At 38.4% G+C, this 72,089-nt stretch overlaps 1 protein-coding gene across 1 annotated transcript; it reads left to right on the top strand.

Moving 5' to 3' along the window:
* Positions 1 to 13,882: 13,882 nt before the first annotated feature.
* On the top strand, positions 13,883 to 67,059 carry LOC131229696 (probable mitochondrial-processing peptidase subunit beta, mitochondrial). Its single transcript, XM_058225687.1, has 9 exons — positions 13,883 to 14,621; positions 49,452 to 49,616; positions 49,798 to 49,935; positions 50,055 to 50,206; positions 50,397 to 50,505; positions 55,217 to 55,315; positions 64,314 to 64,379; positions 64,496 to 64,603; positions 66,691 to 67,059. Exons 1-9 carry the CDS (start codon positions 13,962 to 13,964, stop codon positions 66,775 to 66,777), a joined length of 1,584 nt encoding a protein of 527 aa, XP_058081670.1. The 5' UTR covers positions 13,883 to 13,961; the 3' UTR covers positions 66,778 to 67,059.
* Positions 67,060 to 72,089: the final 5,030 nt, after the last annotated feature.

Raw genomic sequence — 72,089 nt, 5'->3', positions numbered from 1 at the left:
ATGTGGCATTGGAGTTCACCTTTTTGTGAGAGCTCCTAGTTTGTTTACCATACTAATATTCACCACATATTTTGTCTACTCTTTGCAACTTTGGTAGACCTCTAATTAGTTTTCCTTTGCTCAATCTGTACAAATTATGGTAGTGTACATGTCCAAGGCATTTATGCCATAATTCTGTCTCATCGGTATGAACCATGTAGCACTGTTGATTAGATGAGCTACCATCACTTACAATATAGCAGTTTTTAGAAGTTTCGCGACCAGTTAATATTACAGAACCCTTTTTGTTTATATTTCACAACCTTGATTGGAAAATTTCATACTATGGTTATTATCGCATATTTGAGATATGCTTAATAGGTTGCGTTTTAGCCCCTCAACATATAAAACGTTCTTAAATAAGGGAAGATTATAGAGTTGAACTGTACCTTGGCCAATTATCTTGCAATTGCTTCCATCAGCAAAAGTAACTGACCCATCAGTCATATCTTTAAGATCGGTGAATAAAGCCTTGTCACCTGTCATATGCCTGGAGCATCCACTATCTAGGTACCACTTTGAATGGCTTGGAGCTTTGAAAGTGGTGTGGGCAACCAAGCAGGCAACCTTAGGAACCCATTTCAGAACTATTTTGGTTTGGGAATATAGTTGGTCTTCTTTTATCTGTTGTTGTAAGAATGACCTACTGAGTTAGATTTTAAGAGCTCCTTGAGTAAATTAACTATCTTTTCAGCTAGTGAGTTTTTGTTCTGATTTTTGAAGTTGACATAGCTGCTTTTAGGTTTTTAAAAAGTTTTGTATTTTTAGAAAAAATTTGACTAGTACTTTTCCCTTTTGAGTTAGAGGACTGTCCTTTCATAAACTTAGGAGGAGTATACTTTTATTTAGGAGGAACATTTTTATTATAGCCCAACTCGGATCTGTCGCCACATTTTCTAGATCTGGATAAAAGTTTTTCTAACTTTGGATCTCCTTAGGCATAACTCCATGTATCCTTTAAACTCAGAAGAGAAGATACTTCATTTTTAAGTTTCTCATTTTCAGATATCAGATTTTCAATCAGGGAGGTTTTGAATTCTAAATCGCATTTTGATTTTTTAAAACAATCTGAAATTTGGGATTTTTCTAAAATAAGAGATTCAAAACATTCTTTAAGTTTAAAAAACTTTTCTTTTTGAAGTTTAAGTTTGACAGCAATTTTACAACTTTCCTTGTTTAAGGCATTATAAGCGTCTTGAAGATCATGTTCATTTTCATAATCACTATTTAGATTTTCTTCGCTAATTGAATCATCATGATCTGAAAAGTGAATTTGGCTAGAGTCATAAGGGCTTTAACTTCACTGCCCAACTCGGTTTCAGAATCTTCTGATTCAGAAGAAGCTTCAGAATCAGACGATTCATCCCAAGTAGCCAACATACCCTTCTTTTTGGGTTTGTCCTTTTTAGGACATTTTTTGTTAAATGCCTATATTCTTGGCAGTTGTAACATTGACTATCTTTTAAAGACTTCCAAGTTTTAGATTTAGGTTTTGATCTTTTCATATCATTTAATTTTTAAAAATCAACCCTCTTTTTACTCTTGAAAATCTTGTAAAACTTTTTCGCTAAAAGAGCCATATCATCTTCAAAATCAGAGTTTTCTTGAAAAATAGATTTAGAAGATTTAAGAGCGATAGATTTACTTTTAGGAGCTTTAAAGTTTAACTCATAGGTTTGTAAAGAACCAACTAGTTCTTCTACCCTCATATTGTTCGTATCACGAAGTTCCTGGATCGCGGTTACCTTGGAGTTGACCCGTTCAGGAAGTGAGCATAGTATCTTTGCACACACTTTACTTTCTAGGATTTTATCACCAAGATCCCACATTGAGTTTACAATGTTATTTAATCTTGTGTAAAAGTCCATAAACATTTCATTTTCCTCCATATGAATTTCTTCAAATTTGGTTGTAAGGAGTTGGACCTTAGATTTCTTGACAATTGACGTACCCTCATGAGTCATTTCTAAAATATCCCAAGCTTGCTTTGCAGTATCACAGGATATAATTCCTTTTGAACTCATCTGGTGATAATGCGCAAGTGATTGCATTTAGTGCTTTTGCATTGGCACTACTCTCATTTTTCTAAAGAGTGGTCTATGAGAAATACGGTGTTACTCTCATTGATTTTAAACCATCGATACAAGTCACTTCAGTGGTAGGTGGGTTCCATTCAGTCATTGTGGCTTGCCACACACTCTCATCCATTGATTTGAGGAAGATCCTCATCCTGGCTTTCCAATAGGCATAGTTGGAGCCATCAAAGGGTGGAGGCCTAGTGACTGATAGGCTATCAAAATTTGACATCTTTTAAATAGCTTAGATCGTTAGCTCAGGAAATAAATCCAAATAAAAAGTAATAAGAGCGAGCTATTAGGCTTTGATACCACTTGAAATGGCCTAGTTATACGTCCTAAAGGTGGGGGGGTGAGTAGAACGATGCTAAAATAAAACTTTAATAGCGGAATAAAAGAATATGATAACCAAATAAAACAAATCAATTCACAATACTAAAATAAAAGTAACCTCAATAAATAAGAATTGAGATGTTGATATGAATTCAGTTCTAAAGACAACCTTACACCATAAAAACCAAGGGTTTATGGAAGGACAACCTTATTTCTAGAACATCCTTTGTATCAAAAACTCAAACCAGAGAGGAATAAATAAATAGCAAAAAATTGGAATAAATTGCAGAATTTAAATCTAAATTATTACAACATTCCTAGTGTGCTTTGAAATGTAAATTTTACAACATTCACATCCACACATACATTCCACAAATCTGAATGATAAAAGATATAAAACTTAAACAAGCATTCAAACCACTAGACAAAGAATTATAGTGGTTCGCCTATGTGTACACCAACTGCTCAACAACAGCCACATAGAATGCTACTCCACTCCTAATATCCTCACACAGGGGATATTAGCGTTCACTAACAAAATAGGTTTCACAGGTTCACCTAAAACCTTCACAATTGTGTCTTTTTAACTTGGGCTTACACAATCCAAAAACCCACACTATCTAAGTTTTCTGCCTCTCCTCAGATAACCATACAATGAGATTTTTCTGGCGAATCTCAAACAAAAACCAAAAGAATAGAAATTTTACATAAATGTAAAATACCTGGATTTCTCCTTTCATAGCAACCCGGAAGAACCAATCGGAATAGAAGTTCGAATCAACGTTCAATGTCCAATACTCACTTAAAATGGTTCTAAGTGCTAATTGATTTTAAATTAAATCAAATGGGCGTAGCTATATTTGATTTTGATTTCAAGAAGAAGGAATACAACAATTCCTCTTTTCAAATAAGATTGGAATAAAATCAAATAAATAAGCTAACAAAAAGAGAATATTAATTATGCACAACGTAGCTTAAAATGAACACTAACTTATCTCAGAATGGAGCTTTGATTTTCTTGAAGTGAGTTATAAAACTCTGAGATTCGTGTTCAATTTATAGTTGTAGAAATCACGTCTATGACTGGTCTTGAGAAAGCTTCGACTGATCGTAGCAACAACGGCATTTTGAAATTTTAAGCGCGATCTTAAAAAACCATTCTATGACTAATTGTAGGGATTCTACGACTAGTTGTGGACCACCTACGACCGGTCGTAGCTGACCTAGGACTGGTCATAGGAAACATGATTTACACACTATAGTTCGAGTCGTAGATACACGACCGGTCGAAGGACGAGTCGTGACCCTCCTACGACCAGTCGACCAGTTCTCAGGACTAGTCGAAGCTTAACCAAAAAATTTCAAAAATCTTCAACAACTTAGGACTGGACGTGAAATTTCTTGGACTGGTCGAACCAGTGCTAGGGCTAGTCGAACAAGGTCCAGGACTAGTCTTAGAACAGACCAAAATCATCTATAAAGATTCATCTTGAATTATGTAACCAAAATGACCTACCCTAAGGTCAATCTAAGGTCTATCATACCTAGAACATTAAGTATAAACATTGAACTTCATTCTTTTCAGATAATGGTTGACCTTTGAAACTTATGAAGCTTGAGATCTCTACTTGATGTAGCTTGATCTTGAGATCTTCTAAAGCTTGAAATTAAACTTCATCTTGAGTTGCACTTGAGTCTTGAAAAGTACTTGAGTCTTGAAGTGTTTATCGATGTAGCTCTGAACATTGATGTTTATAGAAGTTGATAAAGTACATGACTTGACTTGGCTTGAAGTAGTTCATCTTGATAGAAGCAATGTCTTTATAGAGTCGATGCGATGTCTTGAACAATGTCTTGAACATATGTATATCATCATAAAAACACAAGACACAGATAGAGTTTTGGCACAACAAAATTTAACAACCGAAGGAGCATGAGACCATAGCACTTACAGATACCACGTACTATCATCCCGAATTCACACTGCAGCTTGGTCATTTTATTCATACCACATATTGCATATTACATTACATCCTCAGTATATGGTATTCTGGGATGCTATGTTTCTGCATTTATATGACCTAGATGAGGTTGATGGTATTGGTAGCTCTTCCAAATTGCATATTGTATTGCATCCTTGATATCTAATATCCATTTCATTATGTTTCCGCATTACATAGCGATTTACATTACTTTCTCAGTATATGACATTGGCTTGCTATGTCTTTTCATTACATACCTGGATAAGGTTGATGATATCTTTATGGACTTGTCAGTATTTCTTGTTACTCTGATATCGTATGATTCATGATCTTACCAGTACTTTCGATATTGTATGATTATTGCATTATATTGAATACTTGGCACTTACCTTGTGCACACACTTACACCACCCTCTAAGCTTTTTATAAGCTTATGCACGATAGATGCATGCAGGTGATGTTAGGTTGCAGTAGCGTGGAGCTTGGAGCATGTAACTGACTTCTGGAGTTTTGATTTTGACATATGTATTTTCCTTTCAGCATTGTATTTAAATGTTTATATTAGTGGATATGTGATGATGATGTTGCCTTTGTGATTTGGGTAAACTTGTGGTTATGTTTCTTTCGAGATAAATGTACGTTGAAAAATCCTCCTTGTAGGATTCCAGGATTGGAACCTGGCATATGGGCACTGGGAGCCGAGAATGGGGCACTGCGGAGGCTGTCGGCACCAGATTCGGTGATCGGGATTCCTGTGAATCCGATTTCTGGGTTTGGGGCGTGATAGGCCTAGTATGATGAATTGTAGCCCGTTTGATGAGGCCCAGTATGATGTATTTGTGGCCCATATGATAAGGCTCAGTGTAATGTATGTAAGGCTATGTGATAAGGCCCGATGTGACGTATTTATAACCCATGGGATGTGGTCCATTGTGATGTATTTTCGGCCTATATGGCATGCCATTATGATGTTTTTATAGCCCATTGCGAGTGTATTAGGCCCATGGGTTATGGCCCGTGTGATGTATCTGAGGCCCATGTGCAGGGCCCACTTGTTGTATATATGAGGCCCTTGAGTGAGGCACATTGTGATGTATTCGAGGCCCATGTGGTGCGGCCCATTGTAGTGCGGCCCATAGTGATGTGTATATAGCCCTTATATGAGGCCCATAACGATGTATATTAGGCCTTTGTGTGAGGCCATGGGCCCACTTTATGTTTAGCTCTATGTGGGCCACTGCTTGGGAGCAATGTTGGTTGAATGTCCACATTGATGGACAATAATGGTTAAATGTCCACATTGTGACCTTCCCTTTGGCCCTTTATTAGGCCAATCCCGATTATTGAGGTCGATTCCAATTGTCGAGGCGAATCCCGATTATTGAGGCCGATTCCGATTGTCGAGGCCGATTCCGATGGCCGATTCCAATTATGATTGTCGAGGCCGATTCTGATTATTGAGGCTGATTCCGATTGTCGAGGCCGATTTCGATTGTCGAGGCCAATTGTCGAGGCCGATTCTGATTATTGAGGCCGATTCCGATTATTGAGGTCGATTTCAATGGTCAAGGCTGGATATCGAGGCTGATTATCGAGGCCCAATCTGACGTATATACGGCCCATATTTAAGGCCCATTGTGATGAGCATTCGGCCTTGGCTTGATGCATATGAAGCCTATGTGATGAGGCCCATTGTGGTGCATTTGAGGGCCAGGCGATGGAGCCCGTTGTGATGTATATTAGACCCATGAGAGAGGCCCATCGTGATGTGTATTAAGCTCTTGAGTGAGGCCCATGGTGTTGTATATTAGGCCCTTGTGTGAGGCCATGCGTTCACTATATGTTAGGCTCTATGTGGGACATTCTTTGGGGGCAATGTTGGTTAAATGTCTACATTGTCGAGGTCGATTGTCGATGCTGGTTATTGATACCTATTATGAGTATGTGACAGCATAGTATTATGATACATGCCCATACGCATCATCTGCATGTTTGTTATGAGATATGATTGACCATTGCATATGTCATAGTGCCAATGGTTTATGAGACTGCCTAATAAGTGGAGATCGTCGCACATAAGTGCACGGTATGCGTAGGATGGATGCATGATTGGATTGTATGATTCATGCATCTTGCACTGTGTGTTGTGATTATTGTATGCCCTAGTGACATCAGGGCCATAGCCTCCATAGTCAAGTCATCGATGGCCAGATGGGACACCGAAAATCTATTACCAGCATCGGGCTGCCTTAGATGGCCCTGGGTGAAAATTTCTAAATCCTTTTGGTACCAAAGGACTCCCCAATGTCGAGACCGAGTGGATACATAAGTGCCTGAGTGCTGAATACCAGGAGGCTGCGTCTCCCACTATGTCATGGTCGGTTAGGAGGGGGTGTGGCCTTACCAACCTGAGGGTAGGGGGCATAGCTAGGCTGAGTTTGACCAGCTCGTAAATGGGTCCGCTATCGACATGTCAGGTAGATATTGGCTGACTATTGGCTAGGCAGATAGTGAGGTCTCTTCCACTCGCATGGTCGCACATCAGTGGGCGGCGATTGCATGTAGAGTGTACTAGACCCCGGTGATGATCCCAGAGATGTACAGTACTGATTTGTGGAGCAGGAGTTGCATACTCAGCATTATATTCATTCATTCATTCACTATCCACTATGGCTAGTGCACAACTAATCATTATGTGTACTTTTGCAATGGCCAGGATTTCGGTTAAGGCACGCGACTAACCTAAGATCAGGCTTACCACATTGAGTCTATCTATCCAAATTTAGGTATGGGACTGGTTTGGATAGAAGTCCTTTTTGATAGGCCCCATAGCCCGCGATACCACGTACTATCATCCCGAATTCACACTATAGCTTGGTCATTTCATTCGCACCACATATTGCATATTGCATTACATCCTCGGCATATGGCATTCTGGGTTGCCATGTTTCTGCATTTATATGACCTAGATGAGGTTGATGGTATTTGTAGCTCTTCCGAATTGCATATTGTATTGCATCCTCAATATCTGATATCCGGTTCATTATGTTTCCGCGTTACATAGCCGATTTACATTACTTTCTCAGTATATAACATTGGCTTGCTATGTCTTTTCATCGCATATCCTAGATGAGGTTAATGATATCTTTATGGACTTGTCAGTAGTTCTGCTTACTCTGATATTGTATGGTTCGTGGACTTACCAGTATTTTTGTTTACTCTGATATTACATTCTGAGCACGCATATATTGCTCACACACTTATCACCCTCTAAGCTTTCTATAAGCGTATGCATGATAAATGCGTGCAGGTGATGTTAGGTTGCAGCAGCATTGAGCTTGGAGCGCACAACGATCTTCTGAAGCTTTGATTTTCGATTTTTGTATTTCCCTTTCAGTATTATATTTAAATGTTTATATTAGTGGATATGTGATGATGATGTTGTCTTTGTGATTTGGGTAAACTTGTGTTATGCTTCTAACGGGATAAATGCATGTTGGAAAATCCTCCTTGTAGGATCCCAATATCGGAATCTGACATATATGCACTGGGAGCCGAGAATGGGGTATTACGGAGGCTGTTGGCACCGCATTCAGCAATCAAAAATTTTATGAGCCCAGTTTTCGAGTTTGGGGCGTAACAAGGAGGTTATGGGGCTGGGCGGAGAGGAGCTCCTAAGTCAAGGATCCTCGATCGAGTTGGTGGAGATTTTAAAGGAACGGATTCTTTCACCATAACTTTTTGGGGCTTTTGTTAAGGAATTGTCTCAGTCAACGAAGCTTGTAGAATAGTAGAGGCGACCAATTTGGTCTTTGGCTTATTCAATTTTCGACTAGGAGTTGTGACCGATTGAGGTGCTGCTCTTTTCTTTCCTCGCAGTTCCAAAGAAGAGAAGAGTTGAGCTGTGATAACTTGGGGAGATTTATTGACCAACTTTTTGTAGTGATTCTCCCATCAATCAGTGAAAGTGTCGATCACCTGAGGCTGATTTAGATAGATAGGAAGATTGAGAGTCAGTCTGGTCAACTGAAAAGTATAATTAAGAGAATGATAGATGTCAATTAGATCGGTGATTGACCAAGTGAATAGAGGTTGGTTGCATGATTTCTGAATGAACGAACATAGAATGCACTGGATAAGATTGAACCGACGGGCGAGCAAATTTAGATAGTATTACTCAATTCCAAGTTTGGCATTCTTGCTAATGTCTATTATGTCGCCATAGGAGAAATCCTTGCAAATGAGGTAACTTTCCCAAGTGAGATGCATTTGAGATGGTTCCTGGCTGTCCTTATCCTCGTATTGACTGGTAAACTAAGACAGACCAAACTCTCTATCATGAAAATGAGTGAACGACCAACTCCGTTTACTTTTACTCAGAGAAAAGAATGATGAGTCCATATAAACGAAAAATACATGGATCTCCTAGTGAGAATGGATGATGCGTTAACTATATGAATAATAAATAATATCAGAATGAATGGGGGCATGTATAGGGGAAGGACGAAAATACTCATAGATCCACATCTAAAGAAGCCATAGTCGTTCTCCTCTAAGATACAAACCTTTGGTGGTAATTTTAAAATTAACTTTGTATGAGTGGCCGAGTACAAAAGGTGCAAGAGCAAATTTTTGACCCAACGCAAGCATTTTGGCCAGTTGAACGTATTCATTCATGATTTGAAGATCATTCACGCAGAGTAAATGTTGGCAGATCTACAGTAGTAAGAAGGTTGTTTGTTCTTCGTAATCGACCGGGCCTTCACGTTTGTGGTACACTTGTATGAAGTGTGAATAGACCTTATCGGCCTTAGTTGTAAAATATCTTGTTTCCTTCTGAGCAAAGCTTGGGAAGACTACATTACCGAATGGAAGGAGTTGGGTTAGAGCTGCAATGTCCAAAATTGTTGGACTCATAGGGCCGCATTTGAAGAAGAAGGTGTTGGTGAATGGGCTCCAGAATGTTGACGCTGTTGTAAGAAGAGTAGGGTCTGACGGATAATCATATATGGAGAGTTTGATGCACTTATAAATGTCAGAGTTCCTCCACGTCACTTCATATTGAGAAGAAACATGAGTGAACCAAACATCTCATTCTGGTAGTTTCGGCTGTGATCGAGGGTTCTTCAGAGCGTTGGATGGTTCTGGGATGGATTTGGATTGAATCAGTAAAGTTTCACCATGACAAATAGGAAATAGAGAGTCCATCATAACTTCATCAATATCGATCCCAGGGAAGAATGCCGGTCCTGTACAATAATAGTCTCCAATCGGCTATTTAAAGACTATTTTATTGGAATACTTCTCATAAAGAATGTCCATTACAGTGACTATATCTTCTTATTAGAAAGATGGGGAAGAGGACGATGAGGCAGCCATTGTTAAGGTTAAAAAGAGAAGGAATGAATTAGAATTTTCGGAGAAGAATGATGAAGAAGGAAGTGTGGAGTGCAAAGAATGTTAAAGCAATGCTTATATTGGGCGAAGAGATGAAGCATTTATTAGGGCATCATTAAAATTTTATTTTGTATGATACGAGTACGTGTGTCATGATTAGGTTAGCCCTTATTTCTAAAAAGGGTGGTTAGAGCTGACGTATAGGGCTATATCGGTCAAAGATGGTTACTATGACATTGTCACGTGTACTGAAGGAATGCTAAATTAATGAGGGGTCACATGCCACTTTCACTTTTTTCCAATGGTGAAGCGACGTGGGGGGCAATGCTCATCCCCATTGTCACAAATTCATGTGAAAGCCAATCGGAGCAAGTTGTGTGTGATCTGGATGGATTTGCATGGTGTATTTGGAGATCTTTGGGTATATACGAAGATAATTCTACAATAATACAACTAGAGTGCATCGAGTAATACCACATCATCCACTAAGTGGTCGATTGAAGAGCTATCATGTAGAAGCGGTTACTAGGATAGATGGTGGGAGTAGAAGCAAGAAGGGTTAAGGCACGTTAAATGGTTATAGTAAACGTCAAAATGTGGATCGCATCTAGATGGTCGGATTGAGGCTATAACTAATAAAGGAATTTAGTAGAAAGATTCTTCTCATACTAACCCAATCTAACCCAATATATGTTTCAATTACCTGTCGTTTGCATTCCTTATGTAATCATTTTACATTTTTGCAAGTTAGTTGCATTCCTAGTGTAATCCTTTACTCTTTAACTGTTGTTTACATTCCATAGTGTAACTCGTAGCATTAATTAAGAAGTTGATAATCTTAGTTGTAATTTGGGCATATGCTCATACGTTAGATATAATTCTCTGTTTAGAAAGATGTTTTGCAACTGTTTTTTGCGAGCGATTATAAGGTTTTCTTTCTTGTTTTTTTTTTATATTGAAAAGTCAATTGGTATTGAAGGTAATGAAATTGCGGTAATGACCGCTTTAGTTGAAGTAGGAATATGTCAATATGTCCTAGAGGGGGGTGAATAGGACTTTTATAAAATTTATAATAATTTAATATCTATTACTCTAATCCTAACAGCAATAATACATTAGGATTACTCAAAAGTAACTCTACTAGTTTCCAAGCCCGGTAGAGGATCCAATCACAAACTATTAGAGAAATGAGCAATGTGAAAATTAGTTTATGATGGATGTGACTGTGTGTGAGATGTGATCTCAGATAATTAAACATGAAAGCATATAATCACATAGGAATGAAAGACAATAACAATCACAAACATAGTCATTTTTATAGTGGTTCGACTACTTGTCTACTCCACTCCCGACTGACACACTCAACCCTTGAGTGTATCGAATTTCACTAAGGAGGTTTCACATGGTACACCTCAAACCCAAGGTTAAAAATCAGGTTCACCTTTAACCAGTACAACCTACACCTAGGCTGACAGTTTATGCTCCCATGAGCAAGGGTCAACACATAGCACCCGATTTTAGGCACACTGGCCAAGGATCCACACAAGGAACCTAGCTATTTATGCTCTCCATAGAGCAAGGGTCAACACAACGCACCCACCACGTACACTCCCGCCGGAGGCCTCCTAGAGGACTTGCAAGGGGTGAGAAACACCTTAGACCCAATCCTACAAAGGAATGATCACAAGGGTCATCTGGACTTTATTGACTTATGGATAAGTAGATGAGCCCCATTCAACACATTGTTGAAGATCTTCCTTCTTTGTTGACGAAGAATCTTCTTTTTCCTTGATCCGCAACTCAAAAGATGTACCAATGCATGGCGATAAGTTGGGTTAAGGTTGTAATGGAATCCTACTCTATTGAAGGTTTTCCTATTGGGTAAGTAGAGTGATTCCAATCATTCATGCATTCAAGGCATCCCAGCTCAATGATTTGCCATTAAGATGGTAGCTGAAGGATCCTTGAATGCGGAAGTTCATTCCTCAATCCACTCTATTGAATGCCAATGATGAGGGTGGATTGGAGGATGAACTTTCATGAGAGAAAAAGCTTTGGGTATATGATCTAAGGTTAGACACTCAAAAGCACTCTCTTCTTTCTCTACCAGCAACTAAGGCCAAGCTCTTTATAAATAGGCAAAAGGTTCCAACGGATATAAAACAATTACATTTATGACAGAATTCGATATCATCAAGCAGGGTCGATATCATCAAACATATACTCTCGATTACATCGACTGGCCGCTTGATGACACAAACTTAAATGTCATACGCTTTTGAAACATTTTGCTAGCTGGTCGAGGGAATCGAGACACGTGTCGATGTCATCGGATTTCGAACTCCGATTTATCAATATAATAATCGATTCCTCGACATTTGAAAATAAGAGAGACTTGCCTTTGAAATATTTCAAGCCAAGGATATGATTGAGGTACACTCGATATCATCGGAATTTGAATGTCGATGATATCAGTAGTCGGGTCGATGCGTCGATAAATCCAAAGGATTTTCCAGTTAAGCTTGCTGGACAGTTTATGTCAATTCTCGATGCAATCGACCTAGCCTCGATATCATCGATATTTGAATATCGATTCTATCAAGTGACCCTCGTTTCAAGATAAAAATCACCTGAAAATATTGCTGGTAAACTTTGTCCAAGGCCGATATCATCGAAGGACTTCCGATATTATCGATAATTGAATTTCGAGGATATCGAGGGATACTTCGATATATCAAAGGTCTTTATGATTTTTTTTAAAAAAACAGGGACACAAAATCTCTGCTGTCGATTTTATCGAGTCATCTTCGATAGGCTCGAGATTCAAGAATCGATGATATCGATACTGCTATCGATACATCGATAATTCCATCCAGAAGTATATGCGGTTGCTGGACAACATATGCCCTCGTTTGATAATATCGAGTAAGTTCCGAGGACATTGACAACATTTATCGATTTTATCGATCATGCTATCGATAAATCGATAGAGGTAGAAAACTTAGAAATTTTTCTGAATTCTGAAAAAAGTTTTCTAACTCAAAAACCCTATGATATACTAATCAGTTTTAAGGGTTTTAATTACCTGGTGTTTTGGGACATGGGATATGAGGCTTAGATTTACCTATGGCGAGTTCGGGCTTACATCCGGTTGAGACAGACGGTTGATTGATCTTCCTATGGAGCTTGTCTGTCTAGCCAACTCAACACTCACGCTAATTGACAAACTAGGGCACTTTCAGGTAAATGTGTAACTCATCATCAGAGGATGAACCCTACCCTCCGAATATCGCCTAATCTTATTTACATACTGAGTGAGTGGCTAAATAGGTGACCAAACTTATTATCTAGGTTATATACTATATATATGACTATCTCAACGTTGGTGGTCATAATTGTCCGGTTTAAATTGAGCCGCAAATTCAACTACGAAACACCACACTCATGACGTAGCTAGAATTGGAGATCGAGCACCAACAATGGTATTTAGGAGATCAAGCAGGACACAACAAGTTACTTTAGAGGTATTTCATGACATAAGGCAAATAAAGATGATGTCCCTGAATCCTCAGTAACACCTCTTTCCTGCACTCCAAGATTTGTGAGATCCACTTTGTTGTATATAAGTAAAATCCATTCCATCCACCCGCTTTTATCCTCTTTTATGGATCAAGACCAAATGTCAGCTAGATACAAAGTCAAGTGGGCCACACAACGACGGAGATGGATGCCAATAGGTTTGTGTGTGGGCGGCATGCTGTGTATGTTTTATCAAACCCCATCACGACCGAGTGAAAATACAACATCAGCGTGATCCAGTTATAAAGCGGGCCATGCTGAGTGAACTTGGATGTTTTAGCAGCAGTTTTACATTGTTCCCATTGGCATGGGGGCATTTATGTTATGTACGGCTAAGATAATATTTGTCACCTGATGGATGGATTGGATTTATATATAAGAAATGGTGTGTGTGGGGTGCGTGTGCGTGTGTTAAAAAAAAGAAGTTATCTCAGTCGTTTGCCCTTTTCTCATCCTCCATTTCTCTCGCACCCTTTTCTCATCTTCCATCTCTCTCTCTCTCTCGCTCTCGCTCTCGCTCTCTCTCTCTAAACCATAGAATTCTCGCTCAACGAACATGACGATGAATCATGTAATAACCCTAGCTCGCCGATCTCAAAAACCCTCATTTCTCCTCCAAACCATCCGATTCGCCTCCGCCTCTCCTGCCATCATTGGCGCCTCCGTGGGTCCCACCACGCCAGCTGCCCCCCCGGTCATGCCCTACGATCTTCTCGCGGAAACCGTCCGATCGAAGCTCAAGCGCCTCGACGACCCCGACCCACGCTTCCTCCGCCACGCCTCCCCACACCCCACCCTCAGTGACCACACTCCCATCCTCTCCTCCCCCGCCACACGAGTCACCACTCTCCCCAATGGTCTCCGCGTTGCCACCGAGTCCTCTCTCTCCTCCCGCACCGCCACCGTTGGCGTCTGGATTGACGCTGGCAGCCGTTTCGAGACGGACGACACCAATGGCACCGCCCACTTCCTCGAACACATGATCTTCAAGGGGACTGAGAAGCGGTCGGTCCGTGTTCTTGAGGAGGAGATCGAAAACATGGGGGGCCACCTCAATGCGTACACCTCCAGGGAGCAGACCACCTACTACGCCAAGGTCTTGGACAAGGACGTGCCTAAGGCCCTTGATATCCTCGCCGACATACTGCAGAATTCGTGCTTTAATGAGGATCAGATCCGCCGCGAGCGGGATGTCATTCTACGGGAGATGCAAGAGGTATGGATGTTCAATTTCAGTGTATTCACTTGGGGCCTGTTTGGTGCGACTTCAAAATGAGTTAGCTTATATCATTGAGAAAAAACTTTGATACTCTAGAAGAGTCTGATAGATGATACACAGGCATTTAGAAATTGCACACATGGCATACAAGTAATCAAATTAAACTGTTCAAATTATGGTACCCAATGTAGATGTTTCATGAACCAAAAATTAATCTTATTTGATTATCTGATTATTGCATTGGTGGACATTTGAAAAGTTAGAAACGAACAATATCCAATATCCAACAGTCCTGTTTTCACAAACAACTGTCCAAGAATCAGAAGGCGAGCGGCCATCATCGTGGTTTTCCTCCCTATAGGTGTGGGTTTGACTCCCCTCCTCGGCATTACCCGATACACATGGTTGTGGGTGATTGTGTGTATCCACAGGAAATAGTCTTGCTTCAAAAGGGGCAGGGACACCCTGTCTTCAAAAAAAAAAAAAAAAGAAAAAGAAAAGAAAAGAATCAGAGGTTAGGATTGTTTGACCTATCTGATCTTGGGATTGTGACTTGGCAACAATGGACTGCACAATTTAGTCAGTTTTATTTGAGTACTATATGCCACGTGCACAATTTCTGAGTTCCTGCATATCAAGCGTCATATACATCCTGTGTATCATATAACTCCATGCCAATAAATTGATCTCCAATACATAATTGCAATTAAATAAAATGAGATGAACATTTTTTCAAGTGGCAACTTAGCTTCTTTTTTATTTATATTTCTACATTCTGCAGTTTTAATTCACACTAGGTTCATATTCTGGCATTTATACAGGCTGAAGCTGTTAGGTATTAGCATATCAAGTGGTTCATACTTTGATTAAAATAATCAGTCTAATAACAACCAACACAAACAATATTGTTTGCTACTTCTTGATTCAGATAATTTATCATTTTTTCTCCTAGTTTCCCCATATTTTCATCTTTTCTGAGGTTATGTTTTGTACTATCGAATTGAGTTGCAATTACCAGTTTAGGTGTAAATAACCAGTTTGCAATTTCCTCAGTACTTACATTCAGGGCCTGTTTGTTTTTCAATTCCTTGGGTAAATGAAGTGTAAGTGGGTAATTATTATTTACCCTTGTATTTATGCTGGGAAGCTGCCTTTGACATTGATTTGATGTTGACAATGCATTGGAATTGAGGAAAGCTGGGTTGTCATCACTAAAACGTGTGGGGCCCACTATTATGTATGTGCTTGATCCATGCCGTTCATTTGTCTTTTCCTCTATTTTTAGGGTGTGATCCCAAAAATGAGGCAAATCCAAAGCTCAGGTGGACCACACCACATAAAATAGGGGGAAATGAACGCTTACTGTTTATTTCTTTTTTGGGGCCACAAAAGTTTTGGATCAAGCTTATTTTTGTGATTTCCCTTCATCCATGTCTGTGTGACGTTATGAACAGGTTGGATGGCAGGTACACATTCTCGTGGCCCTTAGGCTCATTTCAACTTTCAAAAATAGGCGTTAAATTCCTCCTATTTCCCATGGCGTGGTCCACTTGAGCCTTGTATCCACCTCATTTTTAGGCTCATGCCCTAAAATGAACACATAACATATGAAGGAGTGGATCAAACACATGCATAACGATGGGCCCCACAAATGTTACCGCCATAATTTCTGTCTGATAATAACGCCTTTGCGCCACAATTTTCGAGGCCAAATTACATCCGAAATTCTTCTTTTCCAAACAACTGTAGAAGTAATAATTGCTCATTTACAACTCATTTGCAGTGGATTTTGAAAAACAAATAAGGCCTCAGGGTTTGAGCCTCAAATTACAAATTTATTACTTATAATCTCAACCTAGACTTGTGAGTGCTGCAATTGAAATTTGAGGACTATAATTTATTTTCAATATTGGGAAACATCATCATTTTTTCATCATTTTCTCTTGGTTAAAATGGATGCTCAATATTGAATTCACCTATGCATTGAAACACAACCTTAGATAACGTTTCAGCTATGCATTGAAACACAACCTTAGATAACGTTTCAGATATCCTAGTGGAAGGAGACTCTTTGAATTTTCTTGGACGGGTGCGGTTGTTTTATTATACTATTTAAGTTTGTGTATGTGATGAATACATGGTTAACTATCAACAACAACAGTTTTCTGCACTTCATCTTCCTATATATTTTTGAGCAAAACATGCAAGCCAATAAAAATGAGTAAATCTAGTTTGCACTACAAGTTCTCATTGTATTTTTTTTCCCATAATGAATTTGGAATGCTTTCATTGTAGGAGTTGAAAATTTGAATATTTTTCTGAGTGTAGCTTTTTCTTTAAGCTTTGTAAGAGAAAAGGTTAATATCAATAAAAGTTCTCTCTCGTTCTACTCCATTGTTCTTGTGAGTATTTTTTTTAAAAAAAATTTCTTTGCAATTTGGGCATCAAGGTCTCATTGACTCGACAACCGGGTTACAACATTTGGTTGTCTCTGAGAATTTTTTACCCTACAGCATGATAGGGCATCGAAAGAGGTGACACGGCAAGAATTCGCACAAGTAGCTCAATTGATCCACACACTTGCAGAATGGGTAGATCAACTCATGCATGTGGTAGGCAATCTCACTAATCAAGTGGGGGAGTTTCAATGTGTAGGGAATCTGGAAACCGAAGTCGGAGCATGTGGACACGTAGGGAAAGGTCTCTATCAATGCCCTAACCAATAATGGGTGGCACCGACTTATGAAGACACCAATGATCGAATCCTTCAATTGTTGGAACATGAAAAAAAATAATCTGGAATTAAAGCAGAAATTTTGGAAACAACAGAGCAATCCATGGAGTTAAAAGGAAAAGTTGACATCTGAAGTGATCGGTGCATTAACGTTGGACCTACACGTGAATTCACCAATAGATCAATTGATGGATCTAATGATAGTGATAGTCATAATAGACATGCAAGCAAGTCTCGATACTTAAATTGAAACATCTTTGCAAAAGACGACTGTGGCACAAAAATCAGGGCAAATATTTCAGGATCCACGCCGAACTTTAAAGTTGCAACAAACAAGTTGGCACCCACAACAGTGCAAATGAAAAAGATATCTATAGTGCACTTCAACAAAGGTCATGCCGAGCCGATGCTTAGGGTTTTTTCATCAACTTCCACCAAAGAAGAACACGATTTGTTGTAATCCAAAAGTTGAGATTGGTTTCCAACTAAAGGATGAATTCTTTCTAAGCCAAGGAGAATTGATGCAGGCCCATGACGCACCTAGGCCCATATCCTATTTAGGCTCATCTAGGCCCATTGTATGGCTCAACAAAATGTAGGCCCATAGCCCGCTATAGGCTCAACATGTGCTGATTTTTGGGCTGATTATTTATAGATTTGATAATTATTATTACTATTTTTGGGAGATATGAAGGGCTGATTTAAATATATGATTGATATGATTGAAGATATGGGTTGAATTTAAAGATTTGATTGCGTTCCACATTTGCTTTTTATTAAGCTTTTGCCATATGAAGAAAGATTAGATTCGTTTGTAATAAATTATGATTGATTCTCTTAGTTGTGGAGATGTTAAAAGGATTACTTTAGGATCTATAGAAGGGAGGTAATGGTGTAAGAGCTGAAAATTTGAATATTTTTCTAAGTGTGGTTTTTATTTATTTATTATTATTATTTTTTAAAAAGCTTTATAAGAGAAAATGTTGATATCAATAAAAGCTCTCTTCCTCTCTACTGCATTGTTCTTGTGAGTTTAATTTTTTTAATTTTAATTTTTATTTTCTTTGCAATTTGGGTATCTTGATCTCATTGACTTGATAAACGGGTTGCACCAGCTAATCGTTTACTTTTCAAAGGATAGTTAAACATTTGGTGCTAGGCAAGAGAATATCTTTTACTTAGAGGTAGGATTGTTCTTATTATGGCACTTTTTAAATCTTCTTGTCTAGTTTATGTCATTGTTCAGGATGCGTGCTTTAGTGGCACCTTGACAGATATAACTAATAACTAGAAGGTGCCAAGGTACTTCACTTGGGGAGTTTATAGTAAAAGGCATAAGCACCATTTAATGGTGTAGATAGAGGTTCGCAAATCATGGAAGGTCTTAGCATTAGGAGCAAGGTTAAAATTGTTATAGTGGGTATCATATTGGATGTTTTTTTGAAAGGTTCTTATCAGATTATGCACATGAGTTCCAATAAATATATGATGCGGACATCAGGCCATTCAAAGTATATCAACGCAGGAGGCGTGCGTTACTCGTGTCAATGTGGTTAGATGACGGGTACGGGTCAGGTCTCTAGAAGTTGAAGACCTTACACGTGTTTGTGACATGTGTAAGTTGCTTAAATGAGATATTTAGACCATTGGATTGCGAGGATGGTCTGATCGGACCGTTGGATCGTCACAGCCCACCTTCATTATGCCACCTTCACAGTGCTATCATCGGGGCCCATCGGGCATCTTAAATTTGCATTTAGTTTATGAACATTTGATTTATTTAAGTTTTAAGGCAGTTTGTGCACAATTTTTGTGCGAATTTCTTATTTTGAAACTTTTTTTTCGTAAGGGTATTTTGGTAATTTCATGTAATTACGAATTTATAAGGGTTGCCCTAAACCTAAAGCAAGCTATGTTATGTTTATGAAAGAAAATGAAAGCTTTTTGCTTCTGACGATTTCGTCTTCAACTTCCAGTGATTGGAAGTGGGCGTGAGGCCTGGGGAAGTGATTTCTCATCCTCTACTTTTTTTTCCTTCTTTCTTTTCTCAAGGTACTCGTTTCTTTAACCCTATTCTCTTCATTTTCTCCTAAAATCTTTAAATCTAGAAGCCGATCTTGTTTCTTTTTATCTAACTCATTAGATCTTAAAAGATTTTCATCTCCACATTAACCTAATTTGACATTCTTCAAAACCCATCACCCAAAGCCTAAATTTGAAAAACCACTAATTCTTTTTCTGAATTTTCCAGATTTCCTAATCTGGAAAATTCCTATTTTCTGGATTAGAAAATCCACTTGGATCGTTAGATAGACCTATTGCAAGACGAAAATTCTATCTTTCGCCGGATCCAACTAAATTCAGATTTTAAGATTCAATACTTCGTGTTTGTGATGGATGACTATAAGCAATGCTATATTAACCTTATTTCTTTCTTGTGTTTATGACGTATAAGGCTGATATTTTATTTGTTTTTAAAGATTACATAAATCTGCTCCTTTCAAATACCATGCTCGATTAAGGTTGGATTAGGCCGTCCTACAATATATTTGAATAATTTTACCCTCAAATATGGGCTTATAACCCTTCAAAACAAGGGCTTAGGTGAATCAGGAAGTTCTTGTTGTGATTGACTCTTATCTTTGGCCATTAACATTGATATATATTGAAAAGGCCGAGCTAAGAGTCCGGGGGGGGGGGGGGGAATTTAAACAAATATAAATAAAGATAGCACTTAAACAATCCCACAAAACAGAAATGAATAACAACCTCAAATGTACAAGTATTGAGAGGTTGATGCAAATGTTGTTCTAAGGATAACCTTACACCATAAACCAATGGCTTATGGTAGGACAACCTGATTCCTAGAACGGTTTGTGTATCAAAATCCCAAACTGATACAGAGGAATAAAGAATAAAATAGTAAAGAAAATAACTAAGCTATTACAGCATTCCTACACTTGCATAAAAGGATTACAACATTCTCCACAAATGCTTAAAAAGGAAATTACAACATCCACACAATGCCACAATCAAATAATCACCACAAGACCAGAAATTATAGTGGTTCGCTTGTGTGTACACCAACTATTTAGAAAAACAGCCACACAACTACACTCCCAATATCCTCACACAGTGGATATTGGCGTTCACTATGAAATAGGTTTTTCAAGGTTCACCTAAAACTCTCACAATTGTGTCTTTCAAGTGGGCTTACACAATTCAAAAACCCCACACTGAGTTTTCTGGATCACCTCAGACAAACCAAAAAGAAAAAGATTTTTCTGGCACAATCTCAAAGAAACCAAAAGAATAGATTCATTGAATTGTAAAATACTTATCTGGATATTCTCTTTTGATGCAGCCCGGTAGAACCAATTCGGAGTAGAAGTTTAACGTAGACGTTCAATATTCACACTCACTTATGAAATGGTTCTAAGTTCTAAATGATTTTTTAGATTAAAACACTTTGGGGTTTGGGCTAGCTTGATTTGATTTTGATTCCAAGAATTGAGAAAACTTCAATCCTTTCTTCAAATAAGATTGGAATGTAGAATACAAAATCAAATGCAAAAAAGCTAATTAAAGAGAATATTAAATGAGCACTAAATAGCTTAAGAATATCACTAACTTATCTCTCAAAGTGGTGTCTTGATTTTGCTTGAATTGAATATCAAACTCTGAAAATCGTGCTGTATTTATAAGTGCAGAAACTGCTCATTCGATTGGCCCAGAGATCAGCTCGATTGGTCGAAGGACCAACAAACTTTTGAAAATATGGGCGCAATAAGATAAGGCCATTCCACGACTGGTCGAGCCCTGCCCACGACTGGTCGTGTGAGACCTAATTTAGTTGCTGGACTTTGAATCGAGCCTGCTCGACTGGTCGAGCATTGTTCACTCGACTGGTCGAGCAGTCTCCAGGACTGGTCGAGACAATAACAAAAAATCCCGAAAATTAGTAACAAACCTAGAACTGGTCGAGGACTTTCTTAGACTGGTCGAGCCAATACTAGGACTAGTCGAACATAGGCTAAGACTAGTCGAGAAACAGTCTATACACTTATGTAATAACCCAATTAAAGTATGCAATCAACAATTACCTAACCTATGGTCAATCTAAGGTCATTCATACCTTATAAGCGATGTTTGAACATTTGGAGCATCTTTTGCTTCAGTTGATTGTTGATCTTGAAGTACATGAAGCTTGATAACTTGACGTACTTTGAATCTTGAATGTGAAGTACCTTTAAAGCTTGAACTTGTGACACTTTGAAGCTTGAATTTGTAGCATGAACTTGAAGTACTTGAGTTGTATTTCACTTCGAGCTTAAGTACCAAAGTAAAGTATATTATCTTGACTTAGATGAAGCTTTGAAAGCTTGAACTATCAGTTGATGTTGTACTTGAACTCTTATACTTGTGATGCTTGAATCTTGAAATGAATCATCTTGAACTTGTACTTGAATCTTAAAATGGAACTTCTTGAACTTGAAGACGAACCAAACAAGATACAGATTCCAAGATGTTTTGGCACTAGAAAATTTGACAATCATAGGAGCTAGAAAACATAGCACTTACAATCTTCCCCTTTGTCAAATTTGTGACAAAACACACTTCATTAAAATAAGATAAGCAAAACCCGCACAATAAAGAATCATGCACCATATATGCAGAACAAAGAATTATGCACCAGTTACATGATTAGAGAATCATGCACCAGTTACTTCCTGGTTAAACCAATACGCATCATCAATCAATACTCATCAATACTCCCCCTTACTACGAACTTCATACAATGAAAAATTTGCCGAAAAATTGCCTACCTATCCACAATCATAATGAAATATGATAGAATAAATTCTCCTCCTTTTTGTCACAATGTGACAAAGGAAAGATCGAAAGAGCGATAATGGAAATAAGAGAATATATAATCAAGAGAAGTTCATAAGCAAGTTAACCAAGTTCATAAGCAAGCATGACCAAGCACATAAAACATGAGAAGTTCAAGTAGTTTAAAATTATTATAAAACACATTCAAATACTAATCTGAACCCGATGAAGGAGCAGGGATGGAAGGATCAATTTGATGAAGTCCCTTGTTAATGCGCTTTAGATACTTGCGCATATATTTAAATTGCATTTCATGGGACACATTCATACTTTCAACCTTCTCCTCAAGTGAGCGCAGCCGCGCATCAAATTCAGATGGTTGATAATCAGGATCAGCGGCAGAATCAGATTCAATTTCATAAAGAATGTCATCCATATTGATATCATCTGGAGGTAAATCACCTTCCTCTGCATTTGCGGCAGCAGCTCCACCAACACCCACATCAACTTGGCCTGGGGTCAACTTCAAATTCATCTTGTTAATGTTAGAGTTGTTGAAAGGTAGTTGGGTAATGGGAGCCTCTCCAACAGACATAGCCACTAAACTATGGGTGGCTAACACAGTCATAAGATAAGCAAAGGGTATGTCACTGTGTCCTCGGTCGAGACGAAATTGAATAATGCTATGACAAATCAAAGAAGGAAGACATACAGAGACTCCAGAAATGATAGAATGGAGAATACGAACCATGAATGCAGTAAGTTAGGTTTTGTTACCAGATCGAGGGTAGGCATTTGAAATGAAAATCCTATGAAGGATTCTATATCTGGGTAACAGAAACTTGGAGGCAAGCGCATTCCCAGTATTCCATTCCGCATCTATTTTGCATAAATCTCTAGTGAGCATTCGCTTCTCAGTTTCAGATGGTTTTGCCACTAGAGAACTAATGGGAATACCTTCGTCATTAACTGGGAGGTTCATTAAACCAGAAATTAGATGACGGTCCACATCAATTGGACCTTCTCTGGTTGCAATAGTAAATGTCAGATTTTCAACAGAAAAATCAGTAATGCAAGCATACATAGCCTGCGCAATGGAGCGGTATGCTGGCCCACCCCAATGAAGTATGTTATCCCATCCTACAGTCTGAAGGAGAGGAAGGATATTAAGCGGGGCCAGATGATCAACATTAACAGGCCGTTCTACTATCACATTGCGCACACGAATATCCCGCACATAATGAGGATCATCCTCGGGCGACCGAAGGTGATGCACCTTGATAGGAGTCCAACGAGATGAAGAGGGACCACAAGATCCTTTCTTCTTGGTTTTACCTTCCATTTGCAACAAAGAAATCAAGAAATAAAGTGATTGCAAAAGAGGTAAAATGAGTTTCTAGTAGATCAGATTTTTGAATAGAAAAACCCAAAAACCAATATAAAATATGAAGTAAACTTTACAAATGAAGAAAATAAAGTGCAAAGGACTTGAATCTACAAGAAAATCGAAAACAATGCGCTAACCACGGAGGAATCGAAGATGGGTTCGATCGGTTGATGTAGGGCTCATTGGAGAAGACAACCCAAATGAAGAAAAAGTGATTTTTCCCCAAATAAAAGGGCAAACCCGTGTTTCACGACGGGTCGAGTACATGTTTGACCAGTCGTGGCCGGTCGAGTATGTACTCGATTGGTCGTGCATAGCCCAAAATGTGCAATATTTCATAAAATTTGAAATTTTAAAAATTTAAAATAACTACTATATACATTATGATACAGAAAGACATGAATCAACAATTCATATTGCACATACCAAGATCAAATTTCAATTTAGCAAACTTGCTTTTGTCGAGCGGTTTTGTGAATATGCCAGCAAGTTGAGTCTCGGTCAGAATATAATCCAAAGAAATTGTCTTGTCTTCTACTAATTCACGAATGTAGTGATATCTAATGTCAATATGCTTGGTTCATGAATGCTGGATTAGATTTTTGGAGATTAAGTGCGCTTGAATTATCACAATATAAAACCATAGTATCTTGCGCAATTCCATAATCGCTTAGCATTCTTTTCATCCATACAAGCTAAGTACATGCATTACCTGCAGCAATATATTTAGCCTTAGCTGTTGAGAGCGATACGGAACTTTGTTTCTTACTTAATCAAGAAACTAAACAGTTCCTTACATAGAAACAACCACCACTGGTTGATTTTCGATCATCAATGTTACCAGCCCAATCAGCATCCGTGTAACCAGCTAATTGCACCCTAGTATCATGTGGATACCAGAGACCAAGATTAGCTGAACTAGCGACATATCGCATAATCCGCTTAACAACAATTAAATGTGACTCTTTAGGGTCAGATTGATATCTAGTGCAAATTCCAACGCTAAATGCAATATCAGGTCGACTCGCAGTTAATAAAGCAAACTACCTATCATACTGCGATACAACTTAGGATCCACACTCTTACCTGTAGAGTCCTTTGAGAGTTTTAAAGTAGTACTCATTGGAGTATCAAAATTTTTTCCACTCTCAAATCCGAACTTTTTAACTAAGTTCAGGGCATATTTGGTCTGAGAAATAAAGAAACCATCAGGTAGCTGTTTGACTTGCAACCCTAAGAAATAATTCAATTCTCCAACCATGCTCATTTCAAATTTAGACTTCATAAGATCTGCAAACTCAACAGTCATGTTAGCATAGGTAGATCCATAGATAATATCATCAACATAGATTTGCACTATTAGTATGTGATCATTATGTTTCTTTACAAACAATGTCTTATAAACACTTCCCATTATAAAGTTATGACTTTGCAGAAACTTAGTCAACTTTTCGTACCATGCCCTGGGAGCTTGTTTCAAACAGTAGAGTATCTTTTTTAGGCGGTAGACATGATCAACATTCTTAGGGTCTTAAAAAACCGTTGGTTGTTCAACATACACTTCTTCAAGTAAATCACCATTTAAGAATGCATTCTTTACATTCATTTGGTATATTTTGAACTTTCTAAAGCATACAATGGATGTAAATAGTCTGATTGATTCAAGACAAGTTATTGGGGCAAAGGTCTTATCATAATCGATGCCTTCAATTTGAGTGTACCCTTGTATAACCAGCCTAGCTTTGTTTCTAATAATATTACCAAGTTCATCAGACTTATTTTTGAAAATCCATTTTGTTCCAATAATGTGTTTATTTTTCGGTTTTGGAACTGAATACCAAACATCATTTCTAACAAATTGATTGAGCTCTTCTTGCATTGCAACAATCTAGTTTTCTTCAGTAAGAGCTTCTTTTACGTTAGCCAGTTGTATCTGAGATGTAAAGCACACGTAGTTACACATATCTTCAAGTTGTTTACGAGTGCGTACACCAGTGAGAGGGTTTCCAAGGATTTGATTAGTTGGATGGTTTTTAACTGTCCTCAGTTCAGTGTTATTTTGAATTGATGAAGAGTCAGGTTTATCAATTAAAAGAACCTCATCATTTTCTGAACTTGAAGCAGGTATATTCAAGTGATTGTCTATAACCACATTAATGGACTCTTGAATTACACCAGTCCTTTTGTTAAGAACCCGATACGCTCAACTATTTAGAGCATACCTTAAAATTATCCCTTCATCACTTTTGGTGTCAAATTTTTTCAAATTTTCACAGTCACATAAAATGTAGCACTTGCTGCCAAAAACTCGAAAGTATTTGACAGTAGGCTTCTTATCAAACTACATTTCATAAGTCATTTTACCATTTGATTTTCTAGTGTAACTCGGTTAATTATATAACAAGCAGTATTTATGGCTTCGGCCCAAAGATTTTTAGGAAGTTTCTTACTATTTAGCATAACGTTTGCCATTTCTTGAAGCACTCTATTTTTTCTTTCTACGACACCATTTTGTTGTGGTGTTTTGAGTATAGAAAATTCATGTGATACCCCCTGATCACTGCAAAATTTCTCAAACCGCTATTTTCAAATTCCGAACCATGATCACTACGGATCTTAAATACTTGTGATTCTCTTTCCGTTTGGATATGTTTAAGTATCTTTTTTACTTCATCAAGAGTTTCTGATTTGTTTCTTAAAAAGACTACCCATGTGTATCTGGTAAAGTCATCAACAATTACCAGAACATACTTCTTGCCACCTCGACTCTATGTTCTAGTTGGTCCAATGAGATCCATGTGGAGAAGTTTGAGTGGTTTAGATGTGGCATTGGAGTTCACCTTTTTGTGAGTACTCCTAGTTTGTTTATCAATCTGGCATTCGCCACAAATTTTGTCTACTTTCTGTATTTTAGGTAGACCTCTTACCAACTCTCTTTTGCTCAATCTATACAAGTTGCGGTAGTGTACTTGTCCGAGGCGTTTATGTCATATTTCAGTTTCATCAATATGGACCATGTAACACGATAGATTAGATGAGCTTGAATCACTCACTATGTAGCAGTTTTCAGAAGTTCTGCGACCAGTTAATATGACAGAACCATTTTTATTTAAAATTTCACACCCTTGGTTAGTAAAATTTACACTGATTATTATCATATATTTGAGAGATGCGTAGTAAATTATATTTTAACCCTTCGACATATAAAACATTCTCAAATAGAGGGAGGTTAAAAAGTTGAACCGTACCTTGACCAATAATTCTGCAATTGCTACCATCACCGAATGTGACTGAACCATCAGTCATGTCTTTAAGATTGGTGAACAGACCCTTGTCGCCTGTCATATGTCTGGAGCATCCACTGTCTAGGTACCACTTTGAATGGCTCAAAGCTTTGAAAGCGGTGTGGGCAACCAAACACGTAACCTTAGGGACCCATTTCATTACAGTTTTGAGTTTAGGAGTAAAGTTGGTTTTCTTATATTTGTAGTTGTTATAAGACCGACCCACTGAGTTAGATTTTAAGAGCTCCTTAAGTAAATCAACAATTTTCTCAGCTAAAGGATTACGATTCTGATTTTTATATTTGATATGGTTGCTTTTAGGTTTTAAAATTTGAAAAGTCTTAGCATTTTTAGAATAATTTTAATTCAGTCTTTTGAGTTAGAAGACTTTTGTCGTAGCCCAATCCAGATCGATCGTCACATTTTCTGGATCCGGATAAGAGTTTTTCTAACTTAGGATCACCTTAGGCATACCTCCAAGTGTCTTTTAAACTCAAAAGTGAAGAGACTTCTAGTTTTAGCTTTTCATTTTTAGATTTTAGATTTTCAACTTGGGAGGTTTTGAAATCTAAGTCGCACTTAGTTTTTTCAAGGCAGTCTGAAATGTGAGATTTTTCTAAGACTAGATTTTCAAAATTTTCTTTAAGTTTTGAAAACTTTTCTTTCTGAAGTTTTAGTTTTACAGCAATTTTGCAACTTTCCTTGTATAGGGCATTATAAGCATCTTGAACATCTTCTTCATTTTCATGATCACTATTCAGATTTTCTTCACTTGTTGAATCATTATTATCTGAAAAAGTGAACTTGGCTAAAGTCATAAGGGCTTTAACTTCATTACCCAACTCGGTTTCAGAATCTTCTGACTTAGAAGAGGCTTCAGAGCAGGAAGATTCATCCCAAGTAGCCAACGTACCTTTTTTTTTAGGTTTGTCCTTTTTAGGACATTTGTTTGCTAGATGCCCATATTCATGGCAGTTGTAACATTGACTGTCTTTTAAAGATTTTCAAGTTTTAGATTTAGATTTTTTCTTTTTATTAGGTTTTTGCAAATCAACCCTCTTTTTACTTTTGAAAATCTTGTAAAACTTTTTAGCTAAAAGGGCCATATCATCTTCAGAATTTTCTAAATCAGAAGTATTACTATTTTCTTGAGAAATACTTTTAGAAGATTTAAGGGCGATGGATTTACCTTTAGGAGCTTTAAAGTTTAACTCATGGGTCTGTAAGGAACCAACTAATTCTTCTACCCTCATATTATCCGTATCACGAAGTTCCTGGATCGCAATAACCTTTGAATTGAACCGTTCAAGTAGTGATCGTAGTCTCTTTGCATCGACTTTACTTTCTGGGATTCTATCACCGAGACCCGACTTTACTTTCTGGGATTCTATCACCGAGACCCCACATAGAGTTGACAATGTCATTCAATCTTGTATAGAAGTCCATGAAAGTTTCACTTTCTTCCATACGTATTTCCTCAAATTTGGTTGTGAGGATTTGGACTTAAGATTTCTTGACAATTGTTGTTCCCTCGTGTGTCATTTCCAAAACATCCCAAGCTTGCTTTGTAGTATCACAGGATATAATTCTCTTGAATTCATCCGGTGATAATGCGCAAGTAATAGCATTTAGAGCCTTTGCATTGACACTACTTTCACTTTTCTGAAGACTGGTACAAGTAAAATAAGGTGTTACTTTTACAGTTACAGATCCATCGGTACCAGTCACTTCAGTGGTAGGAGGAGTCCAATTGGTCACTGTGGCTTGCCACACGCTCTCATCCATGGATTTTAAGAAAATCCGCATTCTGGCTTTCCAATTGGTATAATTGGAGCCATCAAATGGTGGAGGCCTAGTGACTGAAAGGCTATCAAAATTTGACATCTTAAAAAGCTCAGATCGATTATCTCAGGAAATTAATCCAAAAGAAATAATAATTAAAGCGAGCTATTAGGCTTTGATACCACTTGAAAAGGCCGAGCTAAGGGCCATTAAAAATTAAATGCGGAATTTAAATAAATATAAATAAAGATAGCACTTAAACAATCCCACAAAGCAGAAATGAATAACAACCTCAAATGTACAAGTATTGAGAGGTTGATACAAATGTTGTTCTAAGGACAACCTTACACCAAGAACCAATGGCTTATGGTAGGACAACCTGATTCCTAGAATGGTTTGTGTATCAAAATCTTAAACTGATACAGAGGAATAAAGAATAAAAAGCAAAGAAAATAACTAAGCTATTACAGCATTCCCACACTTGCATAAAAGGATTACAACATTCTCCACAAATGCTTAAAAAGGAAATTACAACATCCACACAATGCCACAATCAAATAATCACCACAAGACCAAAAATTATAGTGGTTCGCTTGTGTGTATACCAACTGTTTAGAAAAACAGCCACACAACTACTCCACTCCCAATATCCTCACACAGTGGATATTGGCGTTCACTATGAAATAGGTTTTTCAAGGTTCACCTAAAACTCTCACAATTGTGTCTTTCAAGTGGGCTTACACAATTCAAAAACCCCACACTCTTGAGTTTTCTGGATCACCTGAGACAAACCAAAAAGAAAGAGATTTTTCTTGCACAATCTCAAAGAAACCAAAAGAATAGATTTACTGAATTGTAAAATACTTATCTGGATATTCTCCTTTGATGCAGCTCGGTAGAACCAATTCGGAGTAGAAGTTTAGTGTAGACGTTCAATATTCACAATCACTTATGAAATGGTTCTAAGCTCTAAATGATTTTTTAGATTAAAACACTTTGGGGTAGCTTGATTTGATTTTGATTCCAAGAAACGGGAAAACTTCAATCCCTTCTTCAAATAAGATTGGAATGTAGAATACAAAATCAAATGCAAAAAAGCTAATTAAAGAGAATATTAAATGAGCACTAAATAGCTTAAGAATATCACTAACTTATCTCTCAGAGTGGTGTCTTGATTTTGCTTGAATTGAATATCAAACTCTGAAAATCGTGCTGTATTTATAAGTGCAGAAACTGCTCATTCGATTGGCCCAAAGATCAGCTCGACTGGTCGAAGGATCAACAAACTTTTGAAAATTTGGGCGTGATAAGATAAGGCCGTTCCACGACTGGTCGAAGGGCCTGCATGACCGGTCGAGCCCTGCCCACGACTGGTCATGTGGGACCTAATTTAGTTGCTGGACTTTGAATCGAGCCTGCTCGACTGTCGAGCACTGTTCACTCGACTGGTCGAGTAGTCTCTAGGACTGGTCGAGACAAAAACAGAAAATCCCGAAAATTAGTAACAAACCTAGGACTAGTCGAGGAATTTCTTAGACTGGTCGAGCCAGCACTAGGACTAGTCGAACATAGGCTAAGACTAGTCGAGAAACAGTCTATACACTTATGTAATGACCCAATTAAAGTATGCAATCAACAATGACCTAACCTATGGTCAACCTAGGGTCATTCATACCATGTTTGAACATTTGAAACATCTTTTGCTTTAGTTGATTGTTGATCTTGAAGTACACGAAGCTTGATAACTTGACGTACTTTGAATCTTGAACGTGAAGTACCTTTAAAGCTTGAACTTGTGACACTTTGAAGCTTGAATTTGTAGCTTGAACTTGAAGTACTTGAGTTGTATTTCACTTCGAGCTTAAGTACCAAAGTAAAGTATATTGTCTTGACTTAGATGAAGCTTTGAAAGCTTGACCTATCAGTTGATGTTGTAATTGAACTCTTATACTTGTGATGCTTGAATCTTGAAATGAATCATCTTGAACTTATACTTGAATCTTAAAATGGAACTTCTTGAACTTGAAGACGAACTAAACAAGATACAGATTCCAAGAGGTTTTGGCACTACAAAATTTGACAATCATAGGAGCTAGAAAACATAGCACTTACACATATCAAGCAACACATATCGTTTTCGGATTATACTTTGATCACTAGTGGAGTATTAGAAGCTGTAGTGGTTTGCTTTTGGGATGAACTTTGGCAATTTGGGGAACAAAAGGATCTACCGTGGAGTAAGGTTACTGTTGTAAAATGTGGAAGTAACGGTGTTAGGATCGTGGAAGGGTGGAAGGATCTAGCGGAGCTGAGGGTAATTTACTTAGTTACAGATGATTTCAATAAAGATACATGGTATCGTGTAGGTTTGGGGACAAAAATAAGATTTTGGAGGATTTCTTGTTGGATGATGGATGCCTTTGCATATGCTTTTAGAAGGCTTCCATAGAATAGGAATGGAAAAGTGGGCTGCATCCAAGATTTATGTGGATGGACTGCAAGTAGAATACTTTGGAAATTTGGTAAGAAAATAAGCGAAGAAATTTCAATCTAGGTAGGGTTCTTGCTTCTATTAAAGTTTGATAAAAGGAGTTTTTTTTTTTTTTTTTTTTTAAAATATAATTTATAATTTTTATTTATTTTTATAACTCAATCACTGTTTATGAACTTCGTGGTTTTTGGTAATGCTCCATGTCCTAGAGCTAAGTACCTAAGGGCCTGTTTGGCAGGGCAGATTGGATGGGATTGGAAGGGATTGGAAGATAGATCCCGGGATTGGCCAGGCATGCCAAACAGACACGGGATCCTGATCCCGGGATATAGCAATCCCATGGATCTTAAGACAATCCACTGACATCACCATCATTACCTTTAAATCCCATCCAATCCACCCTAATCCCTTCAAAATTGCTTGGGACGTGTTTGGTTCGAGGGATTGAAAGGGATTGGAAGGTTTAATCCCGGGATTGGCCGGGCGTGCCAAACAGACCCGATATAGCAATCCCGGGATATAGCAATCCCATAGATCTTGCACCAATCCACTAACGCAGCTATCATTACCTTGAAATCCGTGCAATCCACTCTAATACCATCCAATCCTATCCAATCTGCCCAGCCAAACAGGCCCTAAGTGATGAGTTGTCTTGCGGTGGATGATGGCGACAGATAGGATCTTATCATTTGATTACCTCAGGGGTTGGGATTATAGGTTGGCAAATGTGTGCTAAGAAGGATAAACAATTGATCATCTTCTTTTGCATTGTCTAATGGTTGGTAGCATTTGGCATTTTCTCCAATAATTTGGGCTGCATTAGGTTCTACCTTAGTACGTGGAGGGCATGTTTATGAGTGGGCTTGTGAAGCTTGGACTCTGAAAAGGGAATTTTGTTTTTCAAGAATGGTTTGTTATGTTATTCTTTGGCGGCTTTGGAATGAAAGAAATAAAACAATTTTCCATGATGAGTAACGGGGATTGGAAGGCTTATTTAGAAAATTTGCCCCAATTGTCCATTCAATGATTAACCTAGAGGAGTTCTATGTATTACCTCGGTCCATTGTTTTTAAAGTAAAGGATTATTACAGAAGGGGAAAGGTTGTCAGAAGAACTGCTCATTGGTCTTTTTCTCCATGGGTATGAGTGGACTCAATTTCACTGGAGCTCTTTGTGGAACTTGGATCTGACTTGTGTTAGAGGTTTGGTGAGGGATCATTGTGGCGAGACTGTGCTTGCATAATGTGGTCTGGACAGTTATGTTGATACCAATGAGGCCAATGTTTCATCATTTTGTTGGAGATGCTAAACACGTAGTTGACTCTTTAGCTAGGAGAGTTGTTCATAAACACGTCATGACTGTGGGTCCTCCACTCCCTTGTAATGTCTTTAATTTTCTTTCTATAAAAATTGTTTTATTTTATCACAAAACTGAATCCTTATTAACAAATTCTCTAGAAAATAGCAATGAGTTTAAATGAAAAAACCTAGTGTCTGGAATTTGGTTTTTTGTTGGTAGAGGGTATAAGATTTAGGAATGACATTTGGTTGGATGATGATTGAGTATTTGTTCATCCTTCCTTTTAACCATGTTGCCAAAGTGAAGGAATGCTACGCAGATTATGGGGTGTTCTATTTTGTGGAATGTCCTTCTGGACAAGGAATTCTCTTGGGGAAGTGAAATAAGGTGTTTATCGGATCGATTGTGGTTAAGAAAATTTGGAAGTGGATAGGGATTGTTTTCGTCCAAGTTTTCTCTAGTTTATTTGTTTGTTGGTGGGGAATCTAGGTCGTGTGCCAAAGTTTGGGGCTCTTGCTTTCCTTTGAGGATCCATATGTTTCTTTGGGTGTAAACTGTGAATAAAATCCTTGTGCTAAAAATTCTGAAAAAGAGGAAGACATTTTTTTTTATAGAGATAACAACAATTTTATTATAAAGCCGCAAAAGCAAACAGATAACAACACCCAGCCAAATATCAAGAAAGAGAGCTGCCAGGGGCAGACTAAAAAACTTTTTTATTTTTTTAGAAAAAGAGGAAGATATCGCTTCCCAATAGAGATGCAACTGGTGCATAAGGAAAATGAGGTGAATTGTATACAGTTCATTCATCCTATATTGGTATCACTTTTTGGCTAGAGTTGGGATGAGTTTGATATTTGATGAATTGCTTAAGGAGGTGTTTGATGGATGGCCCTCCGGTCTGTTTTAATATGAAGGGAAGGTTTTTTTGGAAGATGGTTCCCTTTGCTATTAACTTTGGGCTATGTGATGCGGCTTGATTTGTGTCATGGTGACAATGCATTTGATTGCAATGCAAAGATGGTGGTGACAATCGAAATTGATAGTGGATAATTGTGCTTTGTAATTCGTGAATTACATCGGCAACAAATTGGTGATAACATTGTCAACATAAGTAAGAAAATACTATAAGGAAATCTCTCTCTCTCCATATATATATATATATATATATATATATATATATAAGGAGACTTCAACTCTACCTTGATGACTAAAAACTATGAGATTTTTTATATAGGAAACTATGTTAAGTTACAAGTTACTCGACTAGAGCACTTTTCCCGTGGGACCCACTATGGTAGCCAACGTTTCATGCGACCACTGCCTTCCTATGTCCAATCCAACCATGTGCAATTATGTCCCACATGTTTAGTACCATCGTAATTCACTTTGTCATCTAGTGGGGCCCACAATATGCCCTTGTGCCCAACTTAGTGGGGTCTGTATCTTCTTCTTTTTTATTATTATTTATTTTTATTTTTTATTTAAATGAGAGAGAACTAAAAATTTATTAAGACATCTTCCTAGGTCAAATCCAACCATACACAATTACGTCCCATAGGTTCGGTACCCTCGTAACTCACTTTGTCATCTAGTGGGGCCCATGGTATGCGCTTGTGCATGACTTGGTGGAATCTGGATTTTTTTTAGAGATAATTGAAAATTTATTGAGGTGCCCACCAAAAGGTAGGAAAGGAATACAATGCTACACTAAAGCTCACATGTAAAAGAAGAAATAACAACCTTAGCTACTTCGACATAAGGAGCCCAACCCGAAACAAAGCCCTTGATAATGCTAATCACCCCATCTACTGTGGTATTCTCATTTTTGAAGCACTGCCCATTATGTTCCTTTTAAATAGCCCAAAATATAGCCACAATGAGGAGCCTCCCAATAGGGCTAAAAGTCGGGCGGGTTCAACCCAATCGACCGTGATTGACCCGACATTGGGTTGGGCTCGGGCAGGATGTATTGGGTTTGGTCTCGAGCTTGGGCTATACAAACACTAACCCGATAAAACTTGGGTTGGGCTCAGGTTGAGGTCTTGGGTTGCTCGACCCAACCTGAACCTGATCGATATATAAGTTACTTATAAATTGTAATTGAGTGCGAATCGTTTGTGTTGAAGGCACATGAAATTCCAGTGTCGTCGGGTCTCATTGGTCCACGTCATTTATGATGACTCAAGCTAACAAGATACGCCAGACTTCTCTCTCCCAAATAGATTGTGTGCTGCACAACACGACTTTTGAAGGAGTAGTGTCCTATATTTTAGCTTGTTTGTTTAGAAAAAAATGAAGTTCTTTATGATAAATAACTACATATATAATTAATAAAATCATAGGTACAAACAATAAGACGTGTATTGAAGTATAATAGATTAATGTAATAACGAAAATATTAGCATGTATGCACCCGACCAACCCAACCGAGCCCGCTTGGGTTGGGCTTGGGTTGAGAATTCCTAACTCAAGGTTGGGTTGGGTTAGGGTTGAGGTATAGGAACCTTGGGTTGGGCTACGGTTGAGCACCAACCCGCACGACTTTCAGCCTTACCTCCCAATTGCTTTACCAACTTTCTCAACACCTCCTTCATGCCCTCCTTCATGCAAAGCCCAAAGAAGAGCCTCCACTGGCTCCGGCATAAACCATGGTGTGCCAAAACGGTTACGTATCGGCCGATACGTAACGGTAACGGTGGGAATCGTTACGCGTTTCGGGGTCGTATCGGCCGTTACCCGATTTTGTACCCGTATCGGCCGAATAACGGTAACTTTTTTTTTTTTTTTCATTTTAAGCTCTGTTTTTGCTGTTTTTTTGAAACATCTTGCTTCCAAACTGTTTCTCACTCCTTCTACTACTAATTTCGACCAACCTTGACTAGGTATTTGAGATAAAAACATATTATATTATGGATTTTCTTGAACCAAAGCTCGGTGGACCATTTTTCAGAAATTCGTTAAAAATAGGTATTTATACTTTTTTTAATATGTTTTGCTGTTTTAATCATGCCATATGATGTGTTAATCATAGTAGAACATGTTAATGTGCATTTTACAGATTTGGGGTGCCATTTAATAAATTTTTTTATATTTTTTTCTATTTACGCATGAATTTTGGCCCCTTTTTTTAAAATTCAAAAAATTAATTTTTAATGGTTGTTTTGCTGTTTTAATCATGCCATTTGATGTGTTAATCATAGCAGAACATGTTAATGTGCATTTTACAGATTTCGGGTGCCATTTTATATATTTTTATATTTTTTTCTATTTACGCATTTATTTTGGCCCTTTTTTTGAAAATTCGAAAAATCATTTTTTTAATGATTCTTTTGCTGTTTTAATGATGCCATATGATGTGTTAATCATAGTAGAACATGTTAATGTGCATTTTACAGATTTGGGGTGCCATTTTATATATATATATTTTATATTTTTTTCTATTTACCCATTTATTTTAGTCCTTTTTTTGAAAATTCGAAAAATCAATTTTTAATGATTCTTTTGCTGTTTTAATGATGGCATATGATGTGTTAATCATAGTAGAACATGCTAATGTGCATTTTACATATTTGGGGTGCCATTTTATTTTTATTTTTTCTATTTACGCATTTATTTCGGCCCTTTTTTTTGAAAATTCGAAAAATCATTTTTTAATGATTCTTTTACTGTTTTAATGATGCCATATGATGTGTTAATCATAGTAGAACATGTTAATGTGCATTTTACATATTTGGGGTGCCATTTTATATCTTTTTTTTTTATATTTTTTTCTATTTATGCATGAATTTTGGCCCTCAAAAATAATTGCAAACACCTAAATGTAAGATATTTTCATATTACATTCATTCTAATACATCTATCATTGATAGTAGATAGTTAGAAAATTAAATGTATGAATTTTGGAGTCAAATTTAGGTTATCTGGTTCATAAATTCATCAGACAGTCCGATACAACTTATCACCAAATAGTGGACCGTTACACCACCATAAACATGTTCCAATTTATAAATGAATGCATATTTGGAATGCTTAGAATATTCCGGATTTAATCCATATTTTTTCATATTTTTTTGGGAAAAAAATATTTTGCGCCGTTAGGGGCCGTTACGCCCCCGTATCGCCGTTACACCCCCGTATCCGTATCGGTTTCGGAGGGCACCGTTACACCAACCGATACCGATACGGGACACCTTGGCATAAACTAATACATATTGAGTCGTCGCAAGGAAGTAATCCCACACTTCTCGAGCTAAGGAGTAGTGCATAAGTGGTCAATAGATTTTGCATTCGCCATACACATCAAACATACATTAGGAAGAATTAAAGACCTGCACTACAGATTGTCAAAAGTCAAAATCTCTTTCTTGCAACAAACACCGCAACGCGAGGAGGGGCATTGTAGAACCAATGATGAAACAAATGACAGGGCCTAGGATTGCAAGAAGACTCAGATAGGAGACTAAAAAGAGAGCAAACAGACAAATCGGTACCTAATCCAAATCATCGTGTCTTCTTCTTGAGGCAAAGGAGCTACATTTTTGAGATAGTCCAAAAGGGTGACAAACTCTATGATCTTGTCATTTGCCATATTCTTACGGCAGGGGGCTCCAAATGATTGAGACACCGCAGATAGAGTAGCACCACTTAACTGAAACGAAGTAATTTGGGGCTAAAGAAGTTAGTCTAGGGAAGGTGGCTGAAAAAAAAGAAAGAAAAAAAGGTGCTTCAAGGGGGTTCTCAATGGAACTTTCGATGTAAGAAAATTGATGCTATGAACAACGTTGTTAGAGCCCAACACCAAAAGAATTGCATACATCTCATCCAACCAGTGTTTTAAGTATTGACGATATTGACTGATATATCCCACGATATATCTTGTATCCCACCTTCGCAATACGAAACGCACAAGTAGTGTGATATATCCCACATATTCGATCCGGTGAGTGTTTTTTATTTTCAATCCTTTTTTTTTCCTGTAAATCATGTTAAATCAGTGTCAAATTGTTATAAATCCATGATTTTTCATGTTTTGCATGAAAAGTCATGGTTAGGGAGCTTCAATTTCGAGATTTGGAGGAGATGGGCCGAGTTGCATAAAATTGAAAAAAAATAAATCAAAATTTCCCAATTTCTCGCAAATTGGTTGCAATATTTGTGTCCAAACATAAAATCAAACATGTATGTAACCTGATCTAGTGATTCTTCTTTTGCTTTTGAATGTATTGCTTGTGTTTCCACACATCTTTGTACATTTATAAATAATATGAATAGATTTTGAATATACTTGCATCAATTCAGTTAGACAACGAGTAGATTATGATCCCATACAAAGAAAACTTATTATGTGCACTTAATTTTTGTAATGTTTTGACTTATAAGCATGTATCGATGTCTTTTTTTTTTTTTTTAAATAATCATTGAAGTTTCATTGAGAAATTCAACCAATTTCCCAATGTTTCCCCATGTTTCCAACAACAACGATATATTATGTGATACAACCGATATATTCCATGCGACAACCGATACATATCCATAAACCAAGGGTGTGGTATGTAACGCGATACCGATATTTCGAACACTCGATCCAACTAGGCGTTGTCCATGACCTCGAATTGTGTGATGCTCAAGACCTTGAATCCAACAAGGCATTGTCCATAGAATCATGTCGACTCGTGGACAACACCGAAAGATTTACGAGATTCTATGGACGGTGCCTTGTTGAATGACCTTGAGTCATAACTATGGACAACACCATATGACCTTCTCATCCAATAGCGTACATCATGGATCGATTTGCATAATCAAGCCATGGTTCTAAATGTCGGTATTGGTCGGCATATAGGCCTAGCGGAAAAATGAGACGATACGACGTCGCGTATTGGCATCGTGGCTATATTGGCCCATATCGGTCAATTTTTTTAAAAGCAAAATAATATGAAAAAATATTAGAAAAATAGGAAAAAAATGAGATATCCTAGAATCTATCAAAATTTTTTTGACCATTATTCAATAGTGTATCGGACCATTCTTTGATGAGAATGTTGTCTGTTGATTTGACTTGTTGAAGGTCAACTACATGGGCCCTAATTAAACACAAATCAAGTATGATTTGGTGAACAATGGGCCATTACATTGAAATACAACAAAAAGAAGATGAAAATATAAAAAAAGAAAGTGAAGGTTTACCCTTCTTTCCAATTTTTCCCATAATGTTCCACTTCGCTTTGATTTGTCAAATCCCATTTAAATCATTTGCTTTGATCCCAAAATAGGTCTAGATCTAGCTTAAAAAGTTTTTAAGCTTCTTCCATGGTTTAAATGAAAAAAGAAGAGAAGACGTGTGAAATTTTGAAAAAAATAATAATCAAAATTAGACTTTTATAGGCGTATCGCCATATCGGCGTGTATCGGCTGTTACGGGTAAATTTTTTCATATCGGATCGATATAACCCCATATAGCGTATCGGCTCCTGCTGATATGGATACGATATAGCCGTATCGGCCGATATGATACCGATATTCTTATCCATGGGTCAAGCAGGTTGTCCATGACATGGATGATCACTGTATTGGGTCACATAGGTCATTGTTAGGCTCTTGAAATGGAGATCCATCTCTTGAAAATGGATTTGGTCATGTATGGAGGCGGCATCTTTCTCTTGCCCAAGATCACAATCATCAACATCGAGCTCCTCATTGAAGATTTGGGCGCCTTTATCAAGATTTAGATTTATCAGGCTCATCTTCTTTATATATCGGATCGTCAACGAGATCTAGATGCTCGTCTTTATCAAAGATTGACTCTTTATCAAATTCTAGATCATTGCTAGAAATCAATTTTCTCTAAATTTGGGGTTTGAATCGTTTGGCAATGGGTCCTCGAATCCTATGATTTGTTGGGTCAAAGATTTAAATTGCCTCTGTTGAAGTTTGATCTTGATGCTTCTATGGAGATGCACATTAATTTTCCTGTATCCCTGCGCTAGTCCAGAAGTCTTCTATGTACTAACATTAGACTATATTTTAATAGGGATGTACATCGAGCCGAGTCGAGTTGAGGTGGGCCAAGCTCGACTCGACTCATCAGTGCTATACTCGAGCTCGAGCTCAACATTGAAGCTTGGCTTGTTTGCCAAAGCTTTCGAGCTCGAGTCAAGCTAGTGGTTCGAGTCGAGTTCAGTTTACCTCGAGTCGAGCTTGTTCATGTGTCAATTTATTAAATTTTTGGCTAAAAAAATACAAATTAAATGTCAACAACATTAAGTTTAAAATGTATCATATGCCACATTACTAAGACAAAAAAAGAGTGTCACATAAACCTCTAGATACTATCATACCACATGTTGGTTCTCAATATCAAATCTACAGAGTGAAAATATATTACAAAATATAAAATGTTAAACAAAAATTTTAAAGCTTACATTCCTTCAAGTAGTTTTAGATGCATTCTGGACCTCATTTTCACTTCTATTTTCCTCCTCATACTCTTCAACATCGAAACTGCTACCGCCCCAAACTGGATGCAACCAATCTTGCGTACATATCAGTGCTTTAACTGTATTTGAGGTGAGTGAGCTTCGATACTTGCTAACTACCCTGTTCCTGGTGCTAAAAGCTGATTCCGATGCCATGATCGAAATTGGAATTGATAATGTCTTGTGCCATCACCGAAAGTCTAGGTATTCACGAGCTCTCAACTTCTGCCATTGCAAAACATCGAAATCATTTTCTTGTAGCCTTATGACTGACTCCTTTAAATACTTCTCTACTTTGGATTCAGTTTTATGCGTCTTCATTTCTTATTCGTCTAAAAAAGACAGTCACGAAGTCGCTTGCCCGCAGTAGAAGTACTATCCGTAATTTGAGAAGTACCTATTGCACTTGATGTTTCAGCCGAATTACCAACATATGAAGTGAACAGCTCTTCAACTGCATCATTAATAATGACCGTCTTCGCTGAAACTTTCGGAACTGGAATAAAGTGATCTGAAAACAAATCTAACCATTGTCATCTTGTATCGTGGATCCATAACAATTGCAATGGCCATTAACAAGTGGCATTCGGCCCAATACTTATCGAATTTCATCTACATTCTTATAGCCATCGCTTGTAAAAAATCTGGACCCTCATCAGCACACTTTTTTAGCGCGTCCATAATGAAGATAATTTCTGGAAGAAATTGATTTGCTGTAGGATACTTATTTCCTAAAAAAATCTTCGTGTTGTCGTAAAAAACTGTGAGAAACTGATTAACATGTTCAACTTTCTTCCATTCTTCATCACTAGGCACGTATGTGTACATTTTATCGCGCGCCGCAAGTTCAGGGAATGCAAGTATCCAACGTTTCATAAGTTGAATTCCAGCGCGTGCAGACATCCAACTTCAACTGCTGTTTAGATTTCAAATCTTGGATTATATCATTCCACATACTCAGTCTTGAAGTTGACCCCCTTACATATTTAATGTTATCTCATATGTTAGCAATCGTTGAATCAATTGCTTTCAGCCCTTATTGCACAATCAAGTTGAGTATGTGAGCACAACATCTGACTTGGAATATTTTACCCTCGAAGAATAAATTTCCGACCACTTTGAATTGAGTACGTAAGAAAGAAACCAAAGTATCATTGGAAGAGGCATTATCTAAAGTAATTGAAGAGATTTTCTTTTCAATGCCCCACTTAACGAGACAATTGTAAATGTAGTCGGACAGTACTACACCAGTATGAGGAGGAATGTAGCAGAAGTTTATAATCCTTTTTTGTAGTTTCCAATCCACATCAACAAAGTGTGCAGTCAATGACATATATCCCTTTCTTTGATTCTATATATCCGAAGTCAAATTTATTCTGGATACGGATGCCAGAAGAGCTTTCAAGTTTTCTTTCTCAATCGCATATATCTTCATGCACTCTCTTTTCACAGTAATATGAGAGGCCTTTTCACATTTGGGATTTAGAAATTTGCAAAATCCTATAAAAACTTTGCTTTCTACCATGTTAAATGGCTTCTCATTAACTATCACCAACCTTGCATACCACTCTTTTAGATTTTCCGGATCATACTTATACGTGGAGAGTGTAGCTTGAGGGTCGTCATATTCAGAAATGGTAGATGAAAGCAGTTGGACTCCACCCTTCAATGTTCTTGGTCTCTTCACACATTTATTATGATACCTCTGATAGTGAGTTGTAGAAGAACCGGAATGCTTGTTGTAAAAAGTTTTACAAAACTTGCATCTATCTAATCTTGACTGAACCATCTGGTTGCGTGATCTCATCAAAAGATTCCCATATCGCTGATCTTTTTGTCCCTTTCACCGAACCTGAAGCTGTTTCAACCTTGTTTTCTAATTTGTCTCCTTCCACGATAAAAGGAGATGTGATTGACGCACCGGGGCTAGGGATACTTGGGTTTTATTCACTAGTCATCTAAAAATTAAAAGATAACGAGGGTAAGATAAGATCATGACTTTTATAAGTTGAAGTAATCAGTCAATCACATTTATACGTATATATAAATATATAATACAAACATTATCAGGCCCCTCCATAAACTGCAAGATACAAGTGTCTCATATAGTTTCCTAATAAATATATCCACTGGGATACATACATATACATAACTATAAATTGTCCATAATTGTTTCAAATTTTGTTTACTAATTGTCGTTAAATATCTCATATATTCATACTTGTCTCTATCTAGAGGTGCTAATTGTCTCTATCACATTCGGTAACATATCATGTACTGTCCCCATACAATTTATATGCGAGCCGAAATTTTAGCAGCACCTCCCTATATTCTCCAGATACATGTAAAATTCAATACTAATTAGTTGCCACACCCACATGTAATCCATTATACATGTAGTAGAAACCAACTAGTAAAGAACCACATATCCGGAGAAAATATAGGGAAACACTACCGAAATTCCAACTACATGTAAATTGAATGAGGATAACCTAAGTACATGGTATGGTACCGAATTGTCCAAAATGTGACAATTTAGAAATCCATAAAGGCCTGTTTGGATGCCTGTAAGTTCTTTTAAGTTGTAAGTGACTTACCTGTAAGTCACTTGCTGGTGGAAGTAACTTACAGGTAACCTGTTTGGATGTAAGTTGTAAATCACTTACAGGTAAGTTAGTTTTTCTGTTTGGATGACCTGTAAGTTACTTACAGGTAGAAAGCTAAATATTCACATCGAGCAGAGCTTAGATTGGGGAATCATTCTAAAATGTTATAATCATATAAAAAAAACAAACATGGGATCAAATATGTTATTTTGTTAAGCCCATCAAGATGAATATTTGAGATAATTATTAAGCTAATTATTAAGCTAAACCAATCATCAAGTGGGCTATAAAAGTGGGCCCACGAATTCAAAATATCTATAATATGGAGTAATAACTCAATTTAAGCATTGAGATTAAACTTAAAAACATTAATAAAAAATCTACTAATTAAATTACATTACCAATGTCTTCTTTAACTATAGAAATTACATTTAAAACTTTTCACTTGGGAATCATCCTCTCCAATTATTCATTCCTTTGAATAGGACTTATTCCAAATTGTACATCAATGGCCCGCGTTTAACTGAAGAAATGCTATCCATGGTCAGCCCTACTGCAGCCTATTCATCTGGATTGCTGAACCATGGCTCCAGTTATAGAAATCAAGAATCAAATGTACCGTGGATATTTGCAGTTGAACAGTTATTAATGATCAAGTGAAGAATTGGGACATGGTCCATCCATAGTGGGTCCATTTGTTGCAAGGGCCATAAGAATAAATAGGATTTATGTATCAGATACATGATGCATTCATGGTTTTCTGATCCAGGCCACTGGTCCATATAAGGGAAGTGTGGTTGCTGGCCAATGAAAACTTACGCAATAAGCATACGTCCCACCAATCAAATCTCAATGGGCGTCTACTATGAATGGAAATGCCCCACAGTCCATGCAAACTAGAAAATCCAAACCATTTAGAAATGTAAAGCAAGGTGGGCCTAAAATCCCTGATAGAGAAACTGCAGCATATTTTAACATGCCATTTCTTCCTTTGTGAAAAACCTGGCAACACAAGCAAGGTGGGCCTAAAATCCTCGATGGAGAAACGGTTGGGCGGAGTGGATATATAACACATCATCAAGGTGGGCCCACGGCAGGGGTAATACCCACTACCGTGTTACCAGTAACGCAATCAGACTGCGTACTGAGTTGCTGCTATACTTTTTTTTATACTAAGTAAATTCAGTTGGGCCCACTGTAAATGTATATGGTTTATCCAATCTGTCTATCCATTTTTTCATCTAGATGTAGATGTTGAGCCATAAATTTAAGAATATCCAAAGCTCAAGTGGGCCATACCACAGGAAACAGTGGAAATGCTGATTGGATCGTTGAAACCTTTCTAGTGCCCATAGAGATCTTTATTTGTCATCCAACATGTTCATAAGATCACAAACGCCTGGATGAAGGGAAAAAAAAAAATCATCTTGATCCATAACTTGTGGCCCCCCAAAAATTTTCAACGGTATACACTCAATTCACACTATTTCTTATGTTGTGGTCCACTTGATCTTTGGATATAGCTAATTTTTAAGATCATGACTTAAAATTAAGTATTAAATTGGATGACTGTGTGGATCAAATACATATATCATGGTGGATCCCACAGATTTTACGAATACTCAGCACGCGATCCCTTCCGCTTTCAAAGGAGAAAAAAAAGGGTAGATGAAAGCCTATCGTTTTAGGAGGAGAAGAGACGGAAGGCGGTAACTGCAGCGAGAGATTGCAGAGAGGGAGGGGGAGAGATTGCAGAGACGGGGAGAGATTGCCGTTTTCAATGGTTGGTGCTTCTTCTTCATTGGCTGGAGCTTCATGGCTATAATGGTGGTTGGTGGGTTGGTGCATTTCTCCCTCTTCCCCTCTTTTTAAAAATTTGACCATTGAGCCTGTAAGTGACTTACAGGGAAGTGACTTCCCACTTCCATCCCCCTGCAGTTTTTTGGTAGATTTGCTTGTAAGTGACTTACAGGTTGTAAGTTACTTGCAGGTGATTTTTCTCCCCCAAACACCACCTGTAAGTCACTTCCCACTTACCCAACTTACAGGCATCCAAACAGGCCCTAAAGAACAAGTATTTTCAGTCAAATAATTGTACTTGTTCAATCTAAATTCCTAAACGGGGGGGGGGGTATATTGCTAAACTACTAGGTGGCCTAAATACTAATTAACAACATCAGATGACAAAGAATCATAACTCATAAGCATTAATATTTAAAGAACAAATATCGAAATATATAAGAAAAAGTTTCTCCATATAACTGCAAGTCTACAAGTAAAAAATTTAAGAACAAATAAGAAGATAATGCATTTATGGTAGGCAAGTTAAGTCAATGTATTTACTCCATCCAAGTACAACTACAAGTCTACAAGACTACAATTAAAAAACATAATACATCAAAGTTGACTTTTAATATTCTCCTCATTCTAGATTAGATCCATAATTTTTGTTGTCCAAGCTCGGGCTGGTGGTATCCTCTCCAAAAAGCTCATTAACCTCCCCTGAATCAGAAGGTGGGGAGACTTTTCCACCAAGCTCTTGTATAGATTCCGCTAATTTTTTCAAACTATATTTATGAGCTGATTTATACGGAATACCCAAGATCTTGTAGAATGAGGCGAGTTTGGAAATAAACTTTGATGGCTTCTTACTTGTCGAGAAACACATCGTTGATATCTTAATGCATCTGCCTCTTCCTTGTTTAACTTCAAGGCTATTTTTAATTGCTCTTCTTTCAGTCTTCTTAATCTAGCTTCATTCTCTTCTTCTTCTTCCTTACTAAGTCTTTTCACCCTCTCTATTTCAGATTCTTCGTTGATTAGAACGGGTCTGTTATGGTATATCTTGTGGCTAGTTTTATTCGGTGTAGGGGAGGGGGTGGAAGGCTTCTTATTGGAGTTTACAAGAGCCTGGAATAAAAATTGTACCTCCTCTGATGCTTTGGGATATGTTTTTGCATCCCCCCCCCCCCGACATGATAAGTGTAGTCTAAGCCGATTTGTTTTGTTAACAAATCTAGCCCCACATAAATTACATTGAATTTGCATTCTTCCAGAGTCTGGGGAATAGACTTGGGATCCATAATCCCAAATATTGGTGAATGGATCATCTGAAGACATTGCTGCACATCATTTAGAATATTGTTATAAACAAATATTGGTGTGAAGTATTCGAGTGTGGTGCTCATTGATGGTGCTAGGTCCATCTCACATTTTTCCTTGTGAGGTACTCTTCCCTTATTTGTTATGGACATAAAAACTAAAAAGTGACCCAACCCAGCCCCCACCTTGACCCAACCCTGCACCCAACTCAACCCAACGCCCAACCCGACCCAACCCAGCCCCCACCCCGACCCAAACCAGCACCCGACTCAACCCAGCGCCCAACTTAACCCAACCCAATCCCCACCCCGACCCAAACTAGCACCCGACTCAACCCAGCGCCCAACCTGACCCAACCCATCGCCCAACCCGACCCAACCCTGCACCTGACTCAACCCAGTGCCCAACCCAACCCAACCCAACCTAGCCCCCACCCCGACCCAAACCAACACCCGACTCAACCTAGCGCCCAACCCGACCCAACCCAACGCCCAACCCGACCCAACCCAGCGCCCAACCCGACCCAACCCAGCCCCCACCTTGACCCAAACCCCAACCTGACTCAACCTAGCGCCAACCCGACCCAACCCAGCCCCCACCCTGACCCAAACCCCAACTCGACTCAACCCAGCGCCCAACCTGACTTAACCCAACCCAGCGCCCAACCCGACCCAAGACCCAACCCAAATCAATAATAAAAATTCAAAAAATCTTCAATCATACTAATCCATGATCTCTGTGTGTGTGTGTGTGTGTACACCTTTGTGGTGGCTGAATGGGCTGAGCCTGAGACGAGTCGGGATTGGGCGCGGGTTGAGAGAAGTCATCAGGTTGGGACTTGGGCGCAGATCAGGGAGATGAGATCTAGGATAATGAAGAAAGAGAGAGATAGAGAGGGGCAGAGAGCTCCTCGGGCGGGCAGAGATGGCGACCGGCGGGCTGGGTAGGGTAAGGGAAAGAGGAATGGGGAGTCGGGTAGGGTTTGTAAAATGTTATATATATATATATATATATATTATATTATAATATTTATTACTCGAGCCGAGTCGAGCTCGAGTTTCTGCTTCGAGTCGAATCAAGTTGATATGCACCATGCTTGAACTCAACTCAAGCTTTTTAAAACTAGCTTGACTCACCCCGTGTTGGCCCTTCAAGCCGAGTCAATCTGAGCTGACTCAAGCCGGGTCGAGCGAGCTTTTCGAGCTAGCTCGACTCGTGTACAACCCTATCTTTTAATCTATGGATCATAGTGACAAATCTTGTTCTTAGCAATTTCTCAGCCCAGAAATTTCTGGGGGAGATTCTAAATTTTTGAGGGTTTTCTCGGGATGTTAACAGGAAAATCTCACTGAAATAAAAAAAAAAAAAAATACTTATTTTAAATTATTAAATACATTTAAATTTTAAATATATATATATATAGGTTCCTTAGTTGGGGAATGGTGGAAAAAGATTCATGTAGCCGACCCCTGTTTGTTGGTGAAGGCTTAGATGATGATGATTTATATAAATTTTCCTTAGCGTTTTTACTAATTTCTGAGTTAGTATTGTGATGAAAACACATTTTTAAATCTGTCGAGATTTTAAAAATTTCATGATAGTATCATTTAGTGTATTTCTCATGAGATCTTCAAAATCTTGGCAATATTTGTCACACTGCTATGGATTGATTGGGCTCGTAAAGTTTTCTTTTTAGCTGATTGAATCTTCACAGGGGTGATGAAAATTGGAATTTTAACTGGATTATTAAGTAGGAAGGGTAGATCAAATCATGACCAACTCTAATACATTAGATTTTCCTTCATTATCTTATAAAAATATGGAAAGTATGTAACAATTATGGAATAAAGATACATAAAATGAACATATTTAGGCATGATATCTCAGATTCTTAGTCAATTGATACATTCCATGGCAGTTCTATGTTGTAATGGATGATAAGTCTTCAGACAAACATCTCTCTAGGCAGCCAGTTGTTATACTTTTGCAATGTGTTGGATCAAAGATTTAAATTGCCTTTGTAGAAGGTTGAAATTGATGCTTTTGGTCAAATACTGAATTTGCTGTTTGAGAAAATTAATCTCTTTGTTCCTATTATTGGCGACTTGTCCGATTTAGATGTTGCTATTGGCATCAACACGGCCTTGAATGCGTGGAGATATGCAAGATGGATCAAGGTTGGAAGAGATGGGATTTGAAAGGGGTGAAGTTTTGGCTAGTTTGGCTTGGGCAGTTGTGGGGAAACTGGCTGGTGGCTAAGCGTTTATGTTTTGGTTGGAAATTCGGATGGTGGGAGATGTGTGGTGGTGTTTTTTTTTAATGGGTTGAGGAGAAAGGAAAAGAAAGTGATTGGGAACATGTAGCTGGATTGATCATTCTGGGCTGGGGCATGATGTAGCTCTAATATCAACTGATGTAGTTCAAACATGTTGTGTGATGATGTGTTGAGTTGCAACATAAAGATGGTGACAATGATCTAAATCGACTCCCAATAATTATGTTCAAGATTTGGCAATTACATCAAATGGCAAATCGGCAATAACACAGTCAATGACCATCCAATAGTTGTCAGCAGGTTTAGACTTCGACCTTGAAAACCAGGGATTCCGCTAAAGTGTTAGCAAGAATTGGTTGTAATCCATCAGTTTACTTCTAGATAACAAAACGAGATAAACTCGTGCCAAAATAAATAATATCAAATCACTATTTTTCAAAGCCAAGGGATTCAATGCATACATGAAGCTAGTATCTTGTTCTCCAAGTTAGCTTACTAAGCAAAGAAAGAAGGTTAATATAGTCCTAATCATCCATTATTACTAATCTTAACCATTTGTTTCAATAAATTATTAAAAATGACAAAAAATCCCATATTCTTGTCTCAACCTTATTGGCCTTGTTAAATCGACATAACACACTCAAACGGTATTGAAATTACATGGTCTTGGGCTTGTTGGATATTTAACTCAGTAGGCATTCAAACAAAGACCAAGTTTGTGTTGTTCTGACGGAAATACTAAGGGAGAAGTAAAGCCTATCAGATAATTAAAAGCTAGGAGAAAGTTTTTTTAAGAGAACCATTTTGAGTTGGGATTCACTAGGTTGGAAGACTCTTCACGTGGGACTCAGCTCTGCACATGACTACAATCAGTGTCTTCCACGATGATCCATGCACAATTCTATTCCAAAGGTCGGGTTCCCGCATAATGGCTTGTCATCTAGTGGGTCCCACAGTTTGTACTTGCACCTTGGGATCCATGTGCATCATCGCCACATCCCTATGGAAGGGGGAAAAAACAAAATAAGAGGATATGTGAAAACAAAGCAGGATTGATATCCTATATCGTAAGTACTAAGTAGTCTTCACCATGATCATCAGTTGGGTTAAGGGTTGCGTGGAGTTTTCCTGTGTTCCGATTAGGATATCTGTCAGGACTGGGACATGTTGATTCCGGGAAGAATTAGGAATGCAGAAGTGGTTAAGGCTGGTTGGAAGCCTCTTCCAGATGGTCAAGCTCAAATTTGAGGGATGCTCTCTGGACACCGGTGGCCACTATTATAGTTGGAGTTTTGAGGAATTAAAAGGAATAGGTTTTGTTTCCCTTCTTTGGTTGTCATGGGGAGTCAGATCTCTTCAAGGCAAATTTAATACTGCTTTGAGAGGGTTTGCATGATCCTTTTCAGCTCTCTCTCTCTCTCTCTCTCTCTCTCTCTCCACAATCTGAACTCTCCTCTTTTTCTTTTTTTTTTTCCCTTTAATTTATGCTGTAAGTTACTATTGACAGATAAAATGCATAATCACAAACCAATTGATATATGTTCTCATCTTGTAGGTGGAGGCTCAAACCGAAGAAGTTATTTTTGATCATTTGCATGCAACTGCGTTCCAGTACACTCCTTTGGGTAGAACAATACTCGGACCTGCTCAGAATATCAAAACAATAACCAAAGAGCATCTTCAAAACTACATTTCAACTCATTACACAGCTCCTAGAATGGTGTGTGACACTTCACCTGACTAGTGTTAATGGGGTCTTTCTGTCTGTCCCATTAGCCTGACTTGATTGTTTAATGTTGGCTTTAATTTAAAACTTTATGTTGGATTACCCTAGGTCACTTAAGTAGCATCTATGAGCTACCCTGACAAATATTTCCCTGGGATTTCTATTGTATTTTTAGGTTATTACTGCTGCTGGTGCAGTTAAGCATGAGGATATAGTTGAGCAGGTGAAGAAGCTGTTCACAAAGCTGTCAACTGACCCTACGACAGCCTCTGAGTTAGTTGTGAGAGAACCAGCTGTTTTTACTGGTTCTGAGGTCAGTATATTTATTTGAGGACCTAATTTACTTATTTTATAACCTTTCTATTTTATGCGAAAGATGCATCTTCTATCTGGCGCTTCTGTTTACCTGGTTCTTCTTTCATGACGACTCAGGTTCGAATAATTGATGATGATGTTCCGCTAGCACAGTTTGCGGTTGCATTTAGTGGAGCATCTTGGACAGATCCAGATTCGATTGCTTTGCTGGTCATGCAGTACATGCTGGGATCTTGGAATAAAACTTCAGGCGGGGGGAAGCACATGGGGTTAGTTTCTATGACACCCAATGCTTTTCTGGAACATATACATGTCAGTTTCTGGTGCTGGTTCTCTAGCTCCTGTGATAATTGCCTAGGTTATTCATGCATAATTTGACCTCTAGCACTGATGATTTAAAGAAAAAGGGTTTAAGCCTCTAAAAATGCATAGCTGACCTCATTTGTTAATTGCACACAGGTCAGAGCTCGCCCAGAGGGTTGGGATTAATGAAATAGCTGAGAGCATGATGGCTTTTAACACCAACTACAAAGACACTGGCCTGTTTGGTGTCTATGCTGTTGCGAAGGTTCAATTCAGATATTGTATATGCCTTTTTTTTTCCACAAAGAAACCTTTTGCTTGCATACCATTATACAGTAAATGCTGTCACTAGTTTCAGAGGACATTTATTGGTTAATAATTTATAAGGGAATACATGGGGTTTGTCAAAATATCAGTCTTACACTCCATTTTATGATGTGAAGAGAAAATGCCAGTATGCATTTCTTCCAATATGCAGTGGGACTTTGAACGGAACCTAAAATTTTTAACATCTGAAACTTTTTCTTTTTTGCTTGTCCATTCCCAATGGCTTCATCATGTGCATGCTTGATGTGGAAACAGTGGATCATTTGTTTTGGCATTGCCTCTTTGTTCAAGGATAGTGAATCTTCTTTGGGGTCCATTTGGATTGCAAGAAAAGAAACATTGTGATGCAGGACGGTCTAAACTAGAATGCATGTGTGAGCACAAAAATTATCCAGTGAAATAAACTAAGCAAATCAATTGAAATATTCAACATTCCACATCATAGTAAAGATAATAACAAAGGAAACATGCAATGGTTACAAACCATTATCACAATCCTGCGGTACTGTATTCAAATCATGCGTGGATTGGATCCGGCGAGGGATGGGACATCCCGATCTTGCATGGTTTCAATCCAACAATCAATGCAACTTCTCTAGTCCAGGAAATCAAAGGATTTTTGGAGTAGGAATAGCTAGAAAATTTGAGAGAGGGTTGGAATCAATTCTTAGATTTTCAGGGTCAATAGCAATCAAAGAATACTATGCATAGAAAGAGAAGGAGGAGGTTGGAGGGCTAGAAATATAATTTAGAAGAAGAGGAGATTAGGGGAAGAGAAGAAATTACCACAGAGAGAAGGGGGAAGGAGGCACCAAGCTTTCATTTAAAAAAAAAAAAAAACATCATTAGGTTTAGGGTAGAAAACATCCTATTTATAAAATTCGGATTTTTTAAAAAAAATGACTGAACTACCCCTATAACCAAAAAAAAAGGCGCAAAACAAAGCTTCTAAAAAAATAAATGCCGCGTAACAGATCAATCTTCTAACTCATCTTACACGTGTGTCCTCCTAATGTGGGGCCTTCAATTAATCCAGGGATATGTGTAAGGTCTTCAAAATCCTCCTTGGTTGTGCCACGAACCATCATCGAGCCATAAAGATGTATTCGTCGGCCGCCTTCATTTTTGATAAACTTTGAAGGGTCTGATGTCCTCATCACATTGTGTCTAGGGGCTGGGGCAGACAAGGTTTCCATGGTTTGTCTGACCCATTTGTGCATGGGAACCAAGAAAAATAAGGACAATCTGTCTCCAATATTTGGAATAAGGCAAGGATTGCATGTCTCTTGAAAAAGGTGGAAACATGATAGAAATAAGGAAAGCTTATCCCTAATTTGGTGCACGCAAAACACAATGTGTCATCCACATGCCTAGCAGATATTAACGTGGCAAGAGCTGTTTTTGGGTTTGTAATTTTGTCTCCTTTTTGTTGTATTCCTTCCTGGTTGTTATTTCAGTCAGCTTTTTAAATAAAATGCATTACCCTTAAAAAAAAAATGTTTCATCCACATGCGTCACTTGTGTCCCATATGCGACCACTCATGTTCAAGGGGCCTACATGTGCCATCATCAATTTCGAATGACCTACAAATACAACATTTGTTAATGTGCACGTGCTATAAGTGCTATATGTGCCACCATCTTCATAAGCTGTCCACATTTGCCACTGGGAGTCCATTTTTACTCTGTCCCGGGGTTTTTGATGACAAACAAAATAACTACAAGATAGCATAACTGAGATATACATTACAAGACAACATGACTTAGATACTTTGTCCAGAATACAACCTTGCTTACATCTAAACGGCCCCTTAGTCTGCTCAAAGCTATTTTTGGTGATGCTTCGAAAGATGTGAGCTTTTATGTGCCGTTTTCAAAAAAGAGGAAGGAAAAAGAGAATCATATAAGCCCCTTTAAAAAAAATGAAAAAGAGGAGAATCATATGGTGGTTGGTCTTGCTAGCTGTGTTATGGATGGTTTGTTAGCAATATGATAACCTGGTTCTCGGAGAGTTTCCCCAATAGCAGGTTTCCCTTCAGGCAAATTGATGCAAGACATGGAAAATTAAATATGATATGCAAGATCTCAGGCTTTAGATCATACTAATTCAAAACAATCCATATTAATTCCACATCCTACACAAAAGTTCAAACATTCAATTAAAAGGGAATCTGCACGGGTCCAGGCCTACACAGGTTGGGATTGGATCTGTTAAAATTATAAACCAAACAATGCTTAAAGATAAGTAATAATCATTCACACATGCACAACAATTAGTCCCTAATCCAAGGGATTCACCAATTTCAATTTAAGGAACTTTAGGGTGAGAAAATGGGTAAATAAGTTAGGGATAATGCAATCTAGGGTTAGGGTTATGAAAAACTAGAGTAAAACGGGAAAATCGGAAGAAAACCTGAACTAAATGATAGCTCCCGCGTGCAGACTGCGGCCCGAACCTGTCACACGTGCGTAGGAGGCTGGCCGCACGTGCGCTGGGGGCTCGAATCCCAAAATAGCCTTCTAGGCTTTGGTCGGCCCGGGGGGGGGGGTTGGGGGGGACTACGAAACCTCCAAATCTCATGGCGATCTGACATGCAGTCGAGGCGCAGTGCTCCGTCGAAGTTTCGGAACTGCCTGTAGGGAGAAGATCCGCTGCAAAACTGATGGATTCAAGGCGAGGATGGCTGTAGAAGGTGAGATATATGGATGGAAGAGGGGGGGAGGGACTACAAACCCTCCAAATCTCATGGCGATCCGACGTGTGGTTGGGGCGCAATGCTCCGTCGAAGTTTCGGCCCTCCTACAGGGCCAGATTCTGGAAACTGGCTGTAGGGAGAAGATCTGCTGCAAAACTGATGGATTGAGGCGAGGATGGTTGTAGAAGGTGAGATATATGGATGGAAGAGGGTAAGGGCGGATGAGGATAGATGTGGCTTTGCACCACGATAGTTAGACCTTCGAAAAGGGAAGGCTTCACACCCACTTGAATTTTTCCACAACTCAGAAACTCAGAGAGTAGAAATAAACTTGCAGGAATTTTTATTAAACTTCAATGAATCAAAATAACTACAAGGGGTGCCTATTTATAGGGAAAACCCTATACCCCAAAACTCGCACTATGTGCGCAACCTATTACTTGGCGATGAACTAAACGAAAATAAAAACCAATCAAAGAAATCTAAAGCGTTCATGATATTCTAAACAATATAAATAAGTAAAACCTAAAGTATGAACTTAATTTGACTAGTAGGCCATGATCATGAGATCCCATGATGGGCTTTTCGTGACTATCGGGCCCACTCTTTTGAATCAAAACTTCATTTTCTAACTAGGAGGCCCTTCCCGAATGTTGTCATCGAGCCAGATCGACGGTGGGGCCCTCCCTCTCCTTCCGTACGTGCGTAGGGGCAGCGTGTGTGCGCGTGATGTCCCCATTACAAATTGGCCTATGGCTGAGTGGGTAGGGCTTCTGATTTTATTTTATTTTATTTTAGTTTATTTTATTTTTTTTGGGGGGGGGGACACCATAAAGGCATTAGTGCTATTGGCCTTTGGTTGAGTGGGCAGGGCTTCTGATGCCTTTACTCACACTGTCCTTTGGAGGTTTTCCAGGATAGATCATGATGCTTATTTTTGTTGATATGATGATTTCTAACCATCTTATGTGCTCTGCTTCCTCTTTTTTGCCTTGAGAAATTTTTTGGTCATCCTTCAAAAGATGGGGGGGTGGGGGGAACCACAAAGGCATTAGTGCTATTGTTCCCCATGTTGTGCATATGGTTATTTTCTGAGGCTGGTTTCATCTTGTTAGAAACTCCATTGTTCGTTTGACTACATGACTCTGCATCTCTAATTTTCTGTATCGATTTTATTTTTTTTAGTGGTTTAGACTGCCCTCTGTCCAAAGATCTTCTAAAAGGTAAACTATTTTCTAAGAGTCTACTCCTAGATTGCCCTCTACCTTTTCAGTTTTACTATAGGAAATTGATGCCTTCTACATAAACTAAAAGCAGGTTGATCAACCTGTTGCAAGTTCTCATAAAATCTTCTTGAAATTTGACTTGTGCTCCTACCAAAAAGAGACCATTTGAATAAAATATAGATTTTTTTGTCCTGTAGGGTTCTATTGTTTCCATTCTACTTGTTGAGGGTGAAGGGTAAACTTGGATAACAAAGATAGATTCTGATTAACTGCCTTCCAATGGAATGTATGAACTATCTCTTGTCTGTCATGTCCATTTGAAGTTACCTTGCTTGTTTCCTGCCCCACAGTATATTGTATGTACTGTTTCTCTAAAGCAGTATTTCCATTTAAGAATGTGGGCAATATTACTTGGTCCATTTACACACAACCTGCAGAAGGGTTGACATTTTCCATGGATGCTGCCAGGGAAAGAATTATATCTACCTTCCATTACTTCTAGAAATTGTTTAATATTTTCTGCAAAGCTTATAAAACAATTTTCAGTCACTCTGTTTATTGCAGTCTGTTTGTTTTGTGCATTAGAATGAGTTCAGTAGTTTGGTTGACTTTAGTAGAAGTTTATATTCACCCTTTTCTGTTTTAGTCCTAGAATGAATGTAACCAGTTGAGATTTTTACTCCAATAGTCTTTTATTGTCTTTCTTTGTTTGAAATTCTGTGTTCAGCCGGATTGCTTGGATGATTTATCCTATGCAATTATGTATGAGATCAGCAAGTTGTCCTACCGCGTTTCAGAAGCCGATGTTACTCGTGCTCGCAATCAGGTACTTCGTCAGTGCTCTTTACATACCCATGGACTGCATTGGTTGCTTCTTTTTCACTTTAATATGTCATAGCCTGAAGAGATGTGCGAGGATAGTGAATCCCAATTCTAATTTACTTCTCTTTGTGATGGGTGAGTCTGCTTTCATATGTATTTTTTTCTCATATGCTACGATGCAGTAAAACCTTGGTAACGTAATATTACAACTCTGTATCATTTACCAAGTACGAAGAAGAGGTGTGTTTATAAGTTGAATTTGACATGCATATTTGTAATACAACAAGGGCACAATGGACATAGATATTATTTTTTCTGTATCCCTGGCCCAGAAGTCTTCTATGTACTGCATCAGACCATATCGAATCTATGGATCATAGTGACAAATCTTGTTCTCGACAATTTCTCAGGAGAGTTTAAAAATTTTGAGGTTTTTCTCAGGATGTTATTGGGAAAATCTTGCTGAAATAAATAAATAAATATATATATATATATATATATATATATATATATATATATATATATATATATATATATATATAATACATTTAAAGTTTAAGATATATTTCTATAAAAATTAATTAGTTGGGGAATGGTGGAAAAGGAGTAATGTATCCAACCCCAATTTGTTTGGATAAGGCTTAGATGATGATGATGATGATGATGATTTATATAACAATTCCTACATGTTTTTACTATTTTTCGAGTTAATATTGGCCAAAAAACACCAGATTGTAAAATCTGTTGAGATTTTGAAAATCTCACGACAATATTGTTTAGTGTATTTCTTGGGATATTTTCACGGGATCTTCAAAATCTTGGCGATATTTGTCACACTGCTATGGATTGATTGGGTTGGGAAACTTTTTTTCTTTTAGTCAATTGAATCTTCACAGGTAGGGGTGCACACGGTTCGGTTTGGTCCGGTTTTGGGGTGAAACCGGAACCGAACCGTTACTAACGGTTCTAGGAAATTTGGAACCGGAACCGAACCGTTGGCACCCTAGAACCGAACCGGAACCGAACCGTTAAAACCGGTTCGGTTCCGGATCGATTCCACGGTTCTTGGCTTTTTATAATCCAGCCCAATTGCAAGCCCATGTCCATCCATGTTGTGGTCCATTTGATGAATGGTTTAGATGTTGTATAAGGTGTTCAAAAATACATTTACGAAAATAATTATTCTAGAGAAAATAATTATAAGGTATGCAAAAGTACATCGGTTCGGTTCAAAGTTCGGTTCCACGGTTCGGTTCTACGGATCGGATCCACGGTTTGGTTCAACGGATCGGTTCACGGTTCGGTTCGGTTCTACATACCCCCAAACCGAGAACCGAACCGATGTCACCGGTTCTTTGATTTTTGGAACCGGAACCGGAACCGGTGCACTGTAGAACCGGACCAAACCGGACCGTTTGGTCGGTTCCGATCCGGTTCTACGATTCTACCGGTTAAATGTGCACCCCTATTCACAGGGGTGCTGGAGATTGAAAATTTAATTGGACCATAAAATAGGAAGGGTGGATCAAATAAAGAGACCTGCAACTCTAATCCATTAGATTTTCCTTTATTATCTTATAAAAATATGGAAGGCACCTAAATGGAATACAAGATACAGAAAATATACATAATTCTCTTTATAATGGATGAGTATCCAGACCATCTCTCTCTCTCTCTCTCTCTCTCTCTCTCTCTCTGATGCAGGGCAATTAACCACTTGCTCTAAAAGCTCGAACTGTTAGAGCATGACGAATTAATCCCTTTATCACATAGCTCAGGCCCTACATCTCATGGGTTAGGACCTCGGCCGAACCCCCCTCGTGGGCCCCAAATCACATGGGTACCGCCTCACACGGGCCGCCCACCCCAAGTGTGTCCCCGCATCCCACATGCTACCCCACTCGAGCCTGGCGTTAAATGCGCATTAATCACCCCCAGTGAGGAGTCTCGAACACGAGACCTCTCCCATGGGCCCCACCCACCCCGAGTGTGCCCCTGCATCCCACAGGCGACCCCACTCGAGCCCGGTATGAAAATGCAGCTCGAACTGTTAGAGCATGGCAAATTAATCCCTTTATCTCATAGGCCAGGCCCCACATCTCATGGGTTAGGACCTTGGCCGAACCCCCTTCGTGGGCCCCAAATCACATGGCCACCGCCTCATACGGGCCGCCCACCCCAAGTGTATCCCCGCATCCCACAGGCTACCCCACTCGAGCCCGTTGTGAAATGCGCATTAATTACCCTCGGTGAGCAGTCTCGAACACGAGACCTCCTCCGTGGGCCCCGCCCACCCCGAGTGTGCCCCTGCATCCCACAGGTGACCCCACTCAAGCCCGGTGTGAAAATGCCCCTGCATTACTCTCTCTCTCTCTCTCCACACATACATTAATTTTCAGGTAGGCAGCTACTTGTACTTCTGCGAAGCAATCATGAGCATGCAAGTTTCAAATTTTGGTTATTTGGTAAAACAAGATTCGGAAAGCGAGGTTCAATTGGCTGGGACAAGGCTACGATGATCATATGATCATGATGATATGAGCAGTGTTAATGATGTCTAGGGCCCTTTTGGTAGACAGCAGTGTTTTTTGAATCGTATCACAATATGAATTGTACGATTCATATCTTATCGTATGGATGTACGATTCAAATCGTATGCCCAAATTATGAATCTTAAATAATCTTTCAATTATCATAAATTGAATCATGTGATTATCTTATTGAATCATATGATAATCGTAGAATTTCATAAATGGGGCCAAAGTTACATTAAAAAGATCATTTTTTTCCTAAGTCATTCTTTTTTTAAAACCCCTTTTTTGGTTGACTCATTTTACACATGATATGTATACTGTATGCATGTTCTCAATTGATAATATCATGATATACTAATACTTTTTTTTTTTTTTAACGATGATGTGTGATTACTTTTCATGGTGTATACTGATGGGAAATGGATTATTGGTGAAACAATAAAAAAATCATGATTTACGATACAATTTGCAATTTGATATGATTCGACCCCTACTACGATATGTGATAGGATGACGATTTTGACAACATTGGTACACACCTAAAATTGAGTTCATCTCATTTTAGTTACTCATAATCATGTATTTCATTTTGATAGAATTAAAGTTATCTTGATAATTAATAATTGTGAATTGTGACCTTGAATTCATAATTTTGATTAACTAAAATGAGATGAACTCATTTTTAGGTGTCTACCAAATAGGCCCTTAGATTTTGGGCCTTCTATTAGCTCCAAAGATACATCGGTTATATTACAGCCACAGATTTGCAGTGGCATTGGCAAATAGATGATCATTATGGAAGTGCAAGTGCACTGCATCAAAGAAGCGATGAGGTCATTTGTTTCACTCTTTTTAGGGCTTTCCTTAGTGATCACTAAATCCTTAAATGCGTTGATTTGATAGAAAGAGATGGTAAGGCTGGGATCCGTTGCAAGTAGATTTTGAAAATGCCTACAACCACATAGGGTGATCCTTCCGTACATGATAAAGAGGATGGGCTCTGGTTGTTCATGGATAAAATGGATTAAGGGTTGTCTCCTAAGCTTGGTTCTCAATTCTCCTCAATGGCTCAAGCACTTAAGGTAAGGAGACCCCTTTGTCTCTTTTTTGTAGTTGGGGAAGATGCTAGTAGGCTCATCAAAGTGGTTGTTAGCTTGAGTTCACAGTTTCCTTCTCCACTTGCTGCTTCCTGGTTCATCACACCCTGGATTCCCAAACCATGTTGGGTAGTGTAGTAAGGTTAGAGGCGCAAATAGAAGAGTTGGCCCTTTATGTCTTTCTCAATTTGATTGAAGTCACCGAAATCCTTCGAGGGTAGATGTGATACCTCCTGTCAGTCACCTTCGTTCCGTCAAGGAAGGCTGAACATAGGAACTACTAGTCGAGTATAGATGTGATACATCCTATCAATCACCGTTGTTCTTTCCATTCCCTATTCGCCCTAACGACCTCATGCTTTGGCTACTCTCACATCCATGACTGAAATGCCAGGGTTACGGTTCACCGTGGCCGAGATGTCAGCTACAGCCAGGCCAAGAGTCTTGTGTCTCATGTGACACTCTCCTTCCTTGCTTTTTCATACGCTCCTTGCTAGAGAAGGTCAGTGAAGTGCAGGAATGATGGATGACCGAACTCTCGAACTCACGGAAGTTCGATCTATCTTCAATCCGTCTCTTAGCCTCAATTTCCTTCAACCCAACCCCACCCTCTTCCAAATATCTGCCCTGAGCATCCCGTATAACCGCTTCAGACAGCAGGGGGGATCCAGAGCTGACGCCCCCATCCTATTCAAGGCTAGGTGGCCTCAACACTGCACTTGACGTGCATCACACATCAAAAGAAAGAAAAGATCCGTGTATGAAGGTTTCTTGGAATGCTTTAGAGTGGGTATGATCAATATTTCTCGCCTTCAGTTTCTGGATGATGCGACCCTCTTTGAAATGGTGACACTATCAATTCCGGATCGTCAAATCTAACCTTTGATTTTTTTCAAGCCGTTTCGGGTTAGTGAGTGAATCTTAACTGCTATTGCTGGGTGGCCTATGGTGAAAGCCCGATAGGTGTGATGAGGTTTAAGGCTGATTCTCTTCCAATGATATATAAATGGCTTCTGCTTGAGACCCAGTAGTTGAATGTTTTTGTGGAGAAGATTAGCGGTCCGCATGGTCTTAGAAACGGTTGTGTTACAGCCGTATCGGCTGTTACATGGAGGGAATGGTCTCCCCCAATATGCAATACAGGGCCGAATCTGTTTGCTAAGAAAAAAATGTGTCGTATCAGCTGATATGCCCCATATTGGCACCTTGATGGGGCTATTATGGCTAAAAAGAGCCCATTGTGACAGTTTTTGTTTTCAATTCTTTTCTCGTTTTCCACTTTTTAATTCATTTCAACCATGAAGGAAGCTTAGAAACTAATTTTAAACTGAATCTGGGTCTGCTTTGAGGATCAAAACATAATTTGATTGTGATTGAATGAATCAAAGCGAAGTGAACCATTTTGGGAAATATTGGAAGGAATAAACCGTTACTTCTTTTTTCTTTTTTTTTTTTTCATTTTTTCAATTTTTTCAAATTTTTTTTTGTTTTATTTGTATGTAGCAGGCCCTAATCCACCAAATCATGCTTGATTTATGTTTGATTAGGGCCTATTGCTCGACTTTAGTAGGCTAAGCTGACAATGCTCAATAGACGACATTCTTACCAATGAATGGCTCGTTCCTCCATTAAATACATGTCTAAAACTAGAATAATGTATATATGGGATCCTCACATTGTCATACAATTTTACCAATATTATTTTTTTTCCAAAAAAAAAAAAAAAAAAAAAAACTCCAGCAATAACAAGACTATATTGGCCAATACGGCCTGTATCATATATCATCGACCGATACTTAGGGCTGTACATGAGCAGAGTTAGCTCGGTAGCTCGCTCGACTCGACTCGAAAAAGCTCGATTCGACTCAGTTCGAAACTGAGTTCGAGCCGAGTCGAACTGATTTTTTGAGCTTGAAAAAATTTCGAACCGAGTTCGAGCTTGCCCAAGCTCGACTCGATTCGGATCGAACCCAACTCGAATCGATTCAGTTCGGTGACTCGGTTACTTTGACATTGCTGTTGCTCACCAAGTGTTTGATGAAATGACTCAAGTGTGGCTGTTGGCAAGGAAGGTACGTATATGAAACAAATACCCTTTTTTTCCTTGATTTTTATGTTGCTTACAAGGTGTTTGATAAAATACCTGTAAAACCATTGTTGTTGTTTTATATACAATGAGATTTTGAAGGTGTAGACCATGTGTTTGTGAAAATGCCGCACAGGCGAACTTGGCTCGATCTTGGCTCGAACTGGCCCGAGCTGTTGACCAAACCGAGCTGAGCTAGCCAATTAGGATTGAGGACCGAGCTGAGCTGAGCCTAGTTTTCGACTCGTGTACACCTCTATCGATACTGTTACACAATACTAATGTTTTAAATAGCGGTAGCATGTTGCGTAGCACTCGGCCCTCTATAGCGTGTGATTTAAATAGTGTAGTGTGTAACGTAAACTTCATGTTACTTCTATTTTTTAATTTAAAAATTGGAAAATTATGATAAATAGTAAGAAAAAAGAAGGAAAAAAATATGAAAAAGCCTAAAAGATTATTCGTTTTTCAAGTATAAGCATGTTCAAACAAGTTATTGATTATCATTTATCAAAAGCCAACCCACATATATAAACCAAATCAAATAATTATCACATTAACAACTTTCTAATCAAACCACTTTAATTAATAATGCCTAATTGAAACCATAAGTCACAAGTATGAAAAGAAAAGAAAAAAATCCCACAAGTTAAGAAGTATTAAGTATGATGCAAGTGTCATATTCCTCAACAATAGATACAAAGAAAATGTAAATAAATAAAATGGATCGTAGTGTAGTGTATGCTACGACCCCTGTAGCGGACACTACAGGGATTTTACGCTATTTAGTACGCTATGGATATGCTACGCTATGAGCTCTATTGGAAACATTGCATAATACCTTGTGGTGCATAAAAGGCCAGCCCAACATTACAAAATCTCTTGATCGGTGATGTAAGTAGTTCTTGAGTCTCACATGCGTACCCCACTTGATCACAAGTGTGGGTCCCATATGGTCACACGTGAGTGCAACTTGGGGTCCACATGAAGGCACGTGTGTGTGTGTGTGTGTGTGTGTGTGTGTGTGTGTGTGTGTGTGTCTTTAAATAAATTAAAAGGTCTATCTAAACTACACTTGCTTAAGGGTTTACTAGATTAGTACTTAAGGGTGTTTTAGTATTATCCTTTATAAGGGTTCTACCTTAGGTTATAAACAAGTCCCTTGACTTTTTAGAGCTTGAATATTAAGAAAAGACGAGAAGTTTGTCGTCTTTTTTTTTTTTAATGAGTTCGTTGGTGGCATGTGTTGCCTCTTGAGTCTTTGTATGTTTCTCTTATTCAATTTGGTTTGTAGATCTCAGTTTGGAAATTAGTTTAGATTTATTTTGATTCTAATTGCATTAATTGGTCTTTCTGATTACAATCACGGTGTTGGCACCTAAGTGCTTACAGAAAACCCAACATGATTTTATTTGGGTGGGGAGAGGGGTGGTCCCCAAATTCCATCTTCTTAAGTGGGATGATGTGCAACGCAATTTTCATCCATAGCCCGTGCAAATTATTTAGGCATCTCTTCTTCTCTCTAGTTTCTGTTTAAAACCATTCTTCTTTCCCAATTTCACATGGTATTAGGGGCCTTGTCTTTTGATTTTGTTCTTTTTGAAGGTTTTGTAAAGGTCTAATCGGATGTGGTTTACCATGATGCATTCCCGTGTTTCAAAGAGCTAGAGGCATAGGAGGGATGGGTAGGCTGACAAACTCGTCAAGATGTACACCTTTCAATGTTCTCGTCTTTGATATTTTCTTCTCTCTAGTTTCTGTTAAAACCATTCTTCTTTCCCAATTTCACATGGTATCAAAGTCAGGCTTTGATCTTGGGACCTGTGGGTCATGGGCCTAAACTCAGGCCTAGACTAAACCCAATCAACAAACCAAAGCCCAAAGGGGCCCAAGACCCAAAACGTATGAACCAACAATACATTTAACAATTGGGAACCCCTAAACAAAGTGAAATAGGCCAAGTGGTAGAGGCCTTATGATTACTATAAACTCAACTTTGATGGATCTTCAGTCGGCAATTTGGGCCCCTTACGAACAATGGGGTATTGTTAGAAGTGATAAGGGTGAAACTGTAAAGTTATGTTGTCTACTTGATTGGGCAACTCTGATATTTTGGCTGAGGGAATACTCTCTCCATCTGTATCAATGGAAATATTATTGTCAAAAGAGATTCCACTAATGTCATTGGTTGGGCTTCCAGTGGCTCCAAATCGGGGAGGCTTTCTTACATCTTCAACAAATTCGGGGAGCTCTCTTCTAGCTTAAATATCTCATTTCAAGACATTATTAGTGAAGCTGATTGTATTGCTGATTTATTAGCAATGGAAGGGTGTCAAGGGCCCAACTGTGTTTAGGAGAAAGTGCCACTAATGTAATTTTGACCTCTGACCTGTTATTCTTCTTCCCTTAATAAATTTTCATAACTTCATTAAAAAAATAGTTTTAATAGTATGGTGTTTTTTTTTTGAAAGGCATAATTGGTTGGTGTAATTACCTTTAAAACACGCGCACGTGCGCACACATACAAAAGTCCAACACATGTCATCCCCAACCAATGTAGACCTCATCTTGGACGCTAGCAGTTAACTCACCCATAACTCATACAAATATTTCAATGATGAAATGTTCTGTTTTAATAGTATAGTATTATTAATTTATTATGCATATGTAAAATAATCCCGAACATAATGATTAACCTAAAACCAATTATTCATGTGTAAAAAGTTATTTTTTCTATATGAACCATGTTCAGGATTGTCGCATCCTCTTACATGGACACCTGTCAACAAGGCACAGTTTCAAAAGGTGGGCGTGTCCATGTTACATAGGCTAAGTATTCATGTTGGGGGACTAACTACAACTTTGTTCATATTATTTTGGAGCTATACGTGAATGGAATATACCGATGATTTGAGGACTACTTACTGTAAGTACTAAGGTTGTTCCAATGCATTCATTTCCTTTCTTTTGAACTTAATTATTGCAACTAAATTCAAACAGTACATCACAACGCATAAGGAAGAGATAACCATCAACTATTACTTCTCTTTCAAACTAAGAAACAGTATTTGTGTGATCTAATTTTATTGCAGATTCTGTAAACAAGGAGTGTTTTTCTAGAATTCCGTTTTGTATTGATGACTCTTATCCATTATCAAGACAGATTGGTGTATCTCTTCTCCTTTTTAAGAAAATTGTCCTTGCTAACCAAGGAAAGAAAAAAAAAGAAAAAAGCTTCTACATTTTTCAGTTATTGTCATTACTGACTGAAGTCTTGTTTCCCAGTTGAAATCCAGTCTTCTACTTCACATTGACGGAACCAGTCCTGTTGCTGAAGATATTGGCCGACAGGTAAGATTTTTTATTTTTTTATTTTTCCTTTTGTCAGGAGAGCAAACCCATTACGTTGAAAAGTAAAATAGGCTTCCTTTTTCCCTTATTGAAACCCACTTTTTCTTTGCTTGCAGCTACTTACATATGGCCGCAGACTCCCATTCGCCGAACTTTTTGCAAGGATCGATGCTGTTGCTGCGAGTACTGTCAAACGTGTTGCAAATCGGTTTATATTTGACAGGGTAAGGACTAATCTGTTATGAAAGTCTGAATGCAAATAATTGTCATTGAACAAGATCATGAACTAGATTGAAATACCATAACACACAATTATGTATGCTGCACTTTCTTAGCTACGACCAAGAATGTCAACTGATCTAATCCTTATTTAGAACTTCCAGACAAACACCCCAGACAATTTGAAAATGGTGCAGTTAAAAAAACTTCTTGATACTTTTTCCCAAGGACAGTCATTTTTCCCACCTGGACCCCCCTCCACCTGCCTGTCACCTGTTGGCATGTGCGGCATGTGGAGCAATGATCATCAACATGATAACAATAATGTCTCAACTCAGATTTCACAGTCCTGGTCTGATAAGTGGACCAGCATGACTATAAAGATGTCATCATCATCTAAGCTTTATCCCAACTAATATAGGCGACTATAAACACATACAAAATCAAATGGTGGGTTTGAGAAAACATTCCCACATTCCAAATTCAATGTACATGTGTAGTCTGCCTAATGAGTGGACTGGCCTAATTTGTGGGCTAGTTCATCTACAAGGTGGGCCCCACATGATGCATGGCTCAGAGGTCCTACACACGGTCAGGTTAACACTTGTGGGTGCATGTGGAGGTTCGAGTGGGCTTTGTCAGGATTGAAATCAAATGCCACCATGCACCTGGTTATGACATCTACTCGAGGCGAGGCTTTGAAACCCAGCACCAATAGAAAACAAGGGAAAAAAGAGGAAAAGAGAACACAACAACAGCCACTGTGAGTGATTAATACACCACCCTTTCTTTTCTGTTTCTTAGGGATAATACGATTTTGTGCTACTTATTGTTCAATTAGATGGTACTCAAGGATGATTTCAATTAGATGGTGCCCTTTGTCCCAAGTTTGAGGTCATGGGTCTGACCCTTCTGCTTTTAGTAAGACAATGGCTCATTATGTAGTGTTGTATTATTTAAATTCGATGGTGCTCTGCATCACAACTGATGACACCAGAGGTTTGATGCAGGCGCTTGCACCTTATGGGCGCATGGACTGCCACATGCATTTAACAGGAAGGCATCTTGTAGGCGAGGAATGCTCACTTGCGCACCTTCTTACATGATCACCTGTGCGCACCTTTGCACGTGTCATGGGCATAGAATCTGAACAGTCTACGTGATGCAGCACCCCTTGAAACTCTGTGGGCCCAATTTTCAGCCTGATCCAAAACTCTAGTGGGCCATGGCAAAAGGAAACAGTTTCCTCCCTTGATTTTGCATTTCTCTTTGCTATGGCCCACTAGAGTTTTGGATCAGACTCAAAATTGGGCCCATAGAGTTTCAAGGGGTGCGCATGGGTGCTCACGTAAGAAGGTGCACAGGCGAGCATTCCTCCTTGTAGGCAGGTTTGTCAGGACCTCCCATAGATTGCAATGGGTGATTTTCAGATCACCTCATCTGTTAACTGGGGCGGTGGTTGTTGGGCATAAAACACGCATGAAATGGTCATTTCATTTGGATTAACTCCATTTTTATGGATAAGATGATTTTCAGGTTGTATGTAGTTTCACCTCATCTTTAGATAGGGCTGCTATGTCTTGGGGCTATTGTGAATTGGGTGTGCAAACCTGGACCAAGGGCCCGTTTGGAGGCACTTCCTAGGTGGGGGGTTTCCAGAGGAGGTTTCAAACCTGATTTTCTGGTCAAGTCAGCAAAACCCAATCAGATTGGTTTTTGTTAAGTTGGAGTTTTAGCACCTATTTTGTCGAGTGGGAGATATTACTGAGGTTTGCTGAGTGCATCCATACGCACAAGATCAACTACCGCGTGGATCAAAACGGCATTTAGGCCTCAAAAACTTCTTTTTGGAGGGTTCTCCAAACTGGCCCTTAAGCCTGTGCTACTCAGTCTACTTTGTAACTGTAAAATGGACCCCCATCCTGTTTATGTGCAATTAACAGTAACCTCTCCTGACTGAAATAGGACAGTGGTGCTATCTGAGAAACAAGGAGTTGCTTGTGATTGAATGTTTGGTTCCTCAAGGGAAGATTTGAGAATTTGCATTTCCTGACATTGCGCTTTGTGGGCTCTCTCTTTTTTTTTTTGGCAGGACGTTGCAATTGCCGCCAGCGGTCCAATCCAGAGCCTTCCTGACTACAACTGGTTCCGTCGCCGTACCTACTGGCTTCGCTACTAGGTTGTCTGTTTGCATCATTGTTTCTCCCCCATCGTAAGATCTCATAAGCCGATGTTCGGTTGCTTTGCCCAACCACATTTCTACATGAAAAGCCATTCATGGCGATGTATTTTGTTCTGGAACATTCCAATATTGCTCAAATAATCAGCTTTCAATAACATGGAATGGCTGTGTTTCGTGCACCTCATTTTGTTCACTCAATATCTTGGATTAGTAATCTGCTGAAAGGGACACATTGTGAAACCTAGTGAATTTACAAAATGTGAGTTATTCGTTCTTAGATACTCTCATTCATGAGTCTGGGCACCAGTTGTTGCTGCCAAAATATAAAGTAGCATGAGCTGAATCCCTCTGAAGCCTAGTGAAACCTAGTGAATTTACAAAATGTGAGTTATTCGTTCTTAGATATTCTCATTCATGAGTCCGGGCACCAGTTGTTGCTGCCAAAATATAAAGTAGCATGAGCTGAATCCCTCTGAAGCCCTCCTATTTGCGAGAGTGCATTGTTCCTTTATTCATCCAATCTGGGATTCGCTTGTCCTGCCAACAGGTGCATTTGCAAACTGCATGGGAGTCCAAAGGCAGCTTGAGATTTAGGCATATGGTGCAGAGGGTCGGACCTTCCAGCTAAATTGTTAGGGTTCGGGGCTCCAGTTGGGTCCATGCTTGTGACGAGCCTATGTTGGTCCAACAGTTATTAAGAGGAATGATAGGTAAGGGGACATGTTCTCCGTTCACGGCATAGAATCAGTTGCTCCCTCATCGAATCCCAGCTTAAAAGGGGGAAGGGATGGAAAAGGTAAGCTTCAAAAGAAGTGCCCTTTTGCTGGGGATGTTAACAGGTCCTGGCCGAGCAAATCAAAATTTAAACAGGCCTCTTACCACAAATTCAAAATTCAGTCGATATTCATTTTTGGTCATGGGATCACAATGATGAGTAGTTATCTCTACCACGTGAGTGAGATGTGTTAAGATATGTAACACGTATCCCATGATAGTAGTTAGCTGAACTTACCATTTTTCAGCTTCTCATGACTTTTTAGATTTTGATCATATTTGATCGTCAATGTAACCAAAGCGATCTTCTGTTTGTCTCTTGTTGAGATTTCGCTCTCATATGGCACAATCTGAATCTTTAAATTTGACACGGTTATATTTGGTTTAAACTATCTTGACAAAATAACTCTTATGAGAAGCGACACCACTTCTACGTTCACATAGGTGAACTCCTTCCAGTGTTTCCGTTACATAAAACATGTCCTATTTGACTGGATTTCATTAAGAGTTCCAAGACTCAGCCCTCTTATTGTAACGGCCAACACTTTTCATCTTAGATGAGATTATTTTTTAGATTTAGTGTTGAAACTTTCAACATATCGATGATTTGTTATTACTCATTGAACCCAATCTTTAAAAATTTTCTAACTTTGGGTTGAGTTTCTATCATTGGTAGAACTATGATTGAAGAGTTTCAACCACATCCCTTTAAATGTTGTCATTACTACCTCTATTGTCAAAGGTTTTACAAAGGGATCAACCAAGTTTATTACTTGACTTCACGAATGAGATTGCTATGATTCCATCTTGAATCAATTGCCTTACTTTCCATTATATGTACCGTTGTAGGCTCTCGCTAAAGTGGCTTCACTGTCGCAATGAAGTGAAGCGGTTGGTATACGAACAAGATTTCTAATAGAAGATCTCTCACCACTCAGCCTCTTTTCCTATTGCAACCAATGCTATGAACTCATATTCCATTGTTGAGTGCGTTATGTAAGTTTATTTTTTGAATCTTCAAGATACAGATGCACCTCCTAAGGTGAATATCCATCTTGTCGTGGACTTGTTGTCCCATGCACTTGATATTCAACTTGCATCGGTATATCCTTTCAACGCGGCTAAAAATTCTGCGTAAAATAGCCTTAATTCTTTGGTTTCTTTTAGATAACCTAGAACTCTACTTATAACTTTTCAGTGTTCTACACTTTAATTACTGTTAAATGTACTTAGTTTACTTACAACGTATGTTATATCCAGTCTTGTGCATTGCATACCATACATAAGACTGCCTATAACATTAATATACTCTAGTTGTGCAACTGCTCTTCCATTAGTTTCCTTCAATTTGATACTTGGATCAAATGAGGTTTTTACCTCTTTGATTTTCAAGTGGTTAAACTTGTTTAATATCTTCTCAATATAATGACACTGACACAATGCATAACCCCCCACTATGCTTTTTAATTTTGATACCTAATATAGTATTCACTTGTCCATGATCTTTAATTTTGAAAACGGAGGAGAGAAACTTCTTTGTTTCAGTTACACCTTCTATTTTGTTGCTGATTATTAACATATCATCCACATATAAACATATGATTACAATATAATTATTATAAACTTTTCAGTATATGTTTTTATCAATAATGTTATGTGCAAAACCACAAGACAGTGCTTTTGAATCAAACTTATTATGTCACTGTTTTGGTGCTTGTTTTAATTCACTTAAAGACTTAACAAGTCTACACACTTTTCTTTCATTGTCTGGTAGAACAAACATTTCGGTTGCTCCATGTATACCTCCTCATCGAGGTCACCATTCAAGAATGTTGTCTTCACGTCCATTTGATGGGTATGAAGATGATGTATGGATGCTAAAGTGAATAAAATTTTAATCGACGTTATTCTAGCCACTGATGAATATGTATTAAAATAATTGATTACTTCTTTCTGTCGAAAACCCTTAGCAACTAATCTTGCCTTAAAGGTTTGTATTATACCATTAGTGTGATATTTCTTCTTAAATACTCACTTACACCCTATTGGTTTAGAACATGGAGGTAGATCAACCAGTTCCTATGTTTGGTTTGATATAATAAAAACCATTTCATCATTAAGGACCTCTTTTCAAAAAGCAGAGTCTCTTGAAGTCATAGCTTCACTAAAGGTTTTAGGTTTATATTCTATAGTTAAAACCATATGTATTTTCCTAATGACCTTCTCTCTATCACATTTTACAATATGAAAAGAGAGACGCTGAGGGTCTATTTGATCAGGATCAAGACTCTTCTCTACTCTTGCTCTTTGGCTCTTACGAGGTTCACTTGGAGTTTCAACTTCTTGTTGTGTTCCTTCTATAATTTTATTAGGAGATTGAATCTCAGTATTCTTTTTTTTCATGAACAAAAAGTTCTCAAAGAACTCTACATCTCTAGATTCTATGATTACATTGGAATCTAAGTCCAAAAGTCTATATGCCTTACTATTTTGTGCATATCTTACAAAGACGTACTTGAGAGGTCTTGGTCCTAACTTAGTTCTTTTAGATTAAGGAATTCTGCAATACACAAGACACCCCTACACTTTAAGATCCCCTATGTTAGGTTTCTTTCCTTTCCAAATTTCGTATGGAGAGGTCTTGATTTTCTTAGATGGGATTCTATTCAGAACGTGGCACACAACTAACATCGCTTCTCCCCATAGGTTTAATGGTAACTTTGCTTGTATTAGCATTGAGTTGACTATTTCAATTAAAGTCCTATTTTTTCTCTCAATTACACCATTTTATTGTGGTGTATAGAGTATTGTGCACTGGTGTACTATGTCGTATTCTTCGCAATAGGTAGAAAATTCATTAAAAAAATATTCTCCTCTGTCACTACGAATGATTTTAATCTTTTTAATTAATTGATTTTCTACTTCAGATTTATAGATCTTGAATGCATTAAATGCTTCATCTTTTGATTTTAATAGATATACATATACATATCTTAAACAATCATCTATAAATGTTATGAAGTACCTCTTGCATTCTCAAATAAAAGCGTCATTTAGTTCACATATGTCGGTATGCACTAAGTCTAATATCTAAGACAATCTCTCAACACTGGGGAATAGCTTCTTAGTTATTTTAGATTGTATGCATACTTCCCATTTATCGTTGTCACTATTATTGTATGATATTAGGTTATTCTTAGCCATCAGTTTTATGGTACTGTAGCCGATATGTGCTAACCTACCATGCCACAATGTTACAGACTCAACCATGTAAGCAGAAGAATTCTTTTTATTCAAGGAAAGTTTAATCATCCCATTACAAGCATAACCCTTCCCCCACAAAGTTTCCATTCTATGACAAGATCAGCTTGCCAGATTCAAACAAAACCCTTATTCCAGGTTTTCTCAAAAGCTCCCTTGAGACTAAGTTCATCCTGATGTCTAGGACATGTAATATGTTGGTTAAAATAACCTTCTTTATAGGGGTAAAGAGTAATTCCACAGTTCCTTTGCTGACGACCATCGATCGACCTTCATTTTCCATTTGAACCTTTTGACCATTGGTCGCATTTTCATAGGTTTTGAAGGTAGATCTATCGTTACATACATGGACTATGGCACCTATATCATACCACCAAACGGGGTCTTTCTCTTGAACTATGTTCACTTTCGTGACCATTATTACAATGTCATTGTCTACTGCATTAGCCTCTTTCTTAGGCCTTTTGTGGTCCTTACAGACTCGGCGAAATGTCTGGTCTTTCCGCAGATATAGCAAGGACCCTTGGGTTTGCCGTTTTTCTTCTTTTAGGTTTTCCTAGATTTTCCTTGATCTTTGTTGAGTTTTTGTTTCGACCAAAAACGAAAAGCATTTGATTTTGGGGAATTATCTTATTTAATTAATGACAAAAGAAAGAATAGAGAGAATAATCATCAGATTTATTCATTCTGAGTCCATTACATCCTTTCGATCCTTTGATTCTAGGATAGAGTTCTTATGACAAAATACAAGTACTGAAATAGATTCAAATATGAATTTCAACAGTATTCTGGCTCATATTAGTCATATCCCCATCAAAGATGAGTTATGCGGGTCTTCCCTGCACTTCTTCCTTCATTAATATGATAAGGGAAATGCTAGAATCCCTGAAATATTTGAAATGACTTGGAAGCTTTCAAGAAAATCAATATGTTGTTGCTTCATAGAGCACCCGTGCAACTCCTCCATGAGTTGCGTGGGCCCGCGCAACTCATGAAGAGTAGCGTGGCTTGGCCTCTCTCTCTCTCTCTCTCTCTCTCTCTCTGCAGTACCTGTCAAAGGCACTGGTCTTCTGAAAATCCCCCCCCCCCCCCTCGCAAATGAGGGGGGTAGAGGGTATTTATAGGCCTCCACACGTGTGGATCCTTGAATTCCGAGCCATGGACCCTACTCAGCATTCCCAATCCATCCAACCCTGAAGGGAGTAGTGCGGACCGCCACACCCATGACGAGTTGCGCGGATTCACGCAACTCATGTACAAGAGCAACTGGCCAC

Source organism: Magnolia sinica, chromosome 16, assembly GCF_029962835.1.
Source record: "Magnolia sinica isolate HGM2019 chromosome 16, MsV1, whole genome shotgun sequence".
Lineage (NCBI taxonomy): Eukaryota > Viridiplantae > Streptophyta > Magnoliopsida > Magnoliales > Magnoliaceae > Magnolia > Magnolia sinica.
The sequence above is the reverse complement of the archived record's forward strand: the minus strand, read 5'-3'. Positions and strand labels throughout refer to the sequence as shown.

Coding starts and splice junctions, on each gene's coding strand:
- LOC131229696 (XM_058225687.1), top strand. CDS start 13,962: ATGACGATGAATCATGTAATAACCCTAGCTCGCCGATCTCAAAAACCC. Junction 14,622..49,451: donor TTCTACGGGAGATGCAAGAG/GTATGGATGTTC, acceptor CTCATCTTGTAG/GTGGAGGCTCAAACCGAAGA. Junction 49,936..50,054: donor CTGTTTTTACTGGTTCTGAG/GTCAGTATATTT, acceptor ATGACGACTCAG/GTTCGAATAATTGATGATGA.